At 41.3% G+C, this 58817-nt stretch overlaps 4 protein-coding genes across 15 annotated transcripts in view; 2 read left to right on the forward strand and 2 right to left on the reverse strand.

Moving 5' to 3' along the window:
* The window catches only part of ANKRD22 (ankyrin repeat domain 22), a 9622-nt gene extending 9020 nt beyond the window's left edge, over positions 1-602 (reverse strand). Inside the window, exon 1 of one of the 4 annotated variants that reach the window (XM_083845014.1) lies at positions 330-602. The gene's annotated coding sequence lies outside the window, so the exon portion shown is untranslated. Of the gene's footprint in view, positions 32-329 lie in introns of those variants that run through there. The other 3 variants (XM_083845011.1, XM_083845015.1, XM_083845013.1) reach the window with 3 other exon arrangements.
* Positions 603-5345: 4743 nt separating this feature from the next.
* On the forward strand, positions 5346-21269 carry LOC310902854 (lysosomal acid lipase/cholesteryl ester hydrolase-like). Its single transcript, XM_083845008.1, has 10 exons — positions 5346-6140; positions 7987-8125; positions 10040-10154; positions 10974-11172; positions 11914-12023; positions 13656-13792; positions 14743-14883; positions 15906-15977; positions 17435-17503; positions 18467-21269. The coding sequence occupies exons 2-10, from the start codon at positions 7994-7996 to the stop codon at positions 18698-18700; spliced, it is 1209 nt and encodes a 402-aa protein (XP_083701134.1). The 5' UTR covers positions 5346-6140; positions 7987-7993; the 3' UTR covers positions 18701-21269.
* A 268-nt stretch (positions 21270-21537) lies between these two features.
* On the forward strand, positions 21538-44317 carry STAMBPL1 (STAM binding protein like 1). 9 transcript variants are annotated; one of them, XM_083845002.1, is made up of 12 exons: positions 21748-22018; positions 24546-24599; positions 32865-33052; positions 33931-34148; positions 35170-35245; positions 35887-35982; positions 37216-37561; positions 38217-38341; positions 39243-39380; positions 40045-40157; positions 42271-42370; positions 43995-44317. In XM_083845002.1, the coding sequence occupies exons 3-12, from the start codon at positions 32972-32974 to the stop codon at positions 44049-44051; spliced, it is 1350 nt and encodes a 449-aa protein (XP_083701128.1). In that variant the 5' UTR covers positions 21748-22018; positions 24546-24599; positions 32865-32971; the 3' UTR covers positions 44052-44317. The 9 variants fall into 9 exon arrangements, with proteins under 9 accessions (XP_083701123.1, XP_083701131.1, XP_083701128.1 ...); XM_083844998.1 differs by having other exon boundaries at positions 21748-22002; positions 32848-33052; XM_083844999.1 differs by having other exon boundaries at positions 21748-22002.
* A 417-nt stretch (positions 44318-44734) lies between these two features.
* On the reverse strand, positions 44735-53954 carry ACTA2 (actin alpha 2, smooth muscle). The gene is made up of 9 exons (XM_083845009.1): positions 53821-53954; positions 51221-51392; positions 49818-49946; positions 49259-49369; positions 48667-48751; positions 48412-48573; positions 47980-48171; positions 46855-47036; positions 44735-46196 (listed from the first exon to the last, which is right to left on the reverse strand). Exons 2-9 carry the CDS (start codon positions 51347-51349, stop codon positions 46053-46055), a joined length of 1134 nt encoding a protein of 377 aa, XP_083701135.1. The 5' UTR covers positions 51350-51392; positions 53821-53954; the 3' UTR covers positions 44735-46052.
* Positions 53955-58817: the final 4863 nt, after the last annotated feature.

The raw sequence follows: 58817 nt of genomic DNA on the forward strand, positions 1-58817 counted from the left end.
CAGTACAGCTTCCTTGGGAAGAGACTTATTCTCAATGCCTCCCTTCTGCCTGAGCATTCATGGTTCTAAGGATAAGATGATGAACATTTCTGTATTATGCTCAGCCTGAGTAGGATATGTATATTTTAAGTGTTTAAGACACTCCAAAATCTCTTTTCCCTTTATACTTGGAACCCACTACATGTCCTCTATTTCCAAGTTCTAAAACAGATTTGTGCAACTGCCCATCTTAAATCCAAGCCATCTGCCTTACATTTGAGAACTTTTATTACTGCACAATTTTCATATTTATTCTCCAGTTTGGTGGGCAGACGTATAAAACTACTTACACTTGCTCTATCCTTCCCTGGTTAAAGCTGGATATCTCCACTGACTAGTGGCAGTTTGCTGGCACCAATTCTAACCATTTCAATGGCTGCTTACTGGAAGAAAATTAGGTTGGATTGGAACAGAAACACACAGTACACCTAACTGCGACAAACCTCACTAATATCCTCCCAATGAATTGATCAGAGGAGTAACACCTCAGAAGTAAAAGGTATTCCTTGTCAGTATTTTGTCATGTCCAGATCCTAAGGAATGGGCATTCTCCAACATCAGCTGGCAAGGTTGTTGGAATTTATAGACTACATCTCATTTAAAGAAGGCTTAAATCACTCAGCTGTTTCATATTGGGAACAACCTTAGTAAATTACTTAATTCTCTCCTAACACCAATATACAAACTTATGGTAGTAAGGTGGTTTTGGCTGAAATAAAATTCACTTTCTTCATAGTAGTTTTACGGTGCTGAGATTTGGATTTGTGATGAAAATGGTGTTGACAACACACCGATGTTTGAGCTACTGCTGGGCAGTGCTTACACAGCCATACAGCCTTTTCTGTTTGTCATGCTGCCCTACCAGCAAGCGGTCTGGGGATGCACAAGAAGCTCGGAGGGGATACAGCCAGGACAACTGACCCCAAGTGACCAAAGGGATATTCCATGCCATACAACATCACATCCAGCAATAACAGATAGGAAAAAGAAGGAGGAGTGTTGGGGGACTTTTGGAGTTACTGCTTTTGGCTTCCCAAGTAAACATTACATGTGATGGAGCTCTGCTTTACTGGAAATGGTTAAATAACATCTGCCTGCCAGTGGGAAGCAGTGAATGAACTTCTTTTGAATGAACTTTCTTTTTTTTTTTTTTTTTTTAAATGATCTTCTGAACTCTTACTCTTCTGATTCTCTCCCCAGTCCCACCACGGAGAATGAGCAAGTGGCGGTGTGGGGCTTTGCTGTCTACCAAAGATAACCCACAACAAAAGGAAAAGATTTTTTTAAGAAAAAACTAACAAACCATTCTTCAAATAACACAGAGATAGCTTCAGGCATCACCTTTCCCCAGACAGTGTAAATTACCATTTAATCCAGTGTCACATCTCTGGCCCTCTTGTAAATTATTGAAGTGCTATTGCGGTCAGAGTTTTAGCTGGAAAAGAGATAAGCAGCCCAACCAAGATGAGATATGAGTTATGGAAATTCATGTAGTCACAGGTTCAGTTCTGCTAGATATACATCCTTGGTGTTCTTTAATGTGATTATAAATGAAGATTTGAATCCTGACTGTTTTAATCTTTTTGTTGTTGTTGTTGAATAAGTTGTTTTTCTGCAAAAGATGCCAAGACTGAGTGGATGGGTGAACTGGGAGCTATTTAGTCTGTGTACTTCCAGAAAGAATTTACAATACTTGAAAAGTTTTCTGTGAGCCAGAATTGAACTAGGAATTTATCAGAAGGGCTTTCACCTAAGAAAAGATAAGGGAAACTTTTTTTTCAGGAAATATCGATAACGCTTCAGAACAGCACCTTCAAAATAGGCGAAAAAGATTGCTTGTCTCATAATTCCCAAGCACTATAGATGACGTTGCTCTAAGTGGCATGATTTACACTACTCTCAGGAAAGAAATACGTTCCCTCCTGCCGTTGTGTGTGCAGAACGGCTTTAAGAAACTTGTACTCCTCGGGAACACAATTCTCTAACAGCCAGTGACTGGAGAAGAAAAATATCCACCCTTTACACCTCCCCTCACAAGACTGTTACCCACCCAGCCTGCAGCCCTGTAGCACTGCAGGGGGGCCGTACTCCTCTGCGTCAGGCCAGGATTAACTCAACAGTCCCACCAGCACCAGGAGTGGTACCTCCAGACTGGGATGCTGAGCAGCCAGAACAGCCACACACACAGCGGAAGGAAGGAAAGGAGATGGCCTCACCATGCCCAGGCTGACAGGGTGAGCTCAGTATCTGTCCCCTGACACGCTGCTTAACTGCGACCCCCAGGGAGCCTCAGACTGTCTATGTGGTCTATCCTCCCCTCTTGCTGAAGACCACATTTGTTTTCTGAGACGGAACAAAAATAGTTTAAAAGTGGGAGCTATTGAATCTTGTGATGCTTGCACATGTGTGTCTACAGCTAAGATGTGATGGGTTTCTTTGGCGTGACTCAGGGTGTCTGCTGACTTCCTAGCCCTCCCCTTATGTCCCAATGCTCATATGGTTGCTACTGGGGTACCTCTGTTACAGTCCATCCTGTGGCTAAGCCAGTGGCTCCAGCAGCTCAGCTGCCCACTTGAACGTGCCCAGTGCACAACTGATCTGTTCTATCTCCTTTCCAGTTTCCAAATGCATGCCTTGAACCCCCAAAGACTGTTGGAAATTACCATAAGCAAATGGGGAGAAAGCAAACAGAGAAAGTGAAAAAGCAAAAATGTTATCTGGACGTACAGTAAATGAAGAGCCTTAGGCTCCATCGTAAGCCCTTTCTGCTCTCTTCTTGTACCAAACACCTGTCTCCGCACTTATTTCATATCTCTTTTGGTCATATTAAGAAACATGGTTATTGCCTCTCACATGTTCTCACACCTCCTTACTTGAGGAAAAGGATGACTTTTGGTTTGGAATTTATTTACTGCACACTTGGCTTTAAACATGTGCGGGACCTAAAAGTGGTGCGACTGATATGAGGACTGAGATGATCAGTTCCAGAAAATCCATTTCTTCAGACTTTGTCTAGTTTTAAGAAAGTTCTGTCCCAAGGCTGAAACTGTTGATTGACTATACCTGCAGAGTACAGTCCATTTGAAAATGTCCCCAACACCAGCAGGTGCTACAAAACAGGACACAGATATGTGCACACTTCACAACTGCATTCTGAGGACAGAATGCAGGAGCCAGGGCTGCTGAATTTCTATCTTCCCCTTTTGCATCACTCTTAGGATTCATCACTCATAAAGGCTGATCCTGGCCTGCCTGAGCTACTGACCTCCATAACCAGTTCTTTGGCAGAATTGCACAATGTGGAACACAACGGCCCCTAAAAATGAGTGGAGCTTTACATCTGCACAAACCTGCAGATGCACAAATATTTGCAGCATCAGTGTTATCCCATATGGTATCTCTTCATCTAAATTAGCCAAGTAGGATATTGACTGGGCGATGCCTCAGCAGAGCGATGCATGTGATAAACAACTAGTTTCTTTCCCATACATGCCTACTCAAACAACAGGTAATTATCTGGCAAATGTTGGAAGAAAATTTATGAGAACCATGAGAGTACTTGGGAAGAGGAATAGGGTTCAAAGATGAAGGGAAGAACACATACAAACCATTTCCTTAAATGAACTCTACCTTTGTATTTTATAGTATTTGCTTGATCTTTCTAGGGAATCTGCTTTGGCAGGGGGGTTGGACCCGATGATCTCTCAAGGTCCCTTCCAACCCCTACAATTCTGTGATTCTCAGAATGAATGCCTGAAAAAACTAAGAATCCTCCCTAACAGCCACCGTGCTTTTGCCAGACTTTGTACAAAAGTATTCTTCGGTCTGGTGGCTTAACATGAAGAACATCAACATGGTATGTACCGCTCTTACCAGCTCTGTCAAGAATTTAAGCTGCTGCTCCCAAAACCTACCTTCAATCCTATAGTATGAATCCTCAGGTTCTGTTAGTCCACATCACACTGCAGGGAACAGCCCCCGGTACCAGCCAGCAATATCTGCTGGTTGCCCCATCACTGGCAGGGCATCACTGCCTCGCTCCTCAGAAGAGCTCTTGGCATCATCCCTTCAAAGCGGAGCTGCTCCACCGCAACCCTGCAGTCTGCCCTCTGCCAGACCTCACCTAGGGCTCTGTCTCCTGTTTGTACTGTGACTGCTGGTCTCATCAGAGGTCCTCAATACAATGGCACACCATGGAAAAGGAAATGAAAGTCCTGTTTGCTTCGTGCTTCTAGCAGCTCTTTGCAAGGAAAAAAAGAACACAGGTATTCCCCTTGTCCTCCCTCCCCAAGCCTGCAGACCATCATAGATGTGTTTAGAGGCACAGAATAACTAAAGATTTGACAGATATTGGGGTTTAAGACATATTTAGGTACTTCATGCTATGTTCAGCTGCAGGCCAGACTACCAGAACCTCAAAGTGTTGCTCCAGTGTTTTCAAAACTGAATAAAAACTATCTCAGCTGAGTGGTTTCTCTGGGTAAAGACAGCATCACATGTCCTAGGAAATTTCTGTATATCTTTTAGGCTTTGTGTTTCCCATGCTCTTTTTTTATGTATTACTTTCATTGTCTCTTTCCTATGTCTTGTCCTCTTTTCCAAACTAAAAATAAGGGACAGAACGTGGGTTCACCTATCTTTTGCTCTTCACCTGATCCCTAATATCTAACAATATCAGAAATTACATAAACTTTGCACACCCCATATGTTGGTACGCGGTAGAACTAGGTAAGATGTAGATTATTCCATCCTGAACTAAAAATGTAGTATGGTGTTAGCTCAGACTTTAGCAGAGCAGTCATCTCTGTCTCTCATTGAGCAGAGATGTCAGAGTTGCCAAGCTGTAAAATTTTTCATTGAGCAATCACTTCTTTGGCCATTCCACAGACTGCTCACTGCTTCATAAAGTAGAATTGTTTCTGCAGTTTCTCTAGGTTCTGTTTACTAACAAAGACTTGCTTCACTCTGTTTCCCCACATGAGGCAGCAGATTATTAGCACCCACATTCCAGAGAACCTGCCGCACAGGCATCACTTTCATGTGGTGTTCTTCTAAAAGCTCATCTGTCCATGATAAACCACAAGTCCTTCTGAAGATACTTAAGAGTTAATTTGCTGAAGAGACTGGTGCTCATGCAGGAGGATTCTACTTTGTAGCCTAGCTGCCTAAGGACACAGAACATGTCCTTCTGGCCATGGTCACAAGGCCAATTTCAGTGAGGACTGAGCCCCTGCGCTGACTATAATTATTTCAGTGGTCAGCAATGTTTACACAGAGTTCATGGAAATTGCTTGGAAGAAACAAGAAATGTTGTTAGTATCCTGTCTGAGGAGAAGTTTATATGATGTTTTCAAAGTTAATTCAAAACTTGAGCATCCGTACTGGAACAGGCTAATTCAGAGCAAACTGATCTTTCTGTGTTGTGGTATTCACTGACAAACAGATTTAGGAATGTATGTGTAATACCAAGTATATTCCTTTTAAATTATCTCTATTTTCATTCTAAGATTACCTAACAAAAAAGAATTGTCCCCAAGAAACCTGCCAGTGCAGTTCAGAAAACAAGTGGCAGGTGTGGAACCAAGGACAATGCCAGCTTATGTGCAAACCACAGTAGCAGAGACCACATTTGTAGGTAGAAAACATTGAAAACAGCTGGACTCATCCTCATCTTCATCCCAGAACAACATGATCACTGCCCAAGACGGCCAGTAGCACAAAGCAAGACCTGTCACAGCCTCAGGGAACATGAACCCCCAGGTCCTTGCTAAATATCCTAACCACAGATTAGGTGCCTCTTAACCTTTCCTGCTCCATGGTGCAATTTGGTCTTTCAGTATGTCACGCAAAGGTGCTATTTATCATAACATATCTCCACTCCTTAAGTACTGCCAAATCAGCACTTAAACGTCCTCGCCTATACATGCAGACAACACACAACACTCTATTGCTGCTCTTAAGTGAATTTTGATTTCCTTTTTTTGGCATAAGTTTCTGCCAGTGAATCAGTCTACTAGCAGAGACAGACAAGAGACTGCAGCAGAAGACAGTGAAAGGCAGCGAAAGAGAAGACAGAAGACAGTAAGGCAGTGAAAGCAGAGGTAAGTTGCTTGTACATATGTGTTCATGGTCTCTGTCTCCGTTGCCTGTCTCCATAAGATGTGCAGTCTTGGTTTTGTGCAGTTGCTTGTACGAGCAAACAGCCTGCATCCTCTCTGATCTGTAAGCCTGTTGCTATGCGTTTAAGTGCATGTTTTCCAAACTTGAGTAGAGGAAGAAGTATTTAATCAACTAAAGCAAAAAAGGAATAACTGACAGTTTCATCTTGCTCTGCTTATGTTTTGTTTTTTTTTCCTAAGACCATCATTGTGGTTGAGTGAAAATGTCAGTATTGAAAGAGTGTGCATAAATTGGCCATTTTGCACTCAGTCTCAAATGCATTTAAGATTTCCTCATAGGTTAACCATGAGATTCAGATATCTTCTAGTTGTCCTAGTGGCTTTCAGTCCCACTTACAGTTGAATGTGAAAAAAATATTATGACTCTCTCAAGAGTATGTTGATGAATTTCTAGACGGTTTAAAGCTTATCTTCATTAAATATCAAAAGTTTCCAGAAGTTTTGAATGGCCTTTTTAATGTACCTTTAAAGTGGTCTCTTTCATTACTTTTTTTTTTTAAATTAAATATTTCTGTCAATTTCAATTTGCCAATTAAATGCTTCCCTTTACCATTGTTTCATAAGATAAAAAGAGTAGATTGTTGTTCAAGGTTTCTACAGTCAAGACTTTACCTCTGAAATTAATGAGACAGCGCGTGCCAAGCTTTGGAGTTAATTGGTGTGCTCTATCTGATTTAGAAAGCATTCATCTCGAAGTGCCTTAAAGCACTAAGATGGGTGACAATATAGTACGCAGAAAGAAGTATACCTGAAAAGGGGCAACAATTTTGCTACCCTCTTGCCTCATCCGTTAGTAGCAAAACTATGACTTAAGTTGAACTTTTGAGTTTGCTTCCCAAACTACATTCCACATGCAGACAGACACAAAGGAGCATGATTTACTTCTAATAGAACAGAATAAAACAGTAGAAAGCAGTGAAGAGTGTCTGCTATAAAACTGTGCTACCAGTGCACACAGATGGGAGGATCTCTCTCTGTTCTATTGACAGAAGAATGGAAGCATTTGCCTGTAAAGTGAATAGACTAGAGTAAATTAGGATGCCAATATTAAAATTGAGGGTATTTCCCAGTTTTCATTTCATCTGATTGTTCTAGTGACTGAAGGGAACAAAATATTTAATAAAATTTTAAAAGAACTGAGAACTCACTCCCTCATTAAAAAGTTCAGACAGAATGAATCTCTTGGTTATCCCTTCCAGGCTGTCCCACTCTTAAAAGTCTTCCCTGCAATATGCCAGATAGTACACTGTTTTTACAACCTGTCTGGTGTCTCTGTGCTGATTATAAAGGTGGCTACAGCCAAAAAGAACATGTAACAGCTGACTTCTGCCCAGCAGGGTACTAACGAGATAGATGCCACTCTGCAATTTCTATTCAGCAACACTGCCCAGTGACCATAAGTCAGCACCCTCCAAAACACAAGAAAAGGGACTCTTACCTCCAGGTGGCCAAGACACATATATACAATAGGGAAGACCATATGTGAGAAAGAAAGGAATAAACTTAAGGCACAAGCTAGCACTAATATCCTACAAGAACATTCCCTCAGGCCTGTTCCACATCCTCCTGGAGCCCTTGACTCACTCATGACCCTTGTTACCTGACATTAACTGCAGACAGTCCCTCCTCACACAGGTATGTGTTTCTGTCAGCCCCTTGGGGAACACCCGGGGCAACCTCCAAGAGACTCCCCACCTGGGTCTCCCTGTGGAATTCCCCAGCTCTCCCTTCCCACAGCAAACGCACGTGCCTCTGCTCTTTCACGCAGCCCCGAGATGTGGTGCCTCCTCGTGCTGCTCTGCTCCCAGGGAGCTGCCTTTTCAGCAGGGTTCACAGCACCCTTCACTCTCGGCTCAGAGGGAACACAGCACATGAAGCACCGCAACCCTGAAGACTTTATGAACGTTGTAAGTTGTGGCACTTTCTCTGCCTTTCTTTTAAAGTGTCTCTCACAATACCGCCACCACGGTACCAACTCTAACAGCCCATGTGAGGAGGTTTCAAGAAGGGTCCCCTCCTGGTCGCCCATTTTCCCAACCTGCCTCTTTCAAAGCCACTGCATTAGGGTCAGGACTGCTGTGACCAGGTCGGGATGGGCCAGGGACAGATGGGAACCTTGTACATCACACCAAGACAGACATAGCACCGGAGCGGGGTGTGCCAGCTGCCACCTTTGGCTCAGAGGCCAAGCAACTCCCCAGAACCTGATGAAGGACGCTGGAGATTCAGGCTGCTGAATTTTAACCCCAGCAGCAGGACTCAGCTTTAGACTGTGGCCAGAGCACACAGAGCACAGCACAGCCAGCTCAACAGGCTTTCTCTGCCTGCATTTAGAATGAGCCCCAACAGATGCGTGAACATGTGGCTTATAACTGTGACACCTGCTTGCACAGTCACCTTTCTCAACACGCCCAGATGTTTCAGACTAGTGCACAAAGAAGGGGAGGGTTGGATCCTGGCAAGAGGACAAAGATCCTTCCAACATTTTGATAGGGAGCACCCACGTACAAGAAACGTTGACATCTTATCCAAACAGTTGGAGCTGCCAGAGAGAGACTCCTCTGCAGCGGAGGCAAAGGCTAGCTTCTACTGTCAAGAGAAGCAAAGTCCTCCCCTTCTTTAACAACCCGGTTCCTCAGTATGGTGGCAAGGGAAGTTGAATCCCTTCTTAAAGCAGTAGATTCTCACAACACAGGGTAATCCAGGACCCCTTGTTCTGACTCACCAAAGCTTTCCTCACAGACCTGGCAAGAGCATAAGAACAGGTGGTACTGTGAGTTTGTAACAGGAGCTCCACCCTACACAGCTTACCTAACCGCACTTTGGCAGGAAAGGACTCATTTGGACCAAAGACCGCATCTTCTGGCACAGTCTAATACTGATACTGCTGCATGTTTACCCTCTAGAAAGGTACCACCTGCATCAGCCTTGCACAACAGGACAAACTATCTCACTTGCATTTGCTGTGTGAGCTGAAGCAGTCTCCCCTCAGGAGGCAGGACCTGAACACGGTGAAACCTGACTTTTCACGTTCCTCTCCCCAGCCACCACACTTCACAGCAAGCAATGGACCTGTCTACTTTATTTTCAGACACACGGGTCTAGTGAGGAGGATGTAAGCTTTCCAGCTTTGTAACACACAAAACGCCAAGCACAGCCAATGCATTCAGGAAAGGTGGTGGGAAGCACTGGTATGGACAGGGAAATCTACTCCTCGAGCAGTCCTAATACATGACAGCACATTCAAACAAGCTCCAGAGCCAAGGAACCTTCTCATTTCCTGCAGAGGTGATCTTTGTCATCTCACCATTCTTATGAGCCTGAGTAGTGCTCAGGTACCACTGCCACAGCAATTACTACCCAGCCAAAACCTAAACAATAGTAGTGTATGTCAGGAATGCTCCAAGAATAATTAGGTGCTTCTGCCCAGGCAAACTCAGCTCTTGGAATTTCAATTTGAGAGATACAGCATTAAAGAGCGTACACAAACCACATCAATCAAAGACAGGTCAGCTTCTCTCACTATTGTTGGCATCCTCCAGCCTCCCCTTCATGGCTGCTTCACCATATATATCTGTTCATTCCCAAGAGAGACATGGCCAGAGAGCTGTGCTGTCCTGCAGGAATCTCTGTAGGGTCCCTTCCCACTAGTGTAACACAGGACAATAGGGAATAAGCCAGCAGCATGGAATTGTGTTCATCTTCCTGGCATGTTTTTGGCTAGCTGCACATCCTTGGACAGAAGCAGCCTCTGGACACCTTTTCCACCAACCTCTACACTGTAAGTGCATGTTAACAAGCTTTCCTTTGGCTTCCCACAGAGTGAAATGATCAGATATCATGGATATCCCTGTGAGGAGTATGAAGTTACCACGAAGGATGGATACATACTTGGTGTTTTCAGAATTCCCAGTGGGAGGAACATGCAAAATACAGGTGTGACATGGTTATAGGACATAAGGAAGGTCTGAGATCCAACTCCTACGTGGGTCCCCCACCTTTCAACTTTGCACATGTACTGGCATGTTCCACAACTTCCCATCTCAGAAAAAGCACCTAGTCAGGAGCGCGGTCTGAATTCTGAATCTATCTAAAGACCACACCTTCAATGTCTGTGTTCAGACTTCAAACTTCTGTGACTTTTTTTCCATAATTCCCCTTCTTGTCTTCCACATTTGGTACAACTGTTGGCAATATCTTTGTTGACAAAAACTCTCTGAGTTGACATTGAAATAGGTATTCCTTGCCTCATGAAGGACAGTCAACCTGAAGTCAAGAAGGTGATCGATTTTTCTGTATCCATCTATTGGTTACAAATCACGTCATTGGTTGGGAAGAAATAGTTTTTCAAATTTTCTTAGTAGAATGACAATTTGTTCCTGGAATTCAAGGGTCATAAATGCTGGACAGTACTGCTCCATTTCCTGCTCTTCCATTGTCATCCTAATATGCTATTTTGTCTTTAATTTTTTATGTCTAGAAATCAAGGGATTTGTAGGTTGGTTTCTCTGTGAAAATGGATGTTGGCACTGGCCATTTGAATGTGTTCTTTTTTAGCTAGTCCTGACATGAAATAAGACAGCTTGCATGGAACCAAATCCTCCATGCAGCTTACCCCAAAACCCATGGCCAGCATCCATCAGTTTCTTGAAGAAGGAATGTTTAAAAAACCTCATGTAAAATCATACCCTGCAACTCAATTTTAACTACACATTACTTCTTGCTATAACATAAGAAAATGCTCTTCTGTTGCAGGGAAAAAGCCAGCAGTCTTGCTACACCATGGTACTTTTGCAGATTGCACTTACTGGATATCTAACCTGCCCAGAAACAGCCTAGGCTTCATCCTTGCAGATGTCGGCTATGATGTTTGGTTGGGAAACAGCAGAGGAAACACCTGGTCTTCAAAACACAAGACCCTTAAGCCCTGTCAGAAAGAGTTCTGGCAGTTCAGGTACTCTGTGGAGAAAGAATATCTGAAGACAGCAACTTTCAGGGGACTAGCAAGTTTGTGCAATTAGTATTGGTAGACCCTTTCCCCCTTCAGGCAACTGGTTTTCATGTAATCTGATTTCAAGTGGGACATACAACTTCTAAGGGGACCAGACCAATTCTTTGTGGATTCAACCACACTGGGCTTGTCAGGGAGGTGAGAGGAAGGACTTGGCTGGGTGGTCCGGACAGGGCTTTCTGGAATCAGCACACAAAGAAGCAAAGCTGGAAGTAAACAGGTCACCCACCATCTTTGTACATATGCAGGGCCGGTTTCTTTTGGGGAAAACATTTCCAAAACTGGGAGGAGGCATCTGTAACCTGATGGTCTCCCGCTAGACATCATTCTCCCAAGTACAGACAGGAGAGGACAATACACAGCTGAATCTAGAAATCTGACCTATCACTCCTGACATTAACTGACAGAGAAATGAATTTTATTACTCCTGCTAGTGAAAGGACTCAAATCCACATCCTGGACTGGTATCTCCTCAGCAGAAAGTCCAAGGCATCAGGCAGCCTGTCAGTACAGTTGTGTCCTTCTGTCCCCTTCCCCAGCTCACAGAAAAGAATCCAGACAAAGTGTGCATCCTCATCTTTGAACGGGTCCGGCTTGGTGTTATGAAGAAAATTGACGTTCAGTAACTCACGCTGTGATAAAGTACATGCCCCTCTGTCAGCTTTTTGTGTTTCTCCTTTGTAGCTTCCATGAGATAGGTATATACGATCTCCCAGCTGAGCTGTACTTCATCATGAATAAAACTGGACAGAAGGATGTGTATTATGTTGGTCACTCAGAGGGTTCAACTGCAGGTAATATTAGGACGCCTGAGTATGAAATAGTTAACATCACTACCTGACTGGGATGTCTCTCTCTCTGTCCACTATCTTTCTCTCTCATAAAAAGTTATTAAAGGGAGAAGTACTTTGTAACTCGACACTTGCAAAAAAAAAAAAAAAGGATTTTTTTCTATGAGCTGTTCTATCTGAAACAAGCAGGTAACAGAGGACTCAGAAACACTTTTAACTTCTGAAAGGTTACTGATACATAAAAGCTAGTATTTACCAGGCACAGTTTGCTAAGTATCCTTTTTTATTATACTCTAGCCATTTATTGTTATTTTTTCAGAGTCTTCCAGCAAGAGGATATTTTTCTTAAAGTTTCAGCAACAAGGAGCTTTTATTAACCTAAATTTTTAAGATTTATACCTCATGGACTAAAATAATCCTCAGTGGATTAGACTCAATAATCCTCATGGATTAGATGTAAATACAAAAAGCAACAATCCATAAGACAGTTCTAAGGAAAGGAGACCAAAACAAACAAACCCCCCCAAAAAAAAGAACACAACAACAACAAATTAAATATGTCTTGTGACCTAACACCAGACTTACTATTTAAAACGTAGTTAATGTACAACTATAACTCAAAACATTATTGTTTTAAAACAAATTACCAGGCAATCGAAATTAGAAAAGAAATATCAATGCTCAAAACTTCATTGCTATTAGCTCCTCCGTAACAAAATCAACACACTTATGGTCTTTGGATGTTGTTAGTGTTTATGATTTATGCATAGGATCCATGAAGAGATATTGAGTTTTATGTCATTGTGTGTCATTGCCATTGTATAAAAATAAACCTCAACAACTGAGGAGAATTATTTTTTTTTGGGGGGGGGGGGGGGGGGGGGGGAGGAGTTGTATTTGGCCATATTATTAGACCGTTATTTTCCTTTCCTCTCATAAGAGCATTCTAAGTTTTTGGGGCAGAATAAATCACTCAGGCCAAGATATCATCATCCTTGTCTACAGGTACCTCTGTTTTAGGCAACCAGTTAAGATTGTCACTAAATCCATCAGTGGAGAAATTTGGACACATTCAGAAAAACAAGATAGGATGTACACTTTTTGTTCTCCTTTCCTTCCTTTCTTCCTTCCTTCCTCATATGGTTACTTTTCTGTGCATTCACTCTCACCTGAGTTTACACTTTGTTACAAGCCAAAATTCTGCTCTTAGCCTCCCAGCCTTCAGGTATTTACTGCATTGCTGCATGCCATCATCAACATACAGAGGCTTTTAGAGTCTACAAGCTGAAAAACTCATTATGTTATTAGAGTTTGGGGAACTTCAGCGGGAATCTGAATTCAGAAAATCTGACTGATGCATCATCTCCCAAAAACTGGCCTAACAAAAAATTGTCAATTCTGAGAAAATCAATGTTTGGACATCCTTTAATGAAGATGTATCCTTAGAATGAACTCTTTCCCCCAAATAAAGTTTCAAGGATCAAACACTTTCCTTAGGTCTGCAGCACAGAAGAGGACAACATACAATGTGTTGTTATTCTAGTGTCATTTTTTATTTGCCACCTACTGCTTTTTATATATTTGGTCTGTGGAAGACCTCTTCACTAACTTGATTTGTGTCTCCTGTGTTTGCAGGCTTTGTAGCATTTTCTACATATCCTGAGTTGGCTCAAAGAGTTAAAGTGTTCTTTGCTTTGGGACCAGTAGCCACAATCACATATGCTACAAGTCCTTTCGTACAGTTTGCACGTCTTCCTCAGCCACTGATCAGGGTATGTCATTCCTTCTGAAAGACCTAAATGCCTGCTTTGTCTCTACTGGATTCACTCAGGCTGAACTGAGTTTTAAGAGGGTGATGAGTTAAGAACGAATTTAGGGCATCAGAGTATTGATAGTGCTGGTAGACTTCAGATTTCCACAAAGCTAAATTACAAAGCTTGACACAACATCTCTTTGGAAGTTCATTAAGAAAGCCAGCATACTTGCACCATTACTTATTAAGATCAAATACTTTTGAAGGAAGCTCACAAATACCATAAATAAAAGGTATCTACATAATCTACTAACCTGAGCCTTAAGCTTTAGTAGAAAACTACAAATAAGGTATTTCACAACTTAAATTCATTAGATATACAGTAGCTTTATGCTCATGAAATATTTCTTTGTAAATAAAGGAAATTTAAAGGGTTATATCTATTTGACACCATAATTTGCCAATTTAATAGAATGATCTGGGAATGGTAGAAACCCCGTATTCTGTACTTATATGTCAAACTGCAGAAGCTCATGCTCTTTCTGCCCAAGCTGTACCCAGTATGTGACTATAGAGTGCCCACTTCTACATCCTCTCATTTGTCTTCTCCCTCTTTGCTTAGTATCAATATTCAGATTACAGTTTTGTGCACCTGCCTGGAAAAAGGACTGGGGCAAACAGGGTCTCCCTATACATTACAGCCATGACTGCAGCCAACTGCCCTTTCTCACTGAGGCCTGTGCACTGAAAACAGGTGGATATCAACCTCCAAGACTCATACCAAATAAGAGGCAGGAATAATGTGCTGTGTGCTCTGGGGAAAAATGCACTTTAAAGGATAATGGAATGGCAACCGGTTTCAGCCATCTTAGTTAAGAGGCTAGGCTACTAGAGAAAGGGAGAAACAATTTTCTGCATGTTGCTCCTGCAACAAGAAAAAGAAAAAATTTGCACTTTTTTGCCCCTCAGTTACTTCTTGGCTGCAAAGGAGTTCTTCGCCAGAATGAACTGACAAAAGGGCCTGCAACACTGCTATGCGCAACTCTGGGAAAACTTTGTGCCAGTATCTTCTGCTTCATAGCTGGGGGCAGTATACAAAATCTGAACACGGTAAGCATGTCCAAGAACACCTTTATACAAGTAAAGCTGAAGTAATTTTGAAGAAAAAATGATTTTCCTGCCTTATGTCTATATATACAGTTGCAGGGATATATAGAAATGTGTTGGGGTTTTCAAATAATGCCAACTAGGACTTCAGCTGATGATGAAATCAGCCACCTGACATTCAGATCACACTAGGAAGAAAGTCTGAATTCAGCCTGTTTTCATCTTGCAATAATGTACCTCAGTGTTGCCTCTTCTGGGGCTAAGCCAAAGAAATGTTGGCCAGATACCAAAGCTCTCTAAAATGAAGAAATGGATGATGGAGAAAGATCTTCTTATTTTGCAAAATTCTGATTTTCCTTCCTAAATAGGATGACAACCATATCTTCTGAACATAAGAGACTGTTTATTTTTGGTACCTACATGTCAAAACATTTCGAGACAAAACTCAGTCCTGAAAGTTGTTTCTTCACACTTCTCTCAATGCCAATATATCATTCTTTGACTTTGGCTGCTACCTTTTTTTTCTTTCCTTTTTTTTTTTTTTCTTCAGACCTTCTACGTATCTGTTCTCGGTGGCTTTTGCTTTCCCACACTCGTTATTTAACAAGTCTTCCCATAAAAAACTCACATACATGAAGTCTCATTATCTTCAAGCTAACAGCCTACTAACAATCCTCCTCTAATGACTGAGCAGAGCTTTACTTAAAAGCACCACGCAGACTGTAAAAACTCAGAAAAGGTAAAGCCATACATACTCCTTGAATGCAGCTTTCCATATGACTGAGCACTAATGTGGGAAAGACTCTTTGTCCTTCAAAATTAAGCATAAAACTCTATGTAGTAACTCCTATTGTAAAATCACATTATATGCGAGTCTAACATCAATTTTGTTTAATATTTGAAAAATATCCTACAATATGGTCGGGGCTTTAACACAGCAGCAGTATGTTGCTCAGGTCCTTCACAGCTTTATTCTGTCACAACACTGAACCCTTGCCTTTATAACACTTCTGCTTTCTCTCCAGAGTCGAACAGATGCATTTGTAGCACATTACCCAGCTGGGACATCAGTACAGAACACTATTCACTGGCATCAGGTATAACTGTGTACTGACATAAGCAGACTCGTACTGCTGCTTCTTATGCAACTGACAGCCTACAGGGAAGTCCAGAGGCGGTGGTTCTGGGAAATTGCCCAACACGTCTTCTCACACAGTGCCGTAAGCAGCTGCCACCAAGGAAGCACTGCTTCCCATGGCTCACCAGACCATTACCCACATTGTCCCTTTCGTATCAGACCTTTCTGCATGTTAGGGTCTAGTGGCTTCCAGCCTTCAGCTTCATTTGTGAAGACAGTTGCCTCGAAAGCTGCAGAGGAGCACTCGAGCACAGTTGAGGCACTTGGCAGGCATTAGGAAGATAGCGGAAATGTGGGAAGCCAGGGGATGAGCCAGAACAAAGTGATCCAGGTTAAAGCTTTTCTCCCAGAAGGTTAATTGCAGCCTGGATCACCTCCCAAAGCCAGTTAACCACACAAGTGCTTCTGCTGGCACAACGGGAAAGTGAGGAAACACCTTTCTTGCTGGAAACTTACGCCACTCTTAGACATGAGCTTGAATCAGACCAGAGCAAGAGCAGGTCTCAGAAGCATGTTACAGCACATGCTCAACACTATGGCCTTTTCTGCCAACACCTGTTATGGTCTTAAGTACGTGCATGCTCCTGCATACAGCCCTGACTACAATTTCTACCGTCCAGACACTCAGCACGCAGATCCAGCAAACAGAGGCAAGGTAAGAGATATCTAGCACATCCCCAGTCACTTAAAGCCTTGAACTCAATTCACCTAGGAATAACTGAGGAAAAATTTCATTATGACCTCTCACCTTGCATTAGATAAAACCACTCACAAATCAAACTACTAATCAGGTTTGGAATTAAAAAAAAATGCACTCACCTTTTCAGTAACATTATTAATATTTTTTTTTCTTTTTAAGTCAAAATAGATTCAAGACTACTATTTAGTGATAGACTATTCACACTCCACCTTCACTAGCTAAACTCTTGTAAGAATTACAGAGCCACTGGAAATATCACCACTACTGTCAGCAGACCAGACACTGCTGACACACAAAACAACAAGGTGTGGGAGGAGAAATCATACGTTACACTAGATAACCAGTAAGAGCCCTGACAGGCACTAGACAGCCTGGCCCTCCTGCCAAGGTGAAAACTGAGCACAACTCCACATCACAAACGGGGACCCCACCTTAGTTAATTTAGACAAACAGCACTTTAAAAACAAAATATAACAAGGGTGGCAGCTGAGGATCAGGACAGAATGTTAGCAAGGGCAAAGGCAATAAAGCCTCTCGTCCTACGACCCATCTTCGGTACCTGTGGAAGCCTGCAGCTGGAGGAAGGGGTGGGAGGAAGCCACAACGCACTGTCTGAGCCTTGGGTCAATCACAGGGAGGAAAATACCTCCTGCACTCTGCTCTGTCTCTTATCACTAACGCTTTCCTCTTACCTGTCCTTGTTAAAATAATCACAGGTAGCACATGCAGACCGATTCCAGGCTTATGACTATGGCTTGAAGGAAAACATGAAGAAATACAACCAGGTAAGGCAATAACGTTTTCCTGAGAACTCCTCCTTGGGTCATGGCAAAACTAAGAACACAGAACTTCAGGTTTTAGAATCCATGAGCTCCACTGCTACAGAAAGAAGGAGAGAATGCTCTGAGATAATGTTTCACCCAAACCTAATACCGCTAAGTGTAAGTCTATTCATAGATAGTTGCTTGCAGACAGCTAATAGAAGTTCATTTTCCCTTCCCTACTGATGCAGGGATGTGTCCAGTGATATGCTGATTTACCTGCCATTCCCCAAAGGCTAAGAGTCACAGCCTGGCCACTGAAAAAAAAAAAAGAAAAAAAAAAAAGAAAAAAAAAAAGAGAGAGACAAGGAAATGCATCTCTCACCTTGTTTTTGGAAAGCTTCTTATGAAATAGAAGGAATGCTTTAGAACAGCACAGTGAATACTGCTGTGGTGAACTAACGTACATTGTACAGAAAAAAGGAGACAGATAAAACTTGGTTACTGCCTTGTCAGTCCTCAGAAATGCTGCTCTCTTCCTGCAACACTGACAACTTGTCTGACAATTTTTGAGATTTGATCAGATCTGTTGACTTCTAGTAACATTTGTGAGTCAGGGCAGGTTGTTTTACATGTGGCATGTTAGGTGGAAAAATACTCCAAAGATTTCTTAGACACCTTCCATCCACATAGAGTCTTTAAATACCAAAGTTTGAATTTTGGACAGGGTGAAGTTCTATTCCCAGTACACTGCATGTTTAGGAAATGGTCAAAAAATAAACCAGACTGAGAAAAATAACAGAACTGCGTTTAAATAACAGCGGTCAATTTAAAAGCATCTTTTGCTAGGGAAATAAACATTAAGAGGGTCGGCTTACTGTTTTCCTGTAGCAAGTGCAGAAGGGAAACAGAGAGATGCCTGCACAGCATCCTTTCTCTAAACACAGCTTCTGATGTAACTATTCATGTCTCCTCCCTTTCTTGCAGCCTACTCCTCCTGCATACAACATAGAGAGGATAAGCACACCCATTGCTGTTTGGAGTGGCGGACAAGACAAATTTGCAGATACAAAAGACATTGCAAAGCTACTTTCTCAGATTACTAATCTCTGTTACTATAAGCACATTCCTGAGTGGGGACATCTTGATTTCGTCTGGGGCCTTGATGCAACTGAGAGAATGTATCGGAAAATCATTGAACTAATGATAAAATACGCTTAAAGCTTCATTCAGGGAGCTCATTCATGCAGTAAACCCCCTCAAATTTCTATTTAGCAGCAGAATATAGGCATAAGGATTGGTATCGGGGTTTGTATTTTCTTGCATTTTCCATGGCATTACAGTATTTTGGTGACTGGAGTCTCTCTGAGGAAGCTGAGGTACATGGGGATGACCACTGAATATACAAACATTAGAGGGCACGCTTCAGAGGGGTGGCTTGCTTTTTATAAACTGTTATAGGACTGACTGATTTTGCTATAACCAAGCTTTTATTTTCTCTCCCTTGTATATCAATATCAAGTGTTCCACTTGAGACAGAGGTGATATCACATGAAAACATAAAAATTGGATATATTCATTTCTCTGTTGAAGTATTACCAATCTTTGTTTAAATTAAATCATCTATTGTCTTAATAAAGTCATTGGCCTGTTTTTGTTTCCTCCCCTTATCAAGAGCAGCAAGGCTGAGCCACAAGGCCTTCTGCCATAAGACTACCCTGCCATCTAAACATACAGTAGCTGGCTTCAGTGGCCCAAATGCCAGGAAAACCTATCTCAGAAAATCTATGTCAGAGAGAAATCACTTAACTGTTGGACAGACGCAGATGCTCTCTTGCCTTTCACGCCCACACACCAGTGAATAGTTTGGTCACCCCCTGACTACAAAGAGCACAAACATCTTCATATCCATCACTTGGCAGCTGAGGATTGAGGATATGCCGACATACCAGGCAGGCTGCACATCAAGGACTAGAGCACCCATCCCAAGAAACATTCCTGACACTGCCAGTGAAGTTGTTCCAAGTTCTTACTGATTCTCAGTTCACCATGTCAGCGTGTTCTGCCCACTCACCTACAAGATAATCCAAAAGGTGAAATATCAAATCTAAGGATTCGTCAGTATGGGCCAAGACAGAGTAATTCACGTACTGGGGGTGTTCCTGGGTGGAGGCTAAAGCCCAGATTCCTCAATGCAGTTTTTTAGTAAATGAAATCCATTTGATTGTAATCTGGGAGACAGACACCAATATATAAGCAAAACATGTTTGTCTCATGCAATATATAAAACATATGCAAAGGAAATGACACAACCTGTTTGGCACCTGTGGTACCACAGGGAACTGAGATCACAGTTTCTGGAGAAGTTTGCAGTCCACAGCTCAGAACAGCTACTCTCACCTACACATTGCTTGTGACCTGAGCACCCCAGAGAGCTCAGCAGAGGCCTAGCCCTGCTCCTCGGTGTAGCAGAGGAGACGGGGCTTTACACCCAGTACAAACAAGAGCTCCAGGTCTGAAAGGCAGGGAGGGAGCAGGACCAAGAATTTGAGCTTAGGTAAAGACGAAGCGAGCACCTCTTTGAATGGTCTTGCAGCAAAGCCCCTCGCCTCTGCTCTCACCCTCCTGCAGCACCACCTACACTGACACAAGCTGCACACCAGAACCCAGCAGCGCGATGCTGCACAAAACATACGATAGAAGGGATGGAGAAGACAGAATCCCAACACCAAACTCATCCCACCCTCACCAGTGGTGCCCTTTCCCTGCTGCAGAATCGGGGCTAACCAGGAACTACCTCAGACCCTCCATGGACAGAGCACACGGCTCTGCCCAACTGAAGAAAGCAAAGGGCAGGCGCTGGGAACCGTGCTGTGTGGGAGATGAAAAAGGGGGACCTGGCAGCTCTTCAAAACCTGGCTGTGTGGATACAAGGCTGAGAGCAAGCTCACTCGGCTTGGGAGCAGCCACCGAGGGGCACTCAAGGACATCAGCATCTCCAGAGAGCCTTCGCGTGCTCTGCTGGAAGAACCAGCCCCAGACACACCCTGCAAAAGGTCACAGGGAAGCATTCAGGTCAGTGAAACACTGCTCAGAAAAGACAGCAACATGCAATGTCTTGCATACTGAAAACCTAAATGTCATGATGGAGAGCTAATGTTCCAACCTAACATCACCTCTGACCCAAATGACGTTTACAAAGGGTTGCCAAATTCTCTCATGGAAGACAAAAACAATTTCCAAATAGTTTGATTGGAACACTTGCCAATATGGATTCCTGCAAGCAATCATTATCTTCACACTAGAATCGATCATGAGTGCAATCCTGTAATGGCCAGTGTCTGGACAAAGAAAAACACCCGCCCTTTACACCTCCCCTCACAAGACTGTTACCCACCCAGCCTGCAGCCCTGTAGCACTGCGAGGGGCCCGTGCGCCTCTGCATCGGGCTGGGATTAACTCAGCACTCCCACCAGCACCAAGAAACCCCACCATGGAGCAAACTGAAGACTTTATTTTATAACACCTGATTCCACACTTTGTGAACCACCGGTTGGAAAAATGCAAGCAACCAAGGCGAGCAGTCATACAAGCAGGACTTCTGTTTCTCGCCTGAATTAGCCCCTCCCGTTCTTAGAGCCAGGACCAAAACCTGTCGCCACCAGCACCAGGAGTGGTACCTCCAGACCCCAGTCTGTCGCTGTTCTGGCTGACCCCAGTCTGGAGGATGCTGAGCAGCCAGAACAGCCACAGGCACAGTGGAAGGAGATGGCCTCGCCATGCCCCGGCTGACAGGGTGAGCTGCGTATCTGTCCCCTGACACGCTTTTTAAGCCTCTCTCAATACCACTGGGCACTGCCAGCTCCCTTGCTGCACCAAGTATCATTCGCCTTGTTCCAGCTTCAGCTCCGCAGCCCTGACAACCTGCGAGCAGCACGCCGAGCACTACATCCTCACGGAAACCTTCCTGCCCACCCACGGGCTCTCCCCTCGGTAACTCGAGCGCTGCTCCCGCCCGGCTCGGGGCTCGGCCCCCCCGCGTGCCCACGGCGGCTGGGCGCTGCCCGACCGAAATGGCGGCGGGCCGGGCCCGCGGCCCTCGGCGGGCGGGGAGCGGACGAGGCCCGGCGAGCCCCGCTGGGGGTGCGGGCGGCCGCAGCCCCCCGCCCTCGCCCCCCGCAGCCTCGGCGGCCGTCGGGCCGCAACGGCAGCACGGCGGCGCCCCCGGCCGCAGGGCAGCCAGGCGGCTCTGCCGGCGCAGGCTCCTCCCTTCGCCCCGCTCCGTGACCCGGCTGCGGCAGCGGAGGGCGTTGCGATCCGCTCCGCTCCTCTCCGCGGGGCGCCCCTCGCCTCGCCTCGCCTCCTGCCGCTCCCGCGCAGCCGCCGCCTTCCCCGGCTGGTGCCGACGGTGCCCGGGGCCGGGGTAGCGGTGCCCGCGAGCAGCCCCGGGCCCGGCGGGGTGGGAGCTGCCGCTGCTGCGACCCCCCCGAGCCTGCGGAGCGGCGCCGAGCGGAGCCGGGGAGGTGAGGAGGGAGGCTGGTGAGGTGGGAGGGAAGGCAGGGGGGTGCCGGCACCCCGCTTTTAGGCGTCCCTGGCCCCAGCCGCGTGCCTGCGAGAGGCTCGGGACAGAAAATGAAAGGTGTAGAGAAAAAAAAAAGGGGGGGGGGGGGGGGGGGGGAGGTGTGTTGCTTGGCCATCTGTAACCCTCCCGTAAGGTGTTTCTGGTCGTGTAACTGCGTTTTGTACCTACGGCATCCCTGTAGGACCTCACGTGTCTCCCCCAGGTGCACCAAGCAGCTAACGTAATGTCTCCAAGGCGTGGATGCACTTTCCCTTTTCAGAAGGGCGACGCAAAGTCTCTTCTGGGGGAAGTCCATTTGGTTGGGAATTTCTTTTGTTTAATATGCATGCGGTTCTGCGTATATGACAGGGAGGTCATGGGCAGAAAGGGCACGCTTCGTGCTGAAACGGAAACGTGGGGTTACGCGGTCTTGGATGGCTGGTGGCTCCCGGGGCTTCGTTCCTCAGGCTCAGGGCGATTTGGAGGAACTTCTGGCTTCGCGTGAGTGGGTTTCTCCTTGTTGTAGGCTGAAGTGGTTGACTGTCCAAGCTGGAGTCGCACGTTTTTGATAAATTGCTTTAGACCAGCAGGTCCTAGAAAATGTGATACGGACCCATAACTTCATGAGGTATCCCTAGGAGGAGGCAGTCTAGGTTTGTTGTGGGTGTTGCTGAGGCAGTATAATGTGTTTCTCTGTAACAGCTGGATTTTCTGAAGCCCCAAATGCATTTCTGTCTTGTGTATTGTATATCTGTGTGCTCAGGCTGTTAATAACTGAATCAGAGGCCGTTGTTGACCAATCCAGAGATCCCTAGATCACGGGACAGCGTAGGAAGCTGTATTTGCAAGTGCTGTAGAATTGTACAGGTGCAAATTTCATGTTTATGTTTCTTCTGTAGTATTTTAAGTGCTTGTAATTTCAGGAATTTTATGTTTCAGTGTTAGGTTTAAAAACAGGGTTCGGTGTCTTGATCAATGAGAATGCTATGAAGGCATTTCTCATGGTTTACGTTATGTGTCTACGTAAGTTCAAGATCAGGCCGTAAGTCATTTCCTGGGAGTTAATCACCATGCTGGGGGAGAGTACAAGGTGAGGGGTGTCACGAAATCTTCAGCTGCTGCGGGAGTTGCAAGGTGACTTATGCATGAAGACACTGAGCAAATGCAGTATAATAATAAATGTTTGGTCTCTGTTTGCCTGACTTGTATGCATAGGGTTTTGTGTTTGGTTTTTGTTTTTTTTTTTTTTTTTCCTGGTCTTATCTGACTCCTGCTGTTTTATTTCTACATCAAAGGTTACATTTCCAGTTTGTGTTCTGAAACTTAGGTTGCTGACCTGTAATGAAAGTCTTAGTCTACAAAATTTTAATAAATATGTAATGTTTTGATTGCCTTGCCATAAAACATATTTTCTGGGCAAAGTTTTTATTGTAACTAGAAGTATCAGTCCATGAAAGCAAGTGATCTTGCCAACATCATACAGTTCCTGAATGATCCATACATGGTGGCTTACTACTCTTGCTGCACAGGCATCCCTCTTCTAAAAATCCAGCATTTCGAATCTTACATGGATGATGATACCTCGTGTGATGCCATGAGTCAGGCACCTGCTCAGACACGACCCTTTGCCCACCACTTCCTACTGGCAGCTCCAGATGACTCACAGTTCAGCACGCAACGTGTTGAAGTGTGTTAGGGAGGCAGTGGGCTTTCTACATAATCATTGCAGAAAGTGCCTCCATCCTTCAGTGTCTCCAAATCACAGTGAGAAGGCCTTCAGAGATTTCTAGCCCTTTCCATTGATAAGGAACAGAGCTCGGATAGGCTGTAAAAATCATCAGACTCATCCTGAAGGGACAAACAATGAATTTGGAAATTATTTTGGCTCAGAGATAGGCTGTGCATAGCTTCACTGGGATGAACAGCCTGTTGAGCTGCAGACATATGAGTTAACTGCACATCACTGTGCTATTAACTTTGAGACCCTGGATAATTGAGCCAAAGTAAAATCAGCTTACAGGGCTGCTTGAGTTACACTCAGTGCCCCTGTAAAGCATGTGCTTATCACTGTTAATCTTAGCAAACTTACAAAAGAGAAAATAGGTATTTTAAGTATTTTCTTCTTTTTTTTTTTTTCAAGTAGGAAAAAAAAAGGACTAAAGCACATCAAACTCTTCATATAAAGTCAGACATTACTGCTTTTTTTCCATATACTCATAGCACGAGAGATCCTCCAGCAAGGTCAGAGCAGGAGGTCAAAGACTTCATTATGAAATCAACAAACTGTAGTATCTTGTATGTTTCTGTAGTATCTATGTACGTTTCTGTAGTATGATGCTTATGCCTGGTTAGGTGGTTACTTGTGCTAGTTGACCACACTTCTTCCTGTAGGTAATAGCGCTATCAGGTTTTTTACCTGCACTTTGCTTATTTAACCATAAGTGTACGAAACAATCAGAATCCATTGAAGTAATGCCCCAATTTGTTGTTTTTTTTTTTTTCTAGATTTGAGGCCACAACACAGGCATCATTCTTTATGGATAATTTAAAAGACATGAGGTAAACTGTGAATTTGTGTTAGAAATATCTGCTAAACTTAATTCTCCCTTTTTTTGTTACCTATGTTATGAGCTGTAACATATAAGACAGAATAGTAATGTGTCATCCAGTAGAAACAGAAATTGATTGTTGCAGCTGGTTACTTGCCCTATTAACAAGTGTCCTAATTAGAGGTTAGGGAATGTCAAACTGTTATAGAATTAAGTAGCAAATACTGTCAGACAAACCGTTGTCTTTTATAGGAAGAACAGGAAGACTCTTAAACCTTCCTGAGGCTTTGTCTCTGAGAGAAGTAGGGCTACAGGCAGGAAATCTGTGAAACCTGAGAATTTGCAAGTAATCGTGCTTTCTCTCTTTCTTGGAAATCTCTGAAGTGTTGCAGACCTCTGTGCTGATCTTAGCCTCTCATTTGTTTCCCTTGGCAACACAGCTTCTTGTCTTCATGATGGAAGTTAGTTTTATCCATGATGATATGTACTGCAGGTATCTTGTTTCAGTATTTCAGCTGAACCATCAAAGAACAAATCATATAAAAATAGCTATTTCTTTTGTTTCTTCCCTCTTCTGGCTTAATATGCCCAGGTACACTTAATTTTTGTGGGGGACTGTTGTGGATTTCCTAAAGGACGAATAGAGCGCTGTTCCTCTACGCAATGTCTAAAATACCCTTTTAATGGGTTACTGGAGAGATGCTGTCATATGCTTGCATAAGAATATTTCAGTCACTGCCTAAAATTGCTGCTGATCTGTAATTCCAGTTGTTCTGGTGATACTTTATCTGTTACATCAAAAATGCTTTTCTGCTGAAACTGAATGGTGTTACCAAAAAGGGAGAGGGAGAAATTGTCTTTTGTTTTGACAGAAGAAACCACAAGACAAAGAACCATCTGAGTTCACAGGCCAGTGGCCTGTTCACATATGCATGTTTCAGTGCTCAGAATTTCCTGTCGGTTTTTCCGGACGTTCTCTTAAAAGTGGCTAATAATTGGTGTAGACAGAGCATATTAATAACTCTGGTGGCAAGCCATCACCTGTGCATACAGCACAAGTGCACAGGGTTATGTAACAGTAGCACAGACATAGCAAATCTTGACTTCAAAATAGTCTGCGTAAAAATGAATGAGAAAATAGATGTGGGTCAGAGTCCTTTGTGCTGTGAAGTGATGGGAAATGTCTGTGGGTGCCGCAGTCATAGTCTTTGTAGTGGTGATGCTTCTCCCCAAAGCGATTAATTCAGTTTCTTAGTCAACTTACTGATACCCTAAGTTTAAAACGTATACCAGCACACCCTCCCGTCTTAGTCACTGACCTTCAACAGTTAACCTCAGTGGGTTGGATCAGTGTCCTGCGAGCTGAATAGGTAAGCGCCAGATGTTAGAAAGAAACTGAAAGAAACTGGTCTTAAATTAAGATCATGCCAAACTGGAAGAGGACTGAGTGGTGGAATAAACTGTCAGTTTCGAGTTAGTGCTCGAGACAGCAAGTGAGGTTTTCTTTTTGTGTGCTTCCTTTTTGTGGAAGGGGAGATAATAAGATGGACTTTATTACCCATGGGCAAGGATAAGAGACTTTGCACATGCATTTGTGTTGTATAATTTTCTTCCTTACCAGGAACAGAAAATGTAGATGAGCAAACGGTTCTTTCATGTGTCATGTTAGGTATGATTTGCTTATTGTAGTGGTTTATCAGATTCTCAGCAGACCTGATAGTGATCTAATTTTATTGAAGTGGTTTCTTAATGCAGTAACATTTGTATCTGTTCCAAAAGGAAAAAAACCTGTCCCTAGAAAACAGCCGATGGTATGGAAGTAGCTACGTTCACTAACTGCAGTCAACCAAATGTTAGCTGAGCAACTTTAAAAGTCTTCAAAGAATTGTTCTCACTTTTTTAGCAGTTGAAAAACAGATTCTTGTAATTCATCTTGTTTAGATGAAAATAAAGCTCAATTTTGTGATGTAAGATTCAGCAATGAGTGGTGTAACCCTACGGGGAAGATTTGGGTTTGGCAGATCAGTGCAAGGAAGATCTCTGCACATGATTTCTCCCTCTCAGTACTTAGGGGGGTAAAGATGCTACTGCCTGTACACCACCAACACAGTCACCAGAGAGACCTTTAGGCAGCGTCTGGGGAGGTGTGTGGGGCTGGTCCTTCACAGGAGGTGAAAACAAGGATATAACCATGACCCACAACCAGGAGAGAGCATTGTGTAGCTCAGCAGGTGCCTGTAGGAGCTAGTGAAGCCTAGGAGGAGATGTTGTCAGTGCTCTTTAACTGTAGCCACAGGGCCAAGAGGCAGTGTTAAATTATGAACCGTTACTGAGACAGGCTTTTCTTGTGCCAAGATTGGTAGCTCCTACTATGAAGAGCAACTTCTCCATTGAATGATGTGGGGTTGTCAGCGAACGGTTCCTTGTAGTGCTTCTCTTCTCTGAAAGGCCCTTCTGTTGTTTTCTGTTAGTTGTGTGATTTTTTTTCTCTCAGCGCAAGAGAATGATCTTGCCATGACATTCAGTGCTTTGTTGTTTTGTTTTGTTTTTGTTTTTTTCCAGAAGAGACTACTTACTATACTAGCTGAATCACTTGTTGTAATGGGGAACTGTCGTTTCAAAAAACATGCTGACAGATAAACATGCTGTTTCTTTTTGGAGAGAACCAACAGAAGGCAGTTTGCTGTTTAGGCTGTTTTTAGCATATTTTATATCAAACCCATGTGTGTGTAAATGATTATGTGCTGTACCAATATGCCTGGCATTTCAAAAAGGGCTTGAATGAGATAGGTGCCTGTATTTCTAACTTATATTTCTCTAAAGACAGTTAATATCCACTTCAAAACACACGAGTACGGGTATCTGCATGACTTGTTGGCATGAAACAGTCATTTATCTTCATGTAGCAATGACTGGATGTGCTCTATTTCGGGTTTGCTGAGACAATTGAATTCTATTATGGGCAGTTAAAAGATGGTTTTGCACTTGCTAATTTGACTATTTTAGTGAGGACGGGCCTCTTTGTGGTTTGTGACATCTTTATTCTAGGGTTCTATAATCATCACACTTGATAGTGTAGTAAAACAAACTATTACTGTTTTAGCTTCTTATTGCAGTATTAAAGTAACCTTTTTCTTTCTTTATCATAGAAAGAATGTAGAGCAGGGCTCTCAGGAGTAGCTTATAAAAAGTGGAACTGTGCCATATTTTAGATCTTGTATTAGCAAATATTTCTAGACCCTAATCACAGTGAACTGAAGTGAATGATTTCAATGGGCAGCACATCTGGGCTCTGCATTCTACCAAAAGAGCAAACAGAGGATAGATGTTTCTAAAATAATTTATACTGAAAATACGCAAAGAGTAAATCACTGCTAATGTCCCAGGTTTCTATTATTTTTAACAGAATCTTAGCCCTGGCATTAAAAAATGCTGTGGTAATTTTTACCAATGATCTCTTTAATGCAGCTTTTTAGTAAGACTAACATTCCCACTATTGACAAGCGCTGCTGGCAGTAGCGAAATCAGTGTGTTACGACTAAGCAAGTCCCTTGAAATTAAAAAGTATGTTACGAGGTGGGAAAGTGGAAATTAATGATTAAACTAATACATCGTTAAGTTAGGCCGTTACTTGTTTATAAATCTAAAAAGCTCACTCGATATCTAAAAACCTCTTGTGAAGATAGAAGAAAGAAAAGCGGCCTCAAGGCCCGAGTGAGGTGGGGAAACCCATCCTGGTGCTTCCGCGGCCCGGGGGCTCTGGGCTGCTGTCACCCCGGGCACCCCAGCAGGCCCCGTCAGAGCCTCCCTGCATGGCCTGCGTGGTCGCACGTGGCCGGGTTGTGCTCCCGGGGCGTTTCGGAGCCTGCCCAGCTCCGAGCATAGGTGGTACACGCTCCTTCTGCCCAGACTGCGAGCTGGCCCCGTACAGGCATCGCAAGCACAAGCTGTGGGGCTTCGTTGGCTCGGTACTGCACCTGAGGTAATTAGCCTTGCTGCGCAGCCCTGCGTACCGCCTTTCGCTGTCACAGGGCACGGTTCTGTAGCTTCCAGACTCAGCTGGGTCTGAGCACAGGCAAAGGGGCTCTTGTTTGTCCACGTCCACCCAGACTGACAGTTAGAAACATGCCAGTGCAGTATCCTGTGAGGGTGTTGGAGAATTTGTGGTGAATTGTGGTGCTAAACCTCTCAGAAAAGCCATGAGCGTGTGTGTGCCTTCACCAGATCTTCTCATTACCGCCTCTGTCTCATTAGCCTACTCTTGACTTTTGATGATTTTGATATACTCTATGTAGCTTGATGTACTATTTGCATATACTTCAAGATAAAATTGCTCTGTTTTTCATTCTCCTTTCACTTGGTACCATGCTTGTTAGCCTGAACAGAAAGAATGATTTTAATGCCACTTGAAACACTGGTCTTGCTTTGCTCCGTTTCCTGTGGCTGAGGGCCTTTGATTTAATTAAGCTGGATTTTCAGAAGAATTAATCGTAGTATAATAACGTGGATTGAATAGGAAAATAAGTGGGTTTTTCTGAGGTGGAAATGGGATTTGGTAAGGAGTGTCTGATTAAATGAGGAAAATATCTTAACTGTTGAATGGATGTTACATTCTTATATTCTGATAATGATTCTCAGAAAATTCATCATTACAGAAAACTTAGCATGCTAAATCTACAGACATTTCTTGTTAATCAGACATTACCTACGTCCCTCTAAATTAGCTGGAGTGCCTGAAATCGGATAGCAGAAAAATGCATGTTTACTCTTAGAATTTAGAGCACTTCACGCTCTAACAGACTATGACAGCTCCATGCTGGTGTTGCTACTTATCCCACATGCTTGGGGCTGGAATGTGGTTCACTGTATTTGCATAACTATTTTGTATATCTGAATATAGTTAGTTTCAGTTACATGAAGAGGTCTCCTACTTGCCTTTCTCTTTGCTCTTGTAGAGTAAAATATGTGTTTATTCCACAAGACAAGGAGTCATTGATCAGGACTGGGCAGCTCTTGGTAAGCTCTGTACAAGTTCATAGGGTGCATTTTTAAAGCCAGCTCCTGCCAGTCATGCCCTCTGAAAGGGGCAGTCTGTCTGTCACCACCTCCACCTTTCTACCGCCTTCCGTACGTCCTAAGCTGAGAAATCACTCAAAGGAAGTAATTAATTAAAATGAGTCTACTTAACTTGAATTTAGATTAGATATAGCTTGCCTTGAAGTCACTGTTGTCAACAAAGCAGAGGTAGAAAAAAGTATGGCGAGGGCAAGAGTGTGAAGCTGCAGCATTCACACTCATGCAGGAATGTTACGCGTGGAGGCATACCAGGGAATTGACAAATGTGTTTGTGGAGGTGGTTTTAGTAAAGCTTAATCTTCTGCCTTTTAATGATTTATAATTCTAGCCAGTGTGTCTGCATGTTAAGGGTAATATATAGTAGTGCAATCATAAAACAGCCAATGATCTTTTTAGGACTCCTTTTCCTTTTTTTTAATTATGCTGCCACCTGTAATAACTAATACATTTGAATCTTGTTTTGCATTTTTGTAAACATGATACAAATTAATCCTAGTATTTCTTCTTCATTTAAAGTGTCTGGGTTTTAATGTGCTCCTGAAGCTAAGTTTAAAAAGTCCATTTCCTCTTTTATCTGTAGCGATTCTTCTGCTAATCCTTCATGCGGTAGGGTTTGACTGTGCTCGGTGCCTTGCTCTCTGCTGGGCTGCTTCAGCTTTTCAAAGCCTTGGCACAGTTTTGAGGAAGTGTGAGTTTCTGCTGTTACCAGATGTCTCTTGTTTAAAATAACTAGCACTAGGTATTTATTTTCTTATTATTAATGATTCTTTTAGTTAAAAATCTAAATGAGAAATGTTTGCAAGTAAGGGGTTCTGTGATGCCTCCCTCTGCCAGTTCAAAAGATTTTGGCTGGGGGATACCACCAAGCTTCTTTAGCAAGGACTTCTTTGAGAATACTAGCAAAAAATAAAAAATAATAATAATAAAAAAAATGGTGGCTTCTGTGTTCCCTACTTGCTACACTAAGATTTTTCTACTTGTCTACCCACTAGGCTGAAAAGTTCAAGCTGTGGTAACAGTTGAAAGAAGCATATAATCCATATCCCCTCATTTGTCCGTTTCCATGCTGCATTTTGTAGAAAGTCCTTAAGGACAGTGTTTGAAAAGCAGTTTTCTTGTATAAGAGCTGCTAATTGAAATAGAAGTAATTGAAGTAGGAATTGAAAAAAAATACATTTCTGCACCCTTTAATTTTGAACAGTATTTTGTGGAATAAATTGAATGTCTAGACCATTTTGCAGCTTGTCACAGTTAGGTGCATACCTTAGATCAAAACCAGCCTTCCAGTCAGTCATTGTGGATCTCCCAGTTGCTATTAGGGGAACAAAAGATATATAATAATTAAAATCTGCAAATGATGGATAATAAATGAATAAGTGGTTTTAAAATACATGCTTTTTAGTTCTGAGAGTGCTTTTCTTTGTTTGTTTGTTTTATTAATGTTCCTAAGCCACACAAAACATATGAATGCAGTCTCTTACTGAAGATGTTATTTGTTCTGAGCATCTGAGCTACAGGGAGAGAAAACTAATGTGAGCTCTGCACTGGCTTGGCTTGTAGTCCTCTCCTTTCACGGTCTACCATAGCTACCATTTTCCAACTAAGAAGGCTTTCAAGTGGAACTAGCCGCAGGGCACTATAAACATAGCTTTGGTATATACTACAGCAAAAATATTTCATTATCATGGTCCCTTGAGACCTTTCTGCAGCCTGTGAATTGGCAATGAGTAGCGCTCTCCTGCCAAGCTAATCGTTTACACCAGAGCTCCATCATTATAAAATGAAATTATTTAGAGTACTTTTTCTATCAGTGCTACCACCTCAGCTAATGTTGATATTTTGAGTGTATAAGCCAAGTTCCATTTTTTTTCTTTCCAAAAGGGTATTGCAAATCATGCAAGTGTTTTGAATGCCTTGAACTGAAAGAAGTTAGCCTTGAGATTGCATTCACAGGTCTGTGAGATACCAGATGAAGAGAATAAAAATCTTGAAAATGCAAAGCAGGGGTATAAAGTCAAGCAAGAATATATTAGTTGAGATTAGGTCATACATAAAAACAGGGTGAGATTGATTCAGTAAGTGTACCATTACAAAGAAACAGGATGATTCTGATTATTTTAAGGAAAGCATATTGCTTAAATGAATGTAATGTCTCCTGTAACATTTGGTGATAACATTAACACTAATGATTAAAAGTAAAGACTAACCTAATAGATATTGTTAGTTTTGAGAAAAGTGAAGAAGACCCAAATACAGAAATCAATACTTCAGGAGACAGCTAAAAATGTATTATGATTGTTCTCCTCTAACCCCGAATCCTCTTGCTTCTAGAAAGATGTGCTGAGAAAATATCTTTGCTGAACCCTCTGTTTATGCTTCTGTGAAAGCATAAAGCATATCTATTGCAATATATGAAGTGTCTTTGACATTTGGAATCAAATCTGTTTGGATTGAGAGCTCAAAAGTGAAAGGCCACATTAGCAGCTTCATTTTCATATTTCCAGTGTAATTTAAATAATTCATTTCCCTTTTTTTTATGATGACCACGCCATGTCTAAATATATGTCTTTACTTGTTCAGAGCTGTGCAAGGAGCGATTACTATCAGTCGACTTGTCATATTTCATTGTGTTTTGAGTGGTGTTGAAGTCAGCAAGTTGTACAGGTGGAGCACAGAGTGCTTGAAATGTTTCCTGTATGCTATATTACTGATATGAGTTCATGTGCTAAGTTTTATTTTTAATTATAAGCTTAGGAGGAAAAAAGGTGCTAAATTCATGCTGTTTATAAATATGTTTGTCAAAACATATGCTCAAGGAAGCAGATTCTGTGCTTAGTCTTTGAAGTTTTTTCACTTAATGCTTGAAAGTTGGCTTGCTTGTGTGTTTGTGCTTCTTGGTTGTGTTGTTGGTTTTTTTTCAAGTTGCTGTTGAAGTTGTAGAAATAATTTGCTGTGTTGCATTTGAATCCACTGTACTAATGTTAGAACAGGTCAGCTAGCTCACAAGTGTCCTGCAAGGCCTCATGCATTCCTGCTTTAAATTCTAAATGCCTGCTAAATTCTAGATTGTTATTAAGTATGTAAGTATTGTGATACTGAAGTGATGAGTGGGTGCAGGCATGCAAACTGATGTGACATTTGAATGTATTTTTAATCTGAATGACTTGTCCTATTTCTTCCAGCACCCAACCACAATCAGCATATTGCTGCTGTTAAGTTTCCCTTGGACTAATAGACTCTGAGGCAGCCTGCTGCAAATATTGAACATCAGATTGATACTTCAGTCATCCTGTCCTTCGCAGTAAGATGGAGACTTTGGAGAAAAAGAGTGATCTTGGTTTGCAGACAGAGGTCAACATGGAACAACCATTCAGTATTAGTTCCTTGGTACGTATTACGAAAAATGCTTTAATGGCTTAGCATCCTCTTTCAAATAAGCAATAATTTATAACCTGCTTAGCAGTGCTACTGTCAGCTGAAAGGCTGTTTTCTTGAATTCTGCCAGTTCCTCACAAGTTCTGCTTGGTAGTTTCATTGGAATTTTATTTCCGTGTGTGTGGCTTATAGGGTTTTAGCTTGTTTCAGTGATCACGGTTTTAAGAAGTTGACGTAAATGTTTTGAATAGAAAAAGTAAACCTTTACAACATAAGATGAAACAACTTGCAGTAGCCACTTATTTAACCACTTAACAGGAAGGTAATGATTGCAATAAGCAACTCTGCTTCTTCTTCAGTAGAATCACTTCTAGGTTCTTCGACTCTGCTTCCTTTGAAACTGTAAAATGAACTGTTGATTAACCAGGAAAACATACTGCTTTTTGTTAGTTGACCTGTACCCAGAAGTCATATCCAATATAGCATATAACAGTAGTTTGCTTAGTCATGCAGATTATTTTAATAACATAAGGTAATTATTTTTTTAACGTAAGGTAGAACCTTACAGAATTTCGTATTTGGGGGATTCTGAAGAGGACGCACTGTGTTGCTTTTGATCACTTCTGCCGGGGTTTACTTTTTTTTTTTTTTTTCCTTTTATATGTATGTATATGTATTGACAGAGAGAAGATTTGGGGAGAGGGATAAGATAATTTTTTACTTTTATTGCAATTGAGAAACATTAAAATGTTTTAATTGTTGTTAGCAGTGAGGAAACTGATACCTATTTTGAGAAGCTGAAGATTTCCCTTGAGTTTCTTGAATGAGATCATTTACTGAAAGAGAACTGTAGTATCTGGCTCTCCTTGCTAATCTCTGTTCTTTTTCAGAAAAAGCTAGTAGCTATTCCTGACCATACAGACATCTCTGTGACCCCAGAAGAGAGAGTACGTGCCTTAAGCAAACTTGGCAGCAATATCACAATCAATGAAGACATCACTCCACGTCGTTACTTTAGATCTGGAGTAGAGATGGAGCGAATGGCATCAATATATATGGAGGAGGGAAACCTGGAGAATGCTTTTGTTTTTTATAACAAGTTCATAACGTAAGAAACAGTTTGTGATCTTTAGAGCTTATCGTTCTGAGTAAATTAAAATGAAGATTTGCAGTGATAATAGTCCTATCTGTCTCTTAACTGGCAGGCATGAGTTAACCTCATGTACAAAGGCTGAAATTAACTATACTGTAAGACCTGTGAGAATCAGGAGATAGGTGATAATATTGTACAGCACTGTAAAAAAAAAAAATTGTCTCTTTTTAGTTTTCATCCCCAAGAGGTTTAAGCATAATTTGTTGGAAAAATATATCGATGGCAGATTTAAACTTTTTATCTAGCTAGCTTTGCTGTAGGATTGGTTGGTTTGTTTTGATGCTTCTAAAAATATGTATATCTTAGATTATTGTTTTTTTAATAATAAGAAACCTCCTTCCCTCCCCTAATTTTCATCATACTCTGAAAACTAAGCCAAATCTTTCATACTCAACTTTATTTTAGATGTATGTATCTCTATAAGGAGGGTCTGGAGGTGAACATTGCATAAATTGTAGAAAAAATGATTAGCAGCTGAGAATTCCAAACTTTTCTGCAGCTAAGCATTGCCACAATTTAGATGTCTGGATGGGTTAATAATACTGCAGTTAGCTGTGCAGCTTGATCTGGTAAAAATGACTGCTTTAATGATAGTACTTTATTTAAGATTCAGCATTTCAGCTAAGGAGACAGATTAAGACAGCAGAAATAAGATTTAGTAACACTGGCCATGGTGGAGGTTTTTTTCAGGTGCTGAGTGCTAGTTAACCCTGTTTTAATCAAGCCCACTACTAAAGAGAAACAAAATATATTCAGGTGTAGAAAATAAGCTCCTGTCATTATCCTCTGTGTCCATACAAGTCCGTACAAGAGATTAAGTGTTAATTTAAACAAATGAATATACAGAAACCTGCTTCGAGTCACGTGGAATTCAGTGTTTAACAGTTATAACGTGAAACTGATTTCTCTGCCAAAGTAAAAGCTAACGTAGTTATTCCTCTGGTTACTAAGACAAACCTGCTGTTTAATTTTCTAGCTTGTTTGTGGAAAAACTGCCCAGTCACCGAGACTATCACCAATGTGCAGTACCAGAAAAACAAGTTATTATTAAGGTAGGGTTACTGTTTCCTGAACTTCAAGAAATGTTTCCTCTATTTCTGTTCTTTCCTATCATTCCTTTTCCCCCAGTGCAAATGTAGTCCAAGGCAGCCAATGCAGTTTGAAGTTCTGATAACTTTGTCAAGTCATTTATGTTTTATTTTGGTTTAACCACATGATCATTACTGAAAATTAATTTATCATTCTATAAGGTGAACAAGAACGGTCTCTGAATAAGTCAGTAGATTGTTGGAAACCCAAGTATATTTCTGAAATAGTAGTTGGCCCTAGTTTTTTTATAAAATACATCTACATCAAAAATGTCAGTTATCACACACCTGTTAAACAAGACAGATAACAGATCACTAGAAAAAATATCTTTTCCTAAGATAACAAGTAGTCTTGTTATAGGTAACTCCTTTCACTGATAGAAACTAATATGGCTTTATTTGAAACCAATGTACCAAGTTTAATAAGCTGATGATTTAGTGTGTATTTCTTCTTTTCTTTCCTGGGAGAAGAGCAGGTTTCTTTTTATTATTTTTTATTTTTAAATCCGTATTACAGATGAGTATGGTTTTCAGGTGGTCCTTTTATGAAGTAAAAAGTTAACTTACCTGTCTTTCTACCCTACCCCATCCCACCCCACCCAAAGAAACTGAAGGAGGTTGCATTTCCACGGACAGATGAACTGAAGAGAGATCTTTTAAAAAAATATAACTTAGAATATCAAGAATACATGCAAAACAAAGTAAGTTTTATGTGGTTATGAAATCATTGTTGTATGAATATTTTTCTATTGTATAAAACTTCTTAAAAATAAAGCAGTAAAATGGCAGTTCTGCAAGACCATAGTCACCCAGCAGACTGCTTAGAATGACTTCTCACATCTCAGAATCTGATCAGCTGGTCATTTGAAAATAAGTAATGCACATGTGAGCTTGGAAATATATGTTCTGTCATATTTACATATTGATAGTAAAAGAAAATCAGAATAGGTCTACAGTACATTCTGATTCAGTTTTATAGATGGTATTTTTCATTTCATAAAAACTTGTCTTGGAAAAGAGTGTCTGGGGAAAAGACATATTTTCTTTCCTTCCCTTGAAATGGAACTAGGGAATTATGGAGAGGAAAAAAAATAAATAAATAAACAAAATAAAAACACCACACCAAAAAAAAAAATCCTGTCACTGATTGGTTTGAGGCTTTCTTTCCCTTTATATTTTGTTCATGACAAGAAATTACTTTAATCGAGTTCTCTTACTTGCCTTTGAAGATGCTTGATGCTGTCCCTATAATGGGGGTAGGAAAAAACTGTTGAAACCTGAAGCTTCCCTGTCTGGAACAGCAGTTGTCCTGGGGGCTGGGGTCAAAGCCCAGACAGGTGGCAGAGATGGCACTGAACGTCTCTGAGGCTGGGGAGGGCATGCACAGGGAGTCAGGATAAGCCCCTGTCAGTACAAGGAGCAATCCAGGGAAAGCTAAGAAAAGAAAGAAGCAGGAGAAAATTGGCCTATCCAAACAGCAGCAACAAGCTACAAAACCAGGTAATAACATGGATTATGAAATCTACCCAGAAAAGCGATGTGCTTGTGGATCTCTTGCTACACTGCAAGTTGTAAGGACTTCTAATCTCTTTACCACCACTGTTCTGAAAACTCCTTTAATGGCTATATTGCAGTGGCTCAATGAGGCAAGTGTTCTCACTACTGAAATAAAACACAGAGCATCATAGGTAGGCATGCTGCAAGCTTTGTGTTGGAAGCTTCCTTGCTTATGGTATTTTGTTCCGTATCATGCTGCTCTGGGGGCCAGAGCTGTATTTGGCACTTCAGCCAACAGGTTTCCAAAGGCTTTTAGATGTTAATGACAGGGTTTGATGGTTTTGTTAAACAATTAGATTGCTTCTTTCCTCTCATTTTTGTAGGGTTTTTTTTTTATATATAATTCTGAGAATGTAACTGTTTTGCATATGTTTCAGAACAAATGTAAAACTGAATTTCTGAAGAAACTAGAACAGCAGAGGCTTATAGAGGCAGAGAAGAAACGAATCGCACACATGCGGCAACAGCAGCTTGAATCAGAACAGTTTCAATTCTTTGAGGATCAACTTAAGAAGCAAGAACTAGCTCGGGATCAGAAAATTAAAGACAGCATGGTTATGTCTGAACAGATAGATGGAAGTATGCTATCTTGTATTTCTGTACCTGAGAACAGTTCCTTATCTACCACGTTGCTTGAAAAAAACGAGAAGAGTGGCTCTACTGGACATTCACCTCCAGTAAACCGGGCCCTAAAGCCAGCAGCTGCTTTAAGTGCTGTTCAGAGTAAGTGCATAGATTTTGTACTCTTTGTCTGCTGCGCTGCTGCTTATAGCAGTCCACACGTTGCATATGCATATGATGATGGTTGGACTTGATGATCTTAAAGGTCTTTTCCAACCTAAATGATTTTATGATTTATTCCCTTTGAGAGTGTCTGTAGTGAAATAAGCATGAACAGGTTAATGTACACACAACAGTTCTATATAGTTTTCTCTCAATAGTATTAAGAGAGGAGATTTGTTATACGTTTTCCAGCTGAGTGCCAGTAAATGGATCTGGAGATGGAACCTCAGTGTTCCTATGGCACAAAGTCTGAATATTGTCAGGGGCTTCAAGGGAACAGAAGCAGAACCTGCAGAGGGCTCAGTCAGAGAGGCTTTTTGAAAAGCCCTGGCCTATAAAATGGGATCAACTCACTGTCCCCTCAGATGCAATCTAGCTAGGTTATACCTCCCTTTGGCATGACGTGCTTGCACTGTAGATGCAGTCTCATTAGAAATGTGTGATGTGATGAGTATAATTCCTTAATCTTTAATAATTTCCTGTAACTGTGTACATTACCTTATTTTAAGGAACTTCACTGTGTAAGCTACATATGCCTTTTTATTTTTTTTTCTCTCTCTCTCTCTGTCTCTCTTTTTGTCTATTTGTTTGTTAGCTCAATTGGCTGAAGCACTCAGAGGTGTAATTTTACCCAGGGATCTCTGTCACAAATTTCTGCTGCTAGCAGAGGCAAATACATTAAGAGGAATAGAGACATGTGGAATTCTCTGTGGAAAACTGGTACAGTTCAACCTTCACATTCGTATGGGGAAGACATTTTGGTAGTGCAATATTTTCCTGTAATATGCTGGTTTCAGAGCAAAAGAAGATCTAAACAATTAGTCTCTAATGTAACTAACTTCATATTATAACCTGAGTGGTCACTTCACCAGCATGGCCTCCAGCTTGCCTTATTGAGGAAATACTTGATCCAAGAACCCTGCTCGTCGTATATTTTAGCAAGTTTTTCAGTATGCTATACAATACAGGCTTTTTCAAGTACTTTCTTGGCATTCATCTAAGCTAAGTGAGGTTTAGTCACAGGACAATGGAATATAAAGACTGTTAGAACATACTGGGGTCATCAAATTCATAATAGCAACAGAACAGAAAAGAAACCACCATCCCTATCATGCTGTAGAACATTTTCGGGGGGAGGGGGGGAGTCTGTTTTGTTTTTCCCTTGACCTAGATAGCAGTGTCCTTTCAGAGCAGGGAAAAATGTCATGGCTGATGCTGGCATACAAAGAATTTTAGAGATGATGTCCAGTTGTATTTGAATCATGTCAAGAGAAAGAATAGCAAAAGTAGTGATGTTCCAAGGTGCACAGAAAATAACAATTCTCAAACCTCTCTTTGTTCCCATGTTTTTAATTTTTTTCAAAGGACATCTTTTTCAGTGGTCTCTGTGACCATTTCAATACAACAATTTTATGCTGTTATTCATACTACCCTGTATGTTTCCATGATAATATGCTAGGGCATGTTTTCAGGTGTACTAGGTCGGTATAGTGGCATGGCAGTCAGTGGACATACACCACTTTGGTTTAGCTGAAAGGCTGACCTGCTTCAGATTCTCATTCAGCATTTATTCAGTAGTTCAATTGTTCCATTCTAAGTTATCTCAACATTTGTTTTACAGACACACAATGAATTTACTATTACCCATGTAATAGTGCCAAAGCAATCTGCAGGACCAGACTACTGTGATATGGAGAATGTGGAAGAATTATTTGGTATTCAGGATCAGTATGATCTCCTCACTTTGGGTTGGATCCATGTGCGTATGTCTCACAGATTCTAGCTTTCTGTATCAGCTCTGCATACTATATATAAAGAACCCTGTAAATAAACTAGAGAAATAACTGGCATAATACAAATGAATTTGCTCATTTAATTCTAATCATAGTGATGTAAATGAACATTAATGTTCTCCACAGATAACGAGTATCTCTTAATCTATGAAGTTGAGGCATCCTGTTTACACAATAGAGCCTGCTTTTGCCGTTGCAACTTTTGTTTATGTCTGTTTGTGGATATTTTATTACTTTCTAATGCCATTTCGTATCCATTGTATTCAAAATCCTTTCAAAGTTTTGGGGTATCATGTTGCTTAAATTCTGTATTATGTGGAGTGTGATTTCACTCTTAGAGATTTTGAACAATCATTTCCCTTTTGTCCTGTGCTTCTTCATTCTACTTTTTTTCCCCACCATGATCAGAAAACTGCTTGTACATCTGGGTCTGAATGTGTTCCCATGAAGTTCATAATGAAAAGCTACTCTAACAATGTAGAATCTGGGTTAATAGGACATTAAGAAACCAATCTGGGGAAAATACTGATGCATTTACGAGTTAAAAATTATTGTTCTTTCTTGAATGCATGTTGACCTTGACTTATAAGGAGTATTTCATGATGTTGAGTTTTCCTTTTCTTTTTGTAGACACATCCAACACAAACTGCATTCTTATCCAGTGTTGATCTTCATACTCATTGTTCTTACCAGCTAATGTTACCAGAGGCCATTGCGATTGTTTGTTCACCAAAACATAACGAGTGAGTTCTGATTTTTGTAAGTAATATGTAGATATATTCCCCCGCTCCTTATCTTAAAATGTGATCAAATGCAAACAGCACATGTCAACTGGGGTGAAGGACAGGAATGGGCATATCGTGAGTTTTTCTTTAGTCTGTTTAGACTTGCATTCCAGTCAGTCTGTATGCACAGTATTGTTTCTGGCTTCTTTCTCCTCCTCCATTTGTAGCTCCAGGTTTTAAACTTTGATTTATTTTTATACTCTACTCAAACAAGTAGTAATAACAGGAGCTGTTTTACTGTAGACTTCATTGCCTGTGGCTTACCACAGAGCTATCGTCATTCTGTCTGATGAAGGAAATGGAAGGGTAAGACATTTCTGTGACTAGAAACTTGTAGGACGATACGAAAATTGCTGTTTTAGGAGTAGAAAGATAAAGGACACTCTTTCCCTATTAAGGTCCTATTTTCATATTTCATAAAATACAATCAGTGAGTATGTGGAAAAACCTGGAACTGTATAACAAGTAATGTGAAGGTTTACTATGTAATAGACTATACAGAAAGATTGTTAAGTCTCCATCCTTGGAGCTACTCAAAATTGAGTGGATTAAAGACCTGGGCAACCTACTCAAGGTTCTACTTGAGCAGGGAGTTTTGACCAGATTATCAGAGGTTCCTTCCAACTTTGACAACTCAGTGATTATCCTTTGGTGTGCTTGACATTTCAAGTCTCTGTGGCTAACTCTGTTGTTTAGTTTGTACCTGTCTTCAGCCTGCCTTTCTGGCCTTCTGCCCCCGTAGATGACTCCTATTATAGTTGGCCAACTTCCCATATGGGCCATTCAGGTAGCAGAGCTGTAAATACAGCTTGAGTGATAAGTGCATGAGCATTAGGCTTTGTGACTTTGAGCAGCAGCGTTTGCATACCTTCTGAAATCTCTGGCCTTGTAAACTGCTTTCATAGCTTTTGCTCGTAATCTGTAACCAGCTCTAACCTGCTACTCCTGTCCGTAACATTAATTGATCAGATGTTGTCCTGCAGTTCTTAGGTAATCACTTTTTTGTGAAAATAAGCATAGTTTAAGGTGTGGCCACGGTAAATCAAATAGATAGCGATCAGCAGTAATGTTTTATAAGTAAACTTTCTTAGATGTTGCATTTTGGTGTATCTGTTTTGGAACTAGAAGTGTCAAGCTGCTTCTACTGCACCCTAAATGCAGCAAAAATGTTGCTAACAGGACTAGACTCTGGTCAGATTGTGTTGCCAGCTGTGACTGTGCTGTAGATGAGTATCTATGGAGCATTTTATTGCGAAACAGTTACAGCATATTGGCACACTTCAGGTGGGATTCTGTTTGTGCACCTGTGCTATGCACAGCATTACTCTGTGCCAGAGCATCCTCTACAGGTGGCAAAAGAGGTCCTTGCTTACCAGCATGCTGCTTTCGTTGGTCTAAACAAGATTCCAAGCATATTGTAAATAAATAATGCAATAAATGCTTCATGCTTTGCGTCCTCAATTTCCTAATCCTATTTTCATCTGACAAAATAATGTTGATTTCATGGAGGCTTCTTACCTGAATATAGATTCAATAGCCATCCAAAGCCAGCCCCTTCAGTATTATTTGAGTCAATCTGTAGAGGCAGTGTTTTTTTGTAGATGTGTGGTTTGTTTTTAAACTACTTATTCTATACTCAAAGTGGAGTGTTAAATCATATATATTCAGCAGTGTATTTTTTAGTGCTTTGTATTACCTAGAAGAGTGGGGAGGATGTATACTCCCAGTAGCTACTTACAGAGCTTCTAGGCTGTTCTTTTTGTGTTGCCCCTCCAGTGAACAACCCAGAGCAGCCACGGATACTCTGTGGCTGTTCCTATATGAATTTACCTCCTCCCTTAGTGGGCTAAACTGCCTAACAGGAATAGCATCAAGTATTATGTCTTCTCCTCCCATTTCCTCACCACATCTCCCTTCACTGCAAGATAACTCATATAAGGTTCAACCCAACCTTAGCTCCTGTATATCAGAGGTTATTGAGTACCATCACGTTGTTTAGCTAAGCATGTGAATTTGTGCACTGGTATTATGGGGACATTAAATAACAGTAGTTTCACCTTTTGCTTTCCAGCACTGGCATCTTCAGACTTACTAATGCTGGCATGCTTGAAGTTTCTGCTTGTAAAAAGAAGGGATTCCATCCACATACAAAGGATCCTAGGTTATTTAATGTAAGTATATAATCTATATAATCCAGTATGTTTTTGGCTATTGAAATTCTTGCCCGTGGTTCTAATGCAAGCAGAAATTGTAGCTGCTTCAGATTAGGTTTCCTTATACTTTTCCCCCATCTTAATAACTCCTTATGCATACTTCTCTGACAAAGGCAGACATCAGGAATCTATTTAAGCAGTCGGTAGCATCCCTGAGATGACTTTTGTTACGCACTGCCATTCAGATAGTGGCTAGCCAGAGGCAGTTGCCATCAGTCACAACTTGTACTTGTTTTCAAAAGAAGCAAAAGCCACAGATTCAAGTAGGAGTTGTTCCTGAGTGCTTCAGTTTTTAAACAAAAACAGCTGTGTTGTCCCACCAGCACATCCCAGCTGCTAAAAAGTGCAATTATGAGTAGATTAAACCCATTTCCTTCATTTGCCATTTTCTTGCAGCTTCTCATAAGCTTTTCTCAGTAACTACCACATGTTTTTATGTTGTGATAGCATGATATACTGTGTGGATGGCTGAACTGTATAGTCATTCAGAATTATCAGAAATGCCACTGCTATCTGGAAGAAAATCTTTATCTTTGAATAATTAAGATTTTTTTAAATGAGACAGTTCAAATAGACAACAACTCATACCCCTAACTCAAAGTAAAATGATTAAGAGCAAGTAATACTAAAAGATGACTTTAAAAAAAATACTTCTTTTTGATAGAACTTCCAGAATATCAGTACTACTCAAGGAGAGTTTAAATTATTTGTTTTGCTTACATCATTGACCCTAGGGGTATTGAGAAGGTAGTCCAAGTCTGAAAAAATATTTATGCTTTTGTTCCAGATAAGCTCTTTTGGGTAGTCCTTTACTGACTTAGTTTACGAATGAAGTTACTGGCCACTTGAGCACATTTATAAACAGTAGATGCATTGCTGGTATCCCATATCAAACACAAATATCCTTGCAAGTACAATCCCCAAAACGCATTTATCTGCCAGTAAGAACAGTAAGATCACAGCGTTTTTTTTTCCTGGAGGAAAAATATCAGGGGTGTTAATAGAGGAGGCTTCCTGAAACCTGACTAGAACAAATCTAACACACATCTGTCAGGTTTCTGGAAAAGAGCTCTTCTCCACAGATCCAACACATGCTTACACATTACTTTGTGAAGGCTGTGGCTAAAGACACAAGCTAGTCCTAAATGCTTTAAAAAAAAAAAAAAAAAAGTGGGCAGACATCTGAAGCTACTGCAGAAAGAGAACAGAGTTTACGCTTAACCTGCTGTTGCCCTCCATGCACCTGATCTAATGCAACACACAGCTCCTTCTCCCTCCCTTTCAGATATCCCATGATGTGAGACATAAAGCATAGCACTGAGCTATAATCTGCTTCAGAAGCCAAGCACTAAATGATATCCTCTATAGAAATTTTCTGTTTCCATGTTGTAGTCCTTGCTTTAGTCAGCAGTCTACACCTGTGACGGTAATGTTTGCCTGTAAACAGGCACAGTGATAGGTATAGTCAAAGTTGAATATATAGCATATTAAGCAGGCTCAGAAAATTAAAAAGAAACTACTGTCTAAAATATGCAATTTTACTGAAACGTATTTGTGAGTAATGCATTGATTCCTTCTGCAGCCGTGTACCCACGTGGTTGGAAAAGACATAAAGATAATTGTGCTGGATCTGAGGTGATACAGATGGACAATAACAAGTTGCTAAACAAGTGGTCAAAAGAGAAAAATGGCTTCCTGTTTTTCCTACATTTTCAGAAATGACTTTTATATTTATACATTTTAGATTGAGTGGTTTGATATTTATTGCTTTAGCCTGTTTTGGAGTTATTTTGTTGCTCTGTCAAGATGGAGTTCAGTGGCATTACCCCTGAATCTGTAAAAGCATCATCTCACTAAAACCAACAATAAAATGAACTTCAAATAACAGAAACAAAGTTGAAATAAGTAATGCTTCCTTTGTCATTTGTTAGCAGTAATTACTCTCTGAGAATTATAGATTTTTTAACAGCTTTTTAAGACTTTCAGCTACTTAAATCTATTCACTGCTTCAGTGAGTTTACTTTATATGTGGTAGAGACAAACACATCGGTTCAGCAATTTTTGTTTTCATCCTTATATAGCTCGTGTTTCTACTAACTCATTAAACAGAAAACACAAGTCCTTTACCTGAGTGCTGACCCTCATAACATCCTGGAATAGCAGAGAGGTTTTGGAGTCCCGTGGAAAACTGTCTTCTCCAGCAACCCTCTAGCAGAAACTCCCATTTGAAATCTAGTTGATCCTGCAAGGGATTCCCTGGATCTGTCTAGAGCTGGATAGAAAGATCTATCTAGAGTTAGAAGGAAGAATCGTACAAAAATATTTGCTCTTACAAGAGTTTATTTAATATCTGCTCCAAGAACCTAGATGACCTATACTTTAAATAATAAGGTTAGTACAAAAATGTTTGGAACGTGCCAACAGTCAGAAGATGGACAAGATCTGAAACCCAGCAGTTACGCAGTCACAGTAAATAACAGGTGCTATTGCAGAGTTTACAGTTTGAAGATGAGGAGTAACAGGGAAGTGAGGTAAATAAACTATTGAGTTTAAGACAGGAAAAGTAGTAACAAAAATAAATAGCATCCTTTATCCTGAACTCTAATGAATACAGAGTGCAGCAAGTTCCTTAGAACTGACCTTTTCCAGGTCTGTCTCGTGATTACTTTATTCATACATATATATATATACTTGTAAGACAGTAGTAGTACTGGCTTCAACTTCTATGCATATACTTCTATTTTAATATCAATTTCAATGTATTTAAGACATAAGTGGAATCAGAAAAGTCACAGAAAAAGAAAAATTTCTGAAAACATTTTAATCTGCTCTGATTACATTATATCCCCTTACGTATCCCATCCCACCCCACCCCGTCAAAAAAAAGTTTTGAAGAGCAAGTGTATTAAGCCAGCTTAATTACCCTTTAGACCTTGCTGGAAATCAAAACAACAAAAATAGGCTATACTCATCCTGAGGACATGTAGTAGAAAAGTCACGTGTTCAATCTAATATCAGAACTTAGCTATGCTCTAAAAGAACAGGTTTTGTTTCTTTAAAGAAATCACCTGGAATTGCTGTATAAAGCATTGTACCTCTGGGCCATACAATGAGAGAACTTCTTCTAGCATGACAGCTGTGAATTAAGTGATGTGGAGAGAGAATATTTCTGGATAGAGCAGATGCAAAGCAGAATGCACATGCTCATCCTGGTATCAAACAGACACTATGCTCCTTTGGTGCTGCCCAGAGCTTGAAAAATCAAGACTAGTTTTGCTTGCAGACTAAAATGCTGAGGCTAAACATCAACAAGGTGCTGCCTGATAGTCAAGCGTTTTCTAGCACTGATACCATTGAGCAAGTGGTACTTAGTACTTTTTCTATTAAGCCCAGTATAGTGTGGTAACAAATTTACGCCACAAGATGGAGCTTCACACCACCTGTAATGGTATCTCCAAAAATGCGTCTTTTTAAAATAGGAGCAGCAATCTCATTTGCATATTTAAAATTTATTCCAAAAAATACATAGTATCCAATTAATCAGTCATGATGAAGGATTTATGGAATGAAATTATAAGAATGTATTTTCCTGAATACATTCACAGTAATACGCTAAAAAGACACATAAAGATAAAGCAATTTAAAAGCATTTGCGGTGAACAATGGATGGGCCAGCTTCATCATATTCCTGTTTGCTGATCCACATCTGCTGGAAAGTAGAGAGGGAGGCAAGAATAGAGCCTCCAATCCAGACGGAGTACTTACGTTCAGGAGGAGCAATGATCTGTTTAAGAAATAAAAGCATTAAACACAACTTCCAACTGTGAATTTGTTATGTAATTTGTTAAGTACTAAAGCAGTGATATTTGATATTAATGAAAACACTGTATATGTATACGTTAGTGTCATCCCTTGCTATCCCAGTTAGCCATTGCAGCAAGCCATAAAGACAACAAGTTGTTATAGAAATCTGGTAGCCGAGGAGGGCTTGGGAGAATGAGTGACCTATAGAGCACTCTTATTGGTAAACCTGACAAAATGTTTGCAAAGCAAGGAAAGGGAGATTTGAAGCAGCAGAAAGAAGATTGGCTTGTAAGAATCTCTTTCTTTTCTGAATTGTAGGCTGAGGGCAGAGCCAGTATTTCTCCTTCTTTCCCCTTTCTCTTAACCAAAAAGGGCTGAAGAAATTTGATACAGCCCCAGGAAAATTTATAATTTATGCTGTTAGGGCAGTTTGCAGAACTCAGCATGAGAAAGAAAGTCAGAGGAGAGATTTTCTTCCAGCAACCAGGGTGATTCTTATAGTTACCAAGCAATGATTATTTACTATAACATTCAGACTTGACTGAAAAAGAATTTTGTAAAGTGTTGGTGTTTTTCATTAGATTTTTGAGGATGTTGCACATGCCAGCTAAAGTAGTCTACAAGTAATAGTGCCATACCTTGATCTTCATGGTGCTGGGAGCCAGAGCAGTTATTTCCTTTTGCATCCTGTCTGCAATGCCTGGGTACATTGTAGTGCCTCCAGACAGCACGTTGTTGGCATAAAGATCCTTTCTGATGTCTATGTCACACTTCATGATGCTGTTGTAAGTGGTTTCATGAATGCCAGCAGACTCCATGCCTAGGGAAGTTACAGCAGAACACTGAAGAAGCAACTCCGTACAGGGACTTTAAATTGTTAATACAGAACGGACAACATGAACTGCAGTGTCTCTTTGGAAGACACCAGTCTTCAGGGCTACAGAAACTGGAAAGTCTTTCTGCAGCTGTTTAAATTATTTACTTTGGAGTTCCTTGAGGGTACAGCCCTCCCCTGCTGACACACACAATGCCTCCTTAAAAAGAAAGTCGGGGGTGTGGAATAGTACAGTCTCCACTAGGCTTTTGCAGAAATCTCATAAGTCCTAAGAATTCCTTATATGGTCCTGGAATCATTTGTTTTCTTCTTCTTTTTTTTTTTCCTTTCTTAAACTGAGACAGCTCAGAGACAGAACAGTCAAAATATGTCCTAATACCTCTAAGTATGCAACTACTGTATCAGTTTCTGAGCTGAAATTTGCCAATTAGCAGAAACTACATTGGATTTTTATGTGACCTTGTTGCAAGCCTGCCTTCATGGCTGTTGATTTGCTCTGCAGATGTGGTGGATTCGGGATTTGGAGCAGTCTTTTGGAAAAATAAAAGTAGTGTTTTTTGTTGTTGGTGGTGGTTTTTTTAACCCCTCCCTGCAAGCACATTCAAACTACAACCCTCATGCTATTTAGAAAAATGTCTCTGCAGCCATACTTTTCATAGTAGCCAACTCCATAACATACAAAGTGGTGTGGGCCCAAAGCCAGGAATAAACATTCAGGGTTTATTTTGGGAAAGTATTTTGCTTTACTGTTTGACATGAAGTTCCTCCCACTGTATTAATAGTGCTGTTTTAAAGATTAGTTTATAATGGGCACTGGGACACACTTGTGTATACATCTAAGTGCGCTAGCAATGGGATACAATCAAAACAAAATAGGGACTTGATATTTATGTGCAGCTTACCAAGGCCAAACAATCACTCAACCTACCAATGAAAGATGGCTGGAAGAGGGTCTCCGGGCAGCGGAAGCGTTCGTTTCCGATGGTGATCACCTGACCATCAGGAAGTTCGTAGCTTTTTTCCAGAGAGGAGGAAGAGGCAGCAGTGGCCATCTCATTTTCAAAGTCCAGGGCCACATAACACAGCTTCTCCTTGATGTCACGGACAATTTCACGCTCCGCTGTTGAGATGATTGTGTTTAGAATGGCACTCAGGAAGGGCCCAGATGTGCCAACAGGTGGTTCCCTTTCATCCTCCAACACCCTCCCTATTTATTACTCTAACCCTCTGCCAGTCTTGCTCCCCTTTCCTGTTGGATTCTTTCTTAATCAACTGCAGAACCACTGCTATCCCTTCTAAGGCCACTAGAAGCATTGCACATTAAATAACTCCCCTCCTCATTTTAGCAGCACGTTCTTACCAGTGGTCACAAAGGAATAGCCACGTTCTGTCAGGATTTTCATGAGGTAGTCAGTCAGGTCACGGCCAGCCAGGTCCAGACGCATGATAGCATGCGGCAAAGCGTAGCCTTCATAAATGGGCACATTGTGGGTGACACCGTCCCCAGAGTCGAGCACAATCCCTTTGAGAAGACAACACGCACAGTTCATTCTCAGCTGCACACCAAAATGCTTATCTATTTCATATGCCTGTGCCACCGTTCCCAGAGGCCTACCTGTGGTACGTCCAGAAGCATACAGGGACAGAACAGCTTGAATAGCTACATACATGGCTGGCACGTTGAAAGTCTCAAACATAATCTGAAATGAAATTAAAATAATCAGCTTAACAGTAGGGACCTTAGCTTAGCAATACACTGAAAGAGAGGGAAAAGACAAGATTTTCGTATTTATTGATAGTTGGTAATAACAAGGAAAGAAAACACATCTAAATCCAAATGTATTTGTCCTATAAGACATTTCTCTGTATCTGGCCTATATCTATTATGTATGAATACAGATACATGCACATATTAAAGACCAATTTGTGATAGGCCTAGACAAAAAACTAAAAAAATAAAAAGATGAAGGTGACATAAGCTTGAACAGACCGAGGTTTTCATATTCAGAACTGATACGTTGACTTTTTAAAGTAAATGCAATAATATACAAATTTGACACATGGTCACACTGCACTTTCCATCTTCCATTACTAAGAGGTAAACACTACTGGAAAGTCAAGCTATTATGACTAACTGAAATGATGAATTTCACATCCTGCTGAATTCACAAACTTTGAATTATTCCATAGCTTCAGAGTGAGATTACCTGGGTCATTTTCTCTCGATTGGCTTTGGGATTCAATGGTGCTTCAGTCAGCAGAGTTGGGTGTTCTTCAGGTGCAACACGGAGTTCATTGTAGAAAGAATGGTGCCAGATCTGAGGACAATGGAAGAAGGCAAAGGAGAGAGACATACCATCAACCAGCAGCTCAGAATCACTTTCAGACAGGTATAATGCTCCAGCATTCTGCTTACAGCATTTCAGAGACAGATGAGTAACGTTTCACATGCAATTGTTCTTATTGCCTTCATAGATATTACCAAAGTAACTTGAAAAAGAAACACACAATCCTCAGGTTAAATATATCACTGCTAGTGGTATATGACTTCTTCTAAGAACACACTAGTTAATGAAAATAAATATATTCTTACAGTAGAAGGTACAGAGCTGAATAGGCTTTATTCCAGCTTGCTGTTAACAAGCTTTTCATTAAACCACACTTGATAGCATGACACTTTCATCTCTAAAATTTACTGAGTAATCTGTAAACGTTTCATTCAAGTGGTTTTTACCAGTGATACACATCATTTCAATGCTGAAATACCTTCTCCATGTCATCCCAGTTTGTAATGATGCCATGCTCTATGGGGTATTTCAAGGTCAGGATTCCTCTTTTGCTTTGGGCCTCGTCACCTACGTAGCTGTCTTTTTGACCCATACCAACCATCACACCCTATAAAATAACACAAATGGAGTTAGTCCCTCAAGGAGAAGTGTCACAAACACCTCTAGTAAGAACACTGGCTGATATAAATCCAGTTGTCAGTGATACTAGTAACAAAATACTTTAAGAATACTAATTATTGGAAAATTACTCATTGCTCTTTAATTTCCAAAATGAAATGTTTAGCTAGCTTAAACCTCTGGAGTTCATCTTTCCACTACAGTAAAAGCAAACAGCACTCAAGAACAATTTTTATACCATGTTAAATTATATACTCAAAAAAATAAGTACAATATTAAATTCATCAAGATGAAGTAGAACAATAGGCAATTTTTAATGTTCATTGTTTAGGAATGACCTGCCTGTTAAAGTATAATAAAGTGGAGTTAAAGCCGAAAGCGACATTGTGCCATCTAAGGGCCAAGATGCAGCAATACAAACTTCACATTTTCCAAAGCTTAAATTTATTATGATTATTTTTTACTTTTTTTTTTAGACTAAAATATTTCCATTAGAGATATAAACCATTGGAATCTACGAGTACAGTTTACACTTTCAGGTATTTTTGTGGATCCTGTAGAAGTGGTCCTTGGACCAGAAACTGGAAACTACTCTGGATATATAGTAGTATCTATGTATTAAGTTAGAAATACGGTCAAAAGAACCAATGAACCACCAACAAACAGTACATCCTAGGATGCTTTGACTACATAATACTCTTACCCAAACTTAGTCATTACATGCTCCAAACCTTGGCTTCTCTAACAGTTGCGTCTTGGAAACACTCAAATGTAAAACCTGAAGCTAAAGAAATTCAACCCTAGGCCCATTTATGCCTATAAAGCTAAATGAATAAAGTCAGGGAGGCTGATAGGAAGCTGACTGAAATCTTCTCCTTCCTCATTTAGCTCTCCATACATCATCTATCACCAGCTTTTAAGGCAGTCAAAAATTACAGATGCTTCTCTATTGGGCTTGTTTGCTTTTAAACTATCTTTACTCATCGAGTTCTTTGGGTGATCCAAAATCAAGGGACAGGAAGAAGAGAGCATAGAAGGAAGTGAAAAAAATTAAAAGGATTCCTCTAACAAGACTAGACGCTGCTTTGACTCAGGTGGCTGCACTGCTGGACTTCTGCCTGGGAGGGAGTACTGCGTTACACTGACCTCCCAGGGCTCTGTTTGCCCCAGACACAGAAAAAGGTGGCTCTGGGTAGAGAGCTGGGGATGGGGCAGCAAAACCTTCTACAATCCAAGTGTGGAATAACTAAAGCAGTTCATCACCTGGTGCCTGGGACGACCCACGATGGAGGGGAAAACTGCTCTCGGAGCATCATCCCCAGCAAAGCCGGCTTTACAGAGCCCTGACCCATTGTCACAAACAAGGGCAGTGCTGTCCTCTTCCTCACACATCTTCTATGTCAATGTCGTCAGGACCTCCAGACAGGAAACAGCCCTATAAAAACAGCACGAAAAGAATTAGGAAAAAAAAATAACAAACCTCAGAGAACCAGTCTTGAAGACAGAACTGTATGAAAGAAACCATCACACAGAAATACTATATGCACCAGACAGTATTCAAGGGATTCCGGAGGAGAATTCCAGTCCTGCTGCATGGACAGATGGATCATTACAGCTCTGGGACAGCAAATGTTTATCTAAATTTGGTCAGAGAAATCCACTGCTGGGGGGTGAGTGGGAGATAAAAAAGACTGCTGGACTGACAGCTGCAAAAACAAAGATCCCTTTGCATCAGAGTCAGCACAACATCCCCTGGTTTTCTATCGTCTTGACAAAACTGATGCATTTGGAAAGCTAACAGAGGTAAGAGCACTTTAGCCATCACCGTTCAGTCTTGGAGTTCCCAAAGACTTAGCACTTTACCTGCTAGTCATGTACCAGTGGTACATGATGCAGACATTATACAGTGATACAGACACTAACCCACTGGGTTCTAGTTACTCAGACAAAAAAAAAAAATAATCCCAACTTTAAAATGAAGTCAGGGACAGTGTGTGTTTTGAAAACTGACCATAGCATATGTTCTATCATAATTTCAAGCCAGCTAATAACATGCATTTGTAGAGTGACAGAGTAATTTATACTGGCTCCCTGTTTCAGTAAAACAGAAATTGTTTTCCTCCTCAGGCAACAGAATGATAACATGGGTAATAAAAATGCCTTGAAGGGTTTGTATTGAAGTCAGTTATAGAAACAAGCCCTGAATACCAGCACTCGCAAGAACTATTTGCCCACAATTTATTGTGTGGTAGGGAATCATCTGACTACCTGGGAGTCCGGGCTTCCATGCAGAATTCAACAAATTGCAATGTGTTAAGTGCTAAAGGAGACAGCTGTCATCCACCAACCCAGCTGGCTCCTCACACAGTCCCTAAAACCTTCTGCCACGGGAATACTGGAAGTGGAGGACAAAGTGGCAACAGGGTCAGCGAGAGCCATGGCTGATGAGCAAGGGCGTGCACAACACCGCTCAGCCTGTACCCCAGGTGGAACACGCAGGGACAGCCTCTGCCCGTCCTTCACTTCAGATCCTCTGCCCCGTTCCAGCCACGAGACATGGCTGTAGTGCTGCTTCTGTAGGATGCATGGGTGTAGAAGAAGAAAAGGACAGGGAAATCCCAACTTGACGTGCTCCAGACATTTTATCATTATTCCCAAGAAAGAAAAGTAGGTTGCATTTTTTGCATTTATTAAATTTACTCTTGGGAAAACAGGCTCTTTATATTGAAGCGTTTACTCAATGGGGCACAATTGTTATCTAACGTGAATGAACAGAGTGGTTTAGACAAACCATTTCCTAATTAGGAAGCAGGCTTTTCAACCGTCTGTTTTTGGAACAGAGCTAGAGGTCAGGGGGTTTGCTCAAACCAATGCAGGGAATGCAATGCCAAAAATCACTTGGGGGAGGGGAAAGAAGGGGGCAGGAAAGGCTACATTTCTGAGCTCAGTGGACTCTAAATGAAAACCATATTTAGTAATAAAGCACAAAAAGTTGAAAAATCAAAGCTGAATCATTCAGCCAGGATTCTCTGCTGCCAAGCAGTGCGTTACAGCTCAGGATTGCCGTGGCATGCAGTAGTAAAACCCTACAGCAGCAAATGTCACTCAGCACCGTGACATAAAGCATGGGAATAAAGGAAAATACTCTCCTGAGCAATTAACACAGTATTTAGCCTCTTACTTCTACCTGCTTTACATCTAAAGATAACCAATCACTTCACCAGTCTCCACAGCATGCTATTAACAGAGCTCCAGCCTCACAAGGAACACTGTGTGTAACCTGTTCCTTCATGTTTGGCATTTAGCAGAGCATTAGTTTCACATACAAAGAGACAGGGACATACACACACATGCATCCTCATTGCATCCTTTTAGATACTGATATTTTGCATGCTTCCAACTCTTCTTACAGTCTCAGCTCTCCAAACCACTTGTATCACCCTAAGCTGAATTAAGAGCACTGAGGCAAACCTGCTGAGAAACCCTACTACACAGTGGGCAAATTCACCCCCTCAGGAACTCTGTTGTGTCCAACACTAACAGCCCAGGGGCACAGGTTCACTGAAATACAAACACAACTGTCATTCCAGCTGCACCACTACACAGCCTGTGCCTTTATACAGTTTCTGGAGCATTAGTGGAATCAGCAAAATCATCAGGTTTACTTCCCTTTCAGAAGTGCCATAAAATGAAGACAACTCAGTGTAGATACTACAAGCATTTTATCAATTCAGTTCTACTAAGTAACGCGTAAGCAAACTGCAGTACAGCAGTACATCCTCCTGAATCACTTCCATCTGACATTACTTAATTAAAGTCCTCCACAAAACCGTAAATCACACTATTGGTTCAGTGCCACTTACCCTGACAGTGCTTGGCTGGGGATAGCGGCCCTGGGATGGTGCTCTGTGTATCTGAAAGCACAGAGATTATATAGCCCCTTCAGCTCTTCTCCTCCCACCAGCCTCCCAAACAAGGAGCAGAGACAGACAGAGACAGAGCCGAAGTCTCTAACAAAACCATATAGGGACCTTATTACAAAAACCTCTAATCTGGGTGGCCACAGGCCCTGGGTCTCTTCCACTGCATTCCAATGTAGAGCTCATGAAACAGGAGGAGGCTTTCAGCTGTGTAAGATAAACACTTTAAAACTTCAGGAGAGTGGCTAACACAGTGAGACAAAGCGTGTCCATGACAGGCACCCTCTGGCAGGAAGAGCACGTGTTCAGACAAAAGAGGTCCAGGCCTCGACAGGAACATCCAAGAGGCAGAATAAAAATCTGGAAGAGCAGTCATTTATAACAGGGAAGGTGTTTATAAGAAGACACTTCGCTTTCATTAAAGATTTTGACAAAACCAATGAGAATATTTCCAGCAAGCTGCTGAATTTTGCTACAAATTCTCCTTAAAAGCTTAGCATTTTGCCTGCATGCTAAATGTTGCCCATACACTTAGAGGTACTGAAAACAAGTACCTGCTGTTGTGTAGGGTTCACAGCAGTCTTTGAAGGTTGTGTAAATGTTCTGTTGAAAGACTATGATCGGCTTGTGATGGGTGAGAATCAATTTTCTTTCTCTGTCAGCTTATCTTCAAAGTCCTAGGAACTGTGGGCCAACTTCATCCTGGTGTTACTCCAGTGATGGCCACAAGTCTGGACAGCTGCAAACTCACATCTCAAAATGCTTATAATGAAGCTGTTGAATTGTATAACCTCCAGCTAGCTTTGCCGCTGAACATATTTTTAGCGACTAAAGCAAGGGTTCTCACTGTACAAGTTATTTTCAGAGCACAACAGGATTTTTACAGCTGCAGCCAGCTGGTCTCTAGACAGGCTGACTTTCGTGGAGCAGCCCTTTCATAGTCAATAATATGCAGTCATTAAATTACAGAATTCAGCATCTCTAAACTCCATCACTAGACAATTACAAACACAACTGGTCTATGCACACGAGCCAAGAAAGACGTGAGAATCCAAGAGAGATCCTTGCTTTGTGAGTCTTGTTACAAAAGGGAGCAGCGTCATGTGTTTGCTTACAGAGTGCTGCCTAATTGAGTAGTCTTAATGCCAGAGATCCCCCCTACAACCACAGAGGGAGTTTGTCCGGTGCAGAAGTCTGAGGATTAGGCAACATGTAAAGATAGCAGTCAGGAAGAATTATGGATTGAAAACCAAAAGGAATTTAACTTTTAAGGAAAGGAACTTTTAAGGAATGTAATTGCTTTGAGGGTCAGAAACAGAAGCTAACAAGTGTTGGATCATGAGCCATGCAAAAGCTATTTGTAATTTCCACTTCTAGCATTTGGGCAAAAGATAAGAGATATTTGAAAAAATAACCAAAAAATAAAAAAGTCCCACAAACTACCAAGGTAAGCCATCCACAACAGAGGATATAAGCAGATACTTACTGGCACATCTCCAACTGACCCTCAAAGAACAGCTGAAAAGAAATACTTTCTTTTCAAACACTCAAAGACATAGCTGACAGAAATAATGTACCTTTCGTAGAACCATAAGAGGTCAGCAAAATCAGGTCAATGGAAAGGAGAATTTCACACAGCAAAACCCTTCACAGCAGCATCATGTCTGATTTTGATAAAAGCACCAATTACCCCCTAGACTGGAGAAAGCATAGTCCAAGGTTTTCAGAAGCATAAGCTATTGCTACTCCTTGGAAATATCTAGACTGGGACAAAGATCCAGAAGAACTGAAACTCATCACCTGAATGAAGAAAGGTTCATTCACCGAAAAAAATCTTACTGATGATGCTCTAGTGGATACAGCACTTATGAGATTTCAAAGCCAAGTAAACACCCCTTCAATAGGGCTGCCAAGCAATTCACACAGCACCCCAGCGTAGCTAGAAATACAGGCAACAGTTTTCTATGAGACCTCCATGGATATCATAGGGGGCAGTGTCTAGCAGATACCACAGACAGCTTCTTCTCTCTGTTAAACATCATAGTCCCAGAAACTTAGCTTGGTGCATACCCTGGTACTGGCAGTGGCAATGGCTGCAGTGAGGAGTGGTTATATGGGTGGGGAGCGCGCATCATTTTGAAATGCCTTGCATGTCATAGGCATCAAAGTTTGGGGAATCCCAGCTTTCAGGGTGTTTGTGAAGGACACAGCAGACACAGGTTCTCTCGGAAGAGGCAGTTGTTGATATGACAAGAAGGAAGACATGCAGGTGTTTGGAGGGATCTACCATACGCAGGATATCTGCTAGAGATAGGATTGTGCAGACTGGAAGGGGTAAGTAAGCCCAGAGACTGACTTAGCAGTAGTGGTGGGTACACAGGAACAGCACAGCAAAGCTCTGAAGATGCTGCACAGCCATGCCTTCAGCACACAATTGCGAGTCAGTGCTCAGCAGGCAGCTTGTCTCTAGGGTGTTACGCTATGGAAGGTCCCGGGGCAGGAAGGAAGGAAGGCAAACAGGTGAACTATGCAAGGAAATGAGGTCAGTCCATCTTGAAAGGCATTACAGAAAATAAGTATTTCTTTTGAGTGATTCCATTACTCAAGATACGATCATATAGATATTGCTAAATAAAAACACATGGGAAAAAATAACATTAGTAGTTTATATCTTTCTTCTCAGCAACATAGGTTACTGCAAGAGTGGTGAGATAAAGGGGAGGAATGTACATGGCATGAGACTGGGATAAGAACATAAAGAGAATGGAACAGAACAAGTCTTCTGACAACCAAACCTAAATGCTGAGGATCAAATCTCTGAACCTTTCTCTATGGCTACAGACACACACCAGCTTAGCCCAAAAATGCAACTATTTTCGTAAGACAAAAAACAAAATACCATTCTTGAAAGGAGCTTAATTTCCCCTCTGGAGGCCACTTCCTTCTGCCTACCTTTCAGTACTTACCCTGCTCATTTGTATGGAAACCACCACAGTGCCATTTGCCCAGGGTGTGTACACCCCAAGGTTGTAGCTCTTTCATTGCACCCATAGCCAAAACGTGTATGTTTTCTCTTTGAGTTCCCCCAAGATCTTGCCACTTATCCACTCAAATGTTTGCCCTTTTGCAGCCTACATCACATGAGCATGTCCAGCGTATGATCAGAGAAAGAAAAACGACTGGGAAAAGTAATTCTGCTTCTTTCTTTCATACACTTTCCCCTGTTCTCTTTACAGTGATACTAGCAAGTTCCCACGTACATTGGGAGCTTCCTCAGTGACTTCAAGCATCTTTCAAGGTACAATGGAAACTCAGAGCTACATGTTTCTTAAGTCAAGCTCTTCATTTTTCAGTAACTTATGCAAATTGTTGTATGAACAGAAAATGTACTTGAGACTCCATACCAGCAGGAGCTGTATAGCTACCACGCCTAGGAAACAGGCTACGGCTGTCCTGAAGAATGCAGGCTCTGAGGCCACGCACTAGCTTGTAGATGTCATACTTTTTTGGTAAAGGAGGACAGAAGTTGCAGTCTTATCCCAACTGCTACAGAAAACTGGGAATAAAGTAACCCCTTTACTCATAACATTACAAGCCATTACTTTATAAGGGAAAACAACTTCTCAGATGTGCATGGAGACCTTCCTGCTTAGATCTAATTGGCTGCTTAGGAATGAGGCTCTGCTAAATATGTCTCTGGCTCCCTTTTATTTGGCGATTCCTTTCATCTTCTCAGCATTAGCAGAATCTCTAAATGTTTTGGTTTGTCTGGCTTCAGGCCCTCTCCTCTACTTCATTGATAGGCTTTACACTTCTCTCCCTCCCCCTGCCCTTTTGAGAAAGGCAGGAATAAATAAGCTTTAGGGAGCAGAAAGTCCTTCAAATAACCTGATTCATTGCGGCTGTCATGCAGTGTGCATCTGTAAAGTGTCAGATCAACCATAAGCTGTCAGACGTATAGACTAGCTTGCTCTATCATTGCCAGGCTCTATCGTCTTAAGACAAAATGTCTCTAATCATTCTCAAGACAGCTACTCAAATGCAGGAGTTTTCAACCTGCAAAGTTTGGAAAATAGTTTTGCCAGTGCTGTTCAAGAGCCAAAGAATACACTGTTTGCCTTCTGGGTGGGGTGATGAAGCATTTTAATTCACAACCTTCATTCATCCTCTTAACAAGGCATCTTTCTCTGGGATAATGTTAGGTAAAGTTTCCCCTCATTCAAAATCAAAGGAACATACTCAAAGTAAAAATGAGCTAATGGTTCCCTCCTCCACCTTCTTTGATAAATAAATAGAACATAAGAATAAGCCCTGCTGGATCGGGCTGATATCCATCTAGCCCAGTATCCTGTCTCTGAGATTTCCTGATAGCAGAAGCTTAGGATAGAAAGGGGATTTCTACAGCAATGATTTTCTTCTTTACCCTTCCAGCCTGCTTATGCGCAGCATAAGAATGTCTTGAGACAGGAGTTTGTACCTATATCTTCATGTGTAATAGATGCAGACTATTTTTCTCCATAAATTTGACTAATTTAAACACATAGTCCTCCATGATTTTCCGTGGAAATAAGCTCTACATTTCATCTGCAAGTCACCATCCATAGCTCACACTCCAGCTGGTGTGGACATGCCTCATATTAGAAAGAAAACATCAAATATATCAGAAGCACAGTCCAAGCAACAGTCTTTATACCAAGAGCTGCAAATCCACCAGAGATCCTGGATAAGTACTCAGGCTACTAGCCAAGGCTGAGCTTGGCCCTGCTGCATGTTAAGGCAGCAGCTGCTCAGTAGCTAGTTCACAGTTCATGAAGAGTTATCTGCTCTAACTGACATTGTATACGAGGCTACATGATAATGTTATGCTGGCAAGTTTCCTAAGAGCTATGAGAGAATGGATTCCCCCAGACTGTTAACCAGAACCACTCTGGTAATATGCT

Source organism: Anser anser (genome assembly GCF_964211835.1).
Source record: "Anser anser genome assembly, chromosome: 7".
NCBI classification, from domain to species: Eukaryota; Metazoa; Chordata; class Aves; order Anseriformes; family Anatidae; genus Anser; species Anser anser.

Excerpts from the sequence above, each read along its gene's own strand:
- LOC310902854 (XM_083845008.1), top strand. The coding sequence starts at position 7,994 with ATGTGGTGCCTCCTCGTGCTGCTCTGCTCCCAGGGAGCTGCCTTTTCA. Across the intron at positions 14,884-15,905 it reads GTATACAAAATCTGAACACG|AGTCGAACAGATGCATTTGT; the intron begins GTAAGCATGTCC and ends CTTTCTCTCCAG. Across the intron at positions 17,504-18,466 it reads ACATGAAGAAATACAACCAG|CCTACTCCTCCTGCATACAA; the intron begins GTAAGGCAATAA and ends CCTTTCTTGCAG.
- STAMBPL1 (XM_083844997.1), top strand. The coding sequence starts at position 32,972 with ATGGAGACTTTGGAGAAAAAGAGTGATCTTGGTTTGCAGACAGAGGTC. Across the intron at positions 33,053-33,930 it reads CATTCAGTATTAGTTCCTTG|AAAAAGCTAGTAGCTATTCC; the intron begins GTACGTATTACG and ends GTTCTTTTTCAG. Across the intron at positions 37,562-38,216 it reads TGCTTTAAGTGCTGTTCAGA|CTCAATTGGCTGAAGCACTC; the intron begins GTAAGTGCATAG and ends TTTGTTTGTTAG.
- ACTA2 (XM_083845009.1), bottom strand. The coding sequence starts at position 51,349 with ATGTGTGAGGAAGAGGACAGCACTGCCCTTGTTTGTGACAATGGGTCA. Across the intron at positions 49,370-49,817 it reads ACTGGGATGACATGGAGAAG|ATCTGGCACCATTCTTTCTA; the intron begins GTATTTCAGCAT and ends CATTGTCCTCAG. Across the intron at positions 48,172-48,411 it reads CTATTCCTTTGTGACCACTG|CGGAGCGTGAAATTGTCCGT; the intron begins GTAAGAACGTGC and ends TCATCTCAACAG.